Genomic DNA, 72,089 nt, shown 5'->3' on the forward strand with positions numbered 1-72,089 from the left:
AAATCCCTCAGATTAGTGAAAGATCCCATTGATCCTAAAGATATGAAGGGTGTCTACTTGATCCCCTATTCTTGTGGGACCCCCTATATTGGGGAAACAGGGCGCTCCATCCATCAAAGGATTATCGAACATGCAGCGGACCTAAGACATGGAAGAACCAAGTCTTCAGCGTTGGCAGAGCATGCGTAAAAGACCAAACATCAAGTGTGTATTGAGGAGGCCAAGGTTATTGCCAAGGTTGCTCAGTTCCATCACCGTAAATTCAGAGAAGCTATTGAAATTGAAAGAAGGCCGAGCAACCTCAATAGAGATGACGGCTGGAAGATCAGTAGCTGCTGGATCCCGGCCCTTTCTTCCTAGTCTTGCCCTTTCTTGCTTTCATTGGTTCCCCTTTATTTCGCCATTTTTCCTGGGCGCCTTGTTTTTTCCTTCCTCTCGCTCGCTTATTTTATTCAATTATTATTATTATTATTATTTATTTATTTATTTTATTTATTTATTATAATTTTATTTCATTTTATTTTATTTTTCGCTCGCTTGTTTTATTTATTTTAATTAATTTATTCATTTATTTTATTTTATTTTATTTTTCGCTCGCTTGATTTATTTAATTTCCATTATTATTATTATTATTATTTATTGATTTATTATTTTATTTATTTATTTATTTATTATTATTTTATTTATTATTATTATTATTATTATTTTAATTTTTTTATTTTTTTTTATTTTTAATTTTTAATTTTTTTTATATTTTTTTATTTTATTTATTTAATTAAATTAATTAATTATTTATTTGTTTATTTTTTTTGAATTTATTTATTTATTTAAAATGAAATAAAATCTTTTTACCTTTTATTACTTTCGTAATGAAAAAATTTATTCATTATTATTTTTATGTATATTTCAATTTTTTTCTAACTAACCTTTGTAGATATTTCTTTTATACTTATTATTTAAGTCCCATTAAAAAACAAATTATAATTTTTTAATAACCTTCTGACTAACCTTTAACAATTTTAAATTATTTTATATTTTATTTATTCACTTAATTTAACTAACTTCAATTAAATCTTGACTCTGGTCCTAAAGTCAAAATTAGCCGTTAGTCAAGATAGCCGTTGGAGTCTCTACTTAGACTATTTAACATGCTAAGCTGGATCTGTTTCTTCAACTTGCCCTGACGATGAACCACACTTGTTGTTTCGAAACGCGTTGACAAATGATTAATCTTGTGATTTGCGCCGAAGAATTTCTCAATTTATCATTATCAATTTTTATATATAGATTGCTATCTGTTGATCCTTTTGAAAAACCTTGTTGATGGAGGTATTTGTCCAACCGAAAATACCAAGCCCTTGGAGCCTGTTTAAGGCCATAGAGAGCCTTTTTGAGTCTCCATACAAGTTTTGGATCATTTCCAAGGATGAATCCATCTGTTTGCTCAATGTACACTTCTTCTTCTAAGTCTCCATTTAGAAAAGCAGATTTCACATCCACTTGATATACTTTGAACTCCTGAAAGCTAGAAAGAGCAAGGAACATTCTTATGGCATCAAGTCTAGCAATTGGTGAAAATGTTTCTTCAAAGTCTATGCCTTCTTGTTGAGCATACCCTTTACAAACAAGTCTGGCCTTGTTTTTAATAACATCTCCATTCTCATTCAGCGTGTTTTTGAATATCCATTTTGTCCCTATGACATTCTTATCATTTGGTCTAGGAACCAACTCCCAAGTGTTATTCTTTTCAATTTGCTCAAGTTCTTCATTCATGGCCTTGACCCAGCATTCATCTTTGCATGCTTCACTTACATTTTGTGGTTCAATGGAGAAGAGCAATGCTAGATAGCTTGAAGCTTCTGAAATTGTTCTTCTTGTTTGTACACTTGCCTCTTTCTACCCCAAAATTTGAGACTCTGGATGATTCTTCTGGACATACCTGGATGGAGTCTTTTTTTCTACCCTTATCTGTTCTTTTGGTGCCTCATAGGTTTCTTCTTCATCATAAGTCTGATTTGATGTTGAAGGATAGTCCTCATCATCTTCGAAATCTTCGGATTTTACCTGCCTTGGATTGTTTCCTTCTTCAACAACCACTACATCAATACTTTCAACAATTTTTCCAAGTCTTTTATTATAACACTTATATCCTTTGCTTTGGGGAGAGTAACCAAGGAGAATGCCTTCATTTGCTCTAGGTTCAAACTTGCCAATGTTTTCATCAATCCTTTTGATGTAACATTTGCTTCCAAAAATTTTGAAATATTTTACCGTAGGAGTCTTAACATACCAAAGTTCATGAGGAGTTTGAGTGTTTTTCACTCGAACATTTGTCTTGTTGAGAATAGTAACGAAAGCAAATGCAGCTTCACCCCAGAAGGTTGCAGGAGTTCCAAACTCATCAAGCATAGCATGAGCCATTTGTTGAACCGTTCTGTTCATCCTTTCTACTACTCCATTTTGCTGAGGAGTCCTTGCAGTAGAGAATTCCCTTCTTATTCCATGTTCTTTACAAAAATCGAAAAATTCATTTGAGGTAAATTCCCCTCCTCGATCAGACCTGAGGCATTTGATTCTACGATCTGATTCGTTCTCAACCAAGGCTTTGAATGCCTTGAACTTTTCAAAAGCTTCGTCTTTATTCCTCAAAAGTCCTATCCAACACATCCTAGAAAAGTCGTCAATGAACAATATGAAGTATTCTTCTCCTCAAGGTGACCTTTTCCTGGATGGACCACATACATTAGTATGGACAAGTTCAAGTGGCTTACTAGTTGATCCTTCCTTCTCAGGGAAATTAGTTCTGGTTTGCTTATCAAATTGACATGATTTGCATATTGTATTGTTTGGAATTTTGATGTCAGGGAGATCACGAACCGCCTGATATTTGCATGCTTTCCTTATCTAAGAGAAGCTTAGATGCCCCAATCTTCTATGCCATAGCCAGTGTTCATCATTCTTGCTTAGATAGCATTGTTGTTGTCCTCCCTTGAGTATGTATAAATTATTTGGAGTTCTTATGCCTTTGATCACTGTTTCTCTTGTATCAAGCTCACGAAAAATACATCCATTTGATCAAAATAGTACCTCATTTCCTTGATCACACATTTGACTGACACTCAATTGATTATGCTTTAAGCCATCAACATACATAACATTTCCATCTTTGACCTTTTCTTTCAAAAAAACATAACCTTTACCTTTTATGAGTGCAGGGGTGTCATTTCCAAATGAGACCTTCCTTTCCTTTTCTAAGGTACTATATGACTGAAGTTTTTCTTTATCACCTGTCATATGTTTCGAGCATCCACTGTCGATGTACCAGTGATTTTCCTTTCCTTCCGCATATAAGGCTATACCACATCTTCCTGGTTGTGGTTCTTTCTTTCTCCATGTTTTGGGACTCAATGAAGCTTGCTCCTTCTAAGTTGTTTGCCGAAACCTTCTCCTGCATTCAGAATCTTCATGACCGAAGTTGTTACAAATAGAACATTCTATTTCATTTTCAAGAGCAGAAAAGTTATTGTAGGTTCTTTTCATGATTCCAATCACACTGCTTTGATTTCATGCTTCTCTGGTCATGATGGTCTTGTAGCCAACACATTGAGCTACTTTGTGTCCAAAGTTATGACAAGTCCAAAGTTATGACAAGAGAAACATTGGCCATTGAAGAAATTCCTGTAGTTATCAAACCTATTGTCTAGGTGATTGTAGTTTCCATAGACATTCATTCCTGAGGCAAATTGAGAATGATTTACCTACGGTTGGTTGTAGCTTATGTTCATCTTTGATGTAGATTGCCCCCAATTTACTTGGTGGTCTCTGTTCATCCTTGAAGTAGATTGACCCCGATTTACCTGGTGATCTGCTTTATGCCTTTCCTGTCGATTGTCAACCTGTTCACTTCTCCTTGTTGCATCAAGATAACTTTTGGAGGTCGGTGGCTTCTGTGCTTGAGATGCTTCTTCAGAATATCCAAGACATGTCTTTATTAGAGGAGAATGATGCACTTTGATAATCTCGTCTAAAGTTTCAGATCCTTTAGCAAATCTAAGATTTAGAGCTTTTGTTTTCTCAATATATTATCTAAGTCCCACGATTTCACATTCTAACTTTTCATTGTGTTTTTCCCTTTTAGCAAGTTGGAATGTCAGAGTATCTATGATCATACTCTTTTCTTCTTAACATATTTTAAGTTTAGAAATTTCTTCATAGAGATCATCTCCATCTATAGCATCCAAGAAATCATCATCTTCAAAAGCCATCAATAGTCTATAATCATTACATTGCTCATCTTCATCACTAATTGAAAATCCATCACTGTCTTCATGTGTATAATAGCTCTTCTTACTTACATTATGTTTTCTGTTCCATCTAACTGGATCCTTACCTTTGTCAAGCTTATCTTTATGAGGACACTTGGCTGCATAGTGACCGACTCTTCCACAAGCAAAGCATTTGAAAGGTAACTTACCTCTGAATCTTCCAGAACCCTGTTGAAGGTTCTTGACAAAGTTTGATTCTTCCTCTCTTTGACATATGTCCTGACTCAATGTAATCTCCTTTTCCTGAAGCTTTGAATGTGGCTTCTCTCCTGTCTGATGGTCCCCCTTTTCTCCTTTTGAAAGCAGTTAGGATTCCGTGCAGCTGTGACATGGTAATGCTCTGTAGATCCTGCTTTTCTTCTATGGCAGAAACTTTTGATTCAAACTTAGAAGACAAATATCTTAACACCTTTTCAGCCAAAGTAACTTTTTTTATTTCTTCACCCAAGTTTTTCATACGATTAACAATCTCATCTATACGTAAGAAATAATTAGCCACACTTTCATCATTGTGCATTCTGAGATTTTCATATTGAATTCTGAGAGTTTGTAGTTTTTCACATTTTACCTGATCATCTCCTTCATAGCTCAGAACGATCTTGTCCCATATTTCTTTTGTAGTTTTGAGCTGCATAACCTTGACGAATTTTGATTGAGATAAACTCCCTAACAGAGTATTGACAGCCTTTGCATTTGTTTCATACTACTTCTTACCAGCCATATCTATAGGAGTTGTTGATCGAAATGTGTATCCTGCTTCCATGATATCCCAAACTTCTGTACCAAGAGATTGAAGATAAGTTGTGATTCTTACCTTCCAATAGATGAAGCTGCTCCCATCAAAGATTGGTGGCCTGATAGATGCCTCTTTTTCGTAGTTGCTCATGATGATAGATCTTCCTTCAAGCGATCAAGCTTCTTCTGAAGGACCTGCTCTAATTCCAATTGTTGGAAATAATATTGAGAGGGGGGGTGAATAAGTATTATCAAGTCAATTATTTTTCATTTCATAATCAGATTTGCATACGCTACTTCAGTTAGTGAAAACGGCGTATATACGCAACTGCAAGTAATGAAACTCGTCTATAACTTGCAGAATTATAATTTAATTTATTCTTCAGATGTTGATCATTAATCTATGTGTCAGAACCATATAAACAATAACCAGGAACAGTAAAACAGAACAGACAGTCACACACAAGAACACAAGATATAAGGTGGAAACCCAATGTGGGTGAAAACCACTTGTTGCAATTCGTCTCTATCTTCTTTCAATTAGAAACTTCTTTTTACAATGTTTTTGTATTGGTGCAGTCCTATACCAGTACGCAAGCTTCTACCTATAGAAGGCTACAACCTTCTCTCATTTTCCAGCTTCTCCTGGAAAGGAGCTACAACCCCCTTAGCTCTTGTACTAGCTGATGTACTAGTACATAGGTGCTAACCTACAGAAGGCTACAACCTTCTCTTTTCTTCCAAGGACCACGTTTCATAAATTTTCAGACTGGATCCATCAATAACATCAATCAAACATCAAATATATCTGCATCAACCAATCTCCTTTGCTTCAATCAAAATTGAATCAAACAATTAATTCTTTGAATGTTGTAACCAGAATATATTGACAGTAACCAGAAACCAATCCTGAACCCAGAATACTGCAGTAATAAACAAAAGTAGCTAAAACATATTTCATGAGACGTACGCTACTTCACTATGTAGAACCTGTGTGCATACGCTTTTGTATTAAGGCCAACCAGCGTATACGCTGTTTTGACTTACTGAACCAGCGTGTATACGCGCCTCTGCTGCTTTGAACCTGCGTACAAATCTATAAAAGATAATCTTACCCTTTTCAGTTATTCAGACATTAGTAATACCCAGATCATCAAATTTATAGATCAAGTCATGCGCCAAATATAACAGTTCAAATCACACAAAGATACTTCTCTTCAAGCCTTAAGATCTTGACCCATCAATAGAACTTTTCCTTCTTCTTGTGCTCAAGTTCCTCCTTGATTCAGATCCAGCTATGCACCATAACCCAATGACCAGTATTCCAGATCTTGCTCTTCATAAGATATTCAATGCTTAAGTGAATGCCCTTGCCTAATGATCTCCTTCCCCTTTTATAGTGTTAGGCCTTACTCAATACCATGGTCCAAAACCATAGAGAATCAATACCATGGACCCAATACCTAGGTTCAACACATCAGACGAGATACCATGGTCCAAAACCATAGGTCCAACTACCAAGGACTAAATACCATAGACCAAAAAATAAGTTTTCCCACATGTACGCGCTTTTCCTTGCATGAAAGTGCATGCATATGTATACGTGCCTTTTGATCGTCGATCTTGCATGTATACGCGACTTGGTTAAGAGGAACCTGTGTATATCTCTTTTTCCTTCATTCTGAGAGCCTGAACTGTGATCTTTCATTTGAGTGAGTTGCCATCAAGGACAACACCTATGTCATAGCGCCAAACCTGTGTCATAATGCCAACAATAAGTGTTTGCAAGTAGATATGTAATTGTCCATGAGTATAGAGAAGAAGGCAACAAGGACAATAATTATGAAAAGTGGCACATCCTTCCTGAAGTTGAAGAAAATATAGCAAAAGCAAAAGCAGAAGACAGTGAGAAACAAAAGCTTGGGGAAGAATCCAATGATATGGACATCACGAGTAGTCAGAGCTCACCCAAAGGTGGATAAATTCCTTCAGAGAACAGGGGTGAAGACAGTGAAGTACGAAGGAGATCTACTCAGCAGATTCACCTAGCTGAAAAATATAAGGACTATGCCTTTATGACTAGTGTATTGGATGTCGTAGAACCCATGAGTTTTATTGAAGCTAATGAACATGAAGAGTGGATAAAAGAAATGGAAGAAGAATATGAATCTATAATCAAAAATAAAACCAGGGAATTGACTCAATTGCCTCAAGGAAAAGAGTGCATAGGATGCCAATGCTTATACAAACCCAAGTTTAAAGCATATGAGAGTATAGATAAATATAAAGCTAGATTGATGAAAAAAGAGTACTCACAAAAAGAGGGCATTGATTATGCAGAAACATTTGCATCTATAGCAAAACTTAATGCTATTAGATTGTTAATTCCATTAGCTACAAAGTGCCATTGGAATTTGCACCAATTAGATGTAAAATTTTCCTTTTTGAATGGCGATTTAAAGGAGGAGGTGCATTTGACACAACCTAAAGGGTTTGTGAAAAAAGGGCAAGAACATTTAGTTTTCATATTAAAGAAAAAATTATATGGGCTGAAGCAGACACCTAGGTCATGGTATGAAAAGATAGATTCCTTCTTTCTTCAACTTGGTTTTATGAGGAATCAAAGCGATCGAAATATGTATATCAAGTTTGATGCTAAGCGACATGTAATACTGATTTATTTGTATGTTGGTGACCTAATTATTACAGGAAATTAAGTAAAACTAATTGATGGAATTAAGGAGAAGATGCCACAAGTATTTGAGATGAAAGATCTTGGTGAGTTACATTACTGTCTAGGTATTGAAGTGTTGAGAGATGCTGGCCAGACTTTTGTTTCTCAGGGTAAGTATGTCAGAGAAGTTCTTAAAAGGTTTTAAATGGATTAGTGCAAAGTTTCTTTTGTTCCAATGCAACATAATGTGAAACTTCATTTTGATGATGGCTCAAAGGAGGTATATGGTACGTTGTATAGACAATTGATGGGAAGCTTGCATTATCTTACTACAACCAAAATTGAATTAGCATACTCTGTTAGTGTGTTAAGTCAATTTATGGTGAGAGCTCTAGAAAGCCATTGGAAAGCAGCAAAAGGAGTACATAGGTATCTTAAAGGAACAATTGATTTTGGCCTTAATTATATTGATTCATTTTATGTTCAGCTAACAAGTTAGATTCATATTGGGTTGGTAATCCGGATGATAGGATATTTACTACAAGTTATGCATTCAGTTTTGGATCCAGGATTGTTTCATGGAGCAGCAAGAAGCAACCTATTGTATCTTTGTCATCCACAGAGGCAAAGATTAAAGCTTTTTGTCCAACAACTTATGAAGTTGTTTGGTTGAGGCGAGTTCTTCAATATGTTGGAGAAGAACAAAAAAACACTACAATGATCAAATGTGACAACCAAAGTTCGATCAAGTTGGAAAATAATCCAATTTTTCATGCAAGGACAAAACATGTTGATGCTCAATTTCATTTCATTAAAGAGAAGATACAGTGTAAAGAATTTTTTCTTGAATATTGTAATACTTGTGAAAATGTTGTTGATATTTTCACAAAGCCCCTTGGGAAGATAAAATTTGAATTGTTTAGGGAGATGTTAGGTGTGGAAATCAATCCTTTCTCCATTAAGGGGGGAAATTGAAAATAATGGAGAAACAAATAGTTAGGTTGTTTGGATTTTGGTTGTAATTAGGAATTAGACCCTATTTCTGAGGAGGTTGTTTCATCTCCCTAACTAAATGCATTTGTATGAGACATGTATTTTTCTTCTTCATTCAATGAGAAGGCATCGTTGTGGCAGCCTCAGGGGATCCCCACCTAAGTGTTGTTGGTTTCATTCATTAGTTTGTCTTCCTATTTTTTTTTTCCATTAACATGTGCCTCTCTTTTGTAGAGGGGGAAAATGCTTTACCTAGCAAAGGAATAGTATGCACATATTAGACTGAGAGCAGAAACATATATTTGTTACTCAATTCTCGTATCACCAGTAATTTGCACAAGAATATAATCCATTCTTAAGTGTCGGAAAAAGGTTTGAATCTCTTAGAATAATTTCTTTCCCAATAATCTTAGACATGAAATTAGTGGCATTGTGGCAGTCACTACACACACAAAGGTTTTTCATGATATGGATGGATTTCCTAGGCTTGTATCAATGATCCCCAAAGCAATGGCCAAATTCTTATTGTGACTATATCTATATATCTATATATATAGATATAATATTTGGTTTAGGTACATATCCTGCTTCCTTGATTTGCCCACACAAGGTTTCCAACGTCACATAAATGTGAAATGCATGAGTCTCTCCATTTACCTCAATAAAACTACATGATCTTGGTTGCTTCTTCACTTCTCTCTCTCTCATAATTTTCTTTAGCTTTGCTACACCGTCCTACCTCAACATAGATGTTTGACAACAATATATAATATCCATAATTGTTTGCTTCTAATTCAAAAATGTGTTTTCTTCTTGTTCAAACAATTTGTGGGCAGTGTCAACACTCCTGCATTTAGCATACATGTCTACGAAAGCATTAGCCACCATAACATTGTACATATCACCACTTGTTATGCATAGTTCTAGATTCCCATAACATAGATGCATCCACTGACAAAAAAAAAAAAATCATTGATCCACAACCTACAGAACCAAAAAGAAACATGGTACTTAACAGTCGCCAAAACTAACATAATTCACTGATTGATATGGAACTCATCTCATTTTAACCTCCCACATTCCTAATCTGTCCCTTGCTATCCAGGAGGACAAGAATGTAGGGAAAACAACATCCCAGAATCAATATGAAAAGAACAAAGCATCATTGGTCCACCGACAAAAATCTTCAAATTGACAGAAAGATACAAGAAACAAAATGCAGGACGTCATGCAAAACCAAAGGCATCTGAGTTGATGACTGATCCCATGACCAAGCACTCGTACTGAATCTGTCTGGGAAAAAATGAAATCCTACACTTGGAGAGCTGATTTGCGAGAGAATTCTGCTCCCAAAATATGTGGCAAAAAGATATAGATTGGAAACTTGCCTTCAAGGTAGAGATTTTCTCTAGCCAGTGGGATAGATATGGAACCTCAAGAGAGTATAGTCTCTTGGACCAATCAATGACCACTTTCAAATCCCCTGTGATAACAATCCCCTCCACAACGAGCCACGAGGTACATCTAAGGACCCCCTAAAAGCCAACACCTCCGCTCTATGCCCATACCACAAAACCAGAAAAAGTGGTAAGTCTAAGAAGGGAAAAAGGAGGTTATGGCACCACAACCGCAAACTCCACCAATAGAGGCGTTGTCAAAGTACCCTATAGGATAAATATTGTCAAGGGATTTATGGAACCAACAACGCTCGGTGCTACTAGCTTTTCGAGGGCCAATCTCCATGAAATAATACATAATGCTAAGGGTATTACTTCTCAAATATGCATGCATTTCAACAACCCCATATACCCTAGAAGATATAAAGAGGGATTTTTTTGTACTCCAGATGTCGAGAGGACCAACAACTTAGGAAAGATAAAGCAAAGGTTTTGTCCAAAAATAAATTAATCTTGAGGAATGATGTTAGCTTAATCTTGAGGAATGGTTAGAATTCTACTTATGTGTACCCAATTATTGGCTGGAACAAGGTAAGTAGATCCATGGTTATAACCATGAATCTGCTTACCTTATTCCAGAGCCAATAATTGGGTACACATAGGTAGAATGCTAACCAAGGTGATTGAGTTAGGTTTCATTCCATGGATTAGCATCTCATGGAAGAATGAAAATGATTCTTGATAGTTCCCATTCTTTATAGTTAACTGCTGTTGCAACAACAATGGAGGTGGAAGTTGGTGGCGGGTCGTAAAAATAGGAAGGATAAGAATTATAATGCAAATAAGGACAATTGTTGAAGCATGTGATTTTTGCATTTGTTGAAAGGAATTTCTTTCCAAAATGGAGATGAATGGAAAAGCAATGAATGATCCATTTACATAAATCAAGGTAGGAGGAGGAAGTGAACTACCATAAGACCGCCATTCTTCACACTAGTTTTTCTGCACCAGCATCAACTTCACTAGAAAATTTAATTTCCGTGTTCCCTGTGGTTATGAGGTATAACTTCCAAGTGTTTCTCCATGGGATATGCATGTGGAAAGGTTTTGGTGAACTGAATTCTTAATTTTCTCTTTGTGGTTCAAGTTTCACTTGCCAAAAATAGAGTGTTATTAAATAGTATGAAGAATCAGGGCGACATGGGTGGGGCTGAAATTTTGACCTTGATGGAAACCAAGAAACATTCTTTGCTCAGAGAGTTGGACTCTCATGTGATGATTGGTCTCATTTAGTTTATGGAATTTTGATTAGAATTGTTGGGTTTAATATTGGTTTGTGGTATGTAAAATTTATAATTTATTTTGAGTTTTGTTCTTTATATGTGAGGTGAGTTATCAACAAAGATGGTTTGAATGGATTTGTGAAATATGAGTCTTACTTCCTATGAGTTATCAACAAAGATGGTTCGAATGGATTTGTGAAATATGAGCATTACTTCCTATGCATGTTATTAGATTTTTTGTTTGATTTGGTTTCCTTGGGTTGCTTGTCGTGGTGGAGGTACTTGAGGTTTTTTCTTCGACTCTCTTTCTTCCTATTTTCATGATTCTTTGGAATCTAAATAGCCTTCTTGTGGAGGTAAAAATCTCTTTTCCACCTTGTCATTTCTCTAGACTAGCTATTGGGAGACATCTTCTATATTTTTATAGTCTGTATGCACTCAAATTTTGGTTTTGGGCTTTGTCCTTCAATGATTGATTCTAAGGGACAGGGATTGGGAAGGTAATTCCAAATACCTGGGCTTAGTGTTCTTGCTCATCATTCTTAGGACATTTTAGTTTCACTCTCATAATATTTTGGTATTGGTTATTTAGAGGGAAAATTTCAAAAACGTTTTCTAAGTTCTAGATGATCTATGCACTTGGCTTTGGTATTAGGATTTGTTCTTTAGTAATAAGATATGAAGGTTGGGGTTAGAGAAGATAATTCCCATCCCCTAGGTTAAGTCTCCTTGTTTAGCATTATCAATATTCTTTTGTTATTTCCATAGTATCTCTTGGTTTAGGGTATTTATTAGTTGGTTTACAGATACAAGTTATTTCTATGTTCTTCATTTGGTTTTGTTATCGATGGACATGCTAAAAATTTGAAGGATTTTATGAAAACATGAGGAGACACTAGAGGAATCTAGTTGATCTCTATTAGTGTCCATGAAATTGATAAGCATTGTGCATCATAGGATGAAAATTTAATGAATCTTCTAGTTCAACAAAGGTAAAGAATAGATGAGCCTAAATCAATGTGTGGTATGATGAGGAATTCAATCCTTACTTTGTGTAAGCCTACTCTTTCTCTATGGCCTTAAATCATTGTGTCTCAAACTCAATTTAGGGTGACTCAAATGAGGAATAGACTATATACTAGCCTAAATAAGCTATGGAAATGGACTAATGGACCTATCAACACTCTGTGAGAGGAAAAAAGGAAGTAGCTAGCTAACATGTTTTATTTAGTTATTATGTTATTTTAAGTGCAGGTATTTTCGGCATGTTTTATAAGCATTATATTCTGTTAATAGTTGGATTTCAGTAGTTTTAAACTTCATCAAAATTTAGTATAATAGAAGTAACAAATTTTCTTTAAATCAACAAAACAAACTTTATTGTAAATATTTCCTGTAGCCATGCTATGGCCCTTTTAAAAATAATATCTTCCACTTCTTGTTCAAAATAAAAATAAATAGTATGAATAAATGTATAAATATTGCTCAAATTGTAATTAAATGTAATATATGGTTTTATATATAGGATTAGAGATAAATGTTACTTGAAATCATGTGACCCAATTGTTAGTAGCATTGAGGATGATCAAAATGGACATTGGTTTTCTTGTGAATACCATTTAGGGTAAAAGTGCCTTTTGATCTTAGAGTAAGACTTACCACTGGGCGTAACGAATAAGACCACTGAGCACATTGGAGAGGAGGAACAAGTACGTTAGTTTTTGTAGCAGCCCCAACTTAATTGAAATAGGACCACTAAGCACATTAGAGAGGAGGAACAAGTACTTTATTATCTGTAGCAGTCCCAACTCAACTGGAATAGGATTGTTGAGCACATTGGGGAGGAGGAACAGGTACTTTCGTTTCTATAGCAGTACCAACTTGATTGAAATAGGATCGTTGAGCACATTGGATAGGAGGAACATGCACTTTAGTTTCTGTAGAAATCTCAACTCGACTGGAATAGGACCACTGAACACGTTGGATAGGAGGAACAAGTATTTTAGTTTCTATAACAAACCAAAATCAACTAGAATAGGACCACAAAGCTTATTGAAGTTGAGATTCGATTTTTCTAGGCTTTAAGCTAGCTAAACTCAAAAATATAATTTCTCTTGGCTAGGCTAGCTGAAGCTTATAAATACATTTGAGTAACAAAGTTAAGAAGGCATCCACTCACATTGTTAAATATCACCTTGCTTGAATGCATGAAGATTACCATATTGGACTGGACATTCCACCGATTGCAATGGTGGCACCCACTACAATGGTCTCATAGAGAGAGAGAGAGAGAGAGTGATGAACTATACAATGTAAATCACCATGGGACTCACTCCTCAAAAGATTCGGCATGGAATGCAACACCAACATCAAATGCATCATTGAGGCTCAATCAGAGAGTTTAAGGGTAGGTAGAGGAACCTTGATTGCAACTCCCCCGAGAAATGTACTAGAACCATGGACATTTGCAAGTAAAACTTCTGTCATTAGATTGAGGTGGAAAAATTCCATTGAACCCAGAGTGCAACTCCCGCCCCTCTCTCCTTGCTGACAGGGGGGAATTTTTGAGTTGTGGATTTTGACAGGCAATCACAACTATTAAATCAACGAGGATCTACATCAAGGTGGGGTATAGCCACCAAATTAAAAAGATATATATATATATATATATATATATATATATATATATATATATATATATATATATATATATATATATATATATATATATATATATATATATATATCTATATATATATATATATATCTATATATATGTATATGTATATGTATATGTATATGTATATAACTTGTGCTAGTGGGAGCCCGATGAGCATGTGGGCTTTCAGATCAAATAAGTTTGGGTCGTTGGATTTGGAAGGAACATAGACGTAGTAAAAGATGGAAAGTGGCACAGTTAATAACATGATGACATTAATTTAATACCAAAATGCATAGCATGGTGTAAATGTGGTGTGTTGTGAAAATTAACCGATAATTATTCACCATAACTAAGGTTATTAGGTTATCAATTCTCATTTTCTTGCATTTTGCACTCCTTATTGGATTGGTACAACCAAAGGAATTAGTTTTCAATCCCTAGTTTGAGCGAAACATGTAATCTTTCCAAAGCCTTATTGTAGTACATTAATAGTAGCCCACAAATTTTACATATTTAGAATGGTTATTGAACACCAAAATGAGGTTTTCATTAATATGCTAGCACAAATCTGCGACACCAATGTACAAAACATTGACATGCATGTCCTTAGAGCTCAATTAGAGATGAATGGCCAATTAGATAGCTCCAAAAGTTATTTGTTAAAAATTAGTTTACTCAGAGTTGCATTTCCAAGTGTTCATTTTGACCTTGATATAATTTTTCTTTTAGCTAGTCATTATGATTTGTCAACTTGATATATTGTTCATCCTATATATGGACATAGTTTCTTAGAAGTGTGCCGGGGAATTATGGAAAAAATGGTGAGGTTACCTGTGAAAGGAAATAATATTAGTGATAAATAATTGAACGAGGAATTTATAACTTGGGCTGAAGATGAAAATTGATATTTTTACAAAGTCTAGTTGAAAACCCTAGTCAAGTAGTGAAAATTGAATTACCAGTGGCTAGTAAGGTACTGAAGCCACAATTTAAGGTGATGGTCTCTTTGTTGAGTGTTATTTTAGGATATCACAATGACTTGGTTATGGATGAAGTTATCCTTATGTGCTTAAGGGAAATAATGACAAATCCCAATGAAATTAGGATTAATTTTCTAGGTTATCTAGCTCAAAGTATACATTTTCACCTCAGCACTATGCCATTTTTTTAATTTTTTAGATAGGTTACATATCTCATGCATCTAGTCATGTTTTTTTATTTGGAATATTTCATCAATAAAGGACTATTCTCAAGAATTAAATATGTGTAGGAAAGAGTGAAGGAAGTTGACAAGTGGACTGGAGTATTATACCTAGAGAGGATACAAGGAGGTTATCTCAAATTTGTAGATTGTTTCTTGTTTCACATTCAAGCAAAATTGCTTGATAAAGCCCCTAAAAGAATGCCAAAGGATTTCAGGAAGATTTTATAGTTAACAAAGGAAACCAGTATAGGGGACTGATATCTTTTTGAGAAGTACACTATCATAAGAATCTATGGTTTTGAAGGTCAACCCTACTGTCTGCCAAAATTTGTTACCCCACAACTTTTTGCTTTAGAATTAATAAAACAAAGGTTATATGTTGATGATATTCATTGTGTCTAAAAGTAAAAAGTCAATGATTGCAATGTTGTCTGAAATTTCATCTTCCATTATAGAAATCTTCTGCCTACTTTGCTCATATTCAGGGTTGAGGAAATCATGCTAAGGTGCCTTGTCTCCTAACGTTGACCAAAAAAGTGAGGTGTCATGAGGAATTTGGAGAGAAATTACTAACTAATCATGTATATTGATCACAATTATACTTTCGTGTTGGTATTAAAAGGCTCACACCTTCTAGGTGTCGCCGAGTCGAAAGTAAATTTCCATTACAGGGCATAGTTTCGCGGAGGGAGAAAAACTGTGATTGTGGACCCTGTTATCACTCCAGGAAACTCTCCGAGGTTGTAAATCAGAGATGCCTAGTAACATATAATTTTTAATATTGTTCTCTGAAATATTGGAATGAAAGATGGTGTGGATCAAGTCGGATAACCATTTCAGCTCTATTCACACTCAAGGCATGCATGAACACCCCTAATAACACAAGGCTTTAGACTGCTAATGCTTAATAGTTTGTAGATTTAATGGATAGATGGAGAACACTGACTATGCCAGCAGATTGCATACATGGACCTATACGAATGGCTAGCTATAGGCAGCAAATGAACTTACTGACTATACCGGCAGATGCATATATAATCACACATATAAATGGCTAGTCATAGGCAATAAAGAAGCTTGCAAATCTAATATATCAAAGCAGAGATAAGATGACAGTTATCTGGCCTCAAACACACAGAAAACCTGAACAAACTGTTCAAGTGCAAGCATAGAACAGAAGAGAAATGGACATTAAACATGTAGCAGCAAAAGAAGCTTGTGTTACTAAAGACTACAGATGAGAAGCTTGAGAAAACAGGGAAGGAATAATCTCCAAAATTTGAACCCCTGTTACATCTTGTTTTCAACTATTTATAGCTTGTTTACAATGGTCCTCAGCCTTTTGAGGCTTCAGGTGTCTTAATCTATCCTTCTGTCTTGTTTAATTGATTGATTCCCTTAATAGGTAGGCATAGCTCGGCAGTTTTCCTCTTCTGACAGAGAAATAACCATACTCAGATATTTTTGGCGGCCTGTTGTGATGCATAGGAGCTCCCTCGTGCCAAAGATGCCCCATTATGTTAGTTAGGATGATTGCTGCACTGGCAGGGCCGTTAATGCTCCATGATTTCATTTGATTTGGGTTGAGGCGTGTAGTGGCCCTTCCCCTTCCCTTTCTGGGTTCTGTTTGCCGGCCGTTGTCCCTCCGCCGAATCCTTCTTCTGGTATATAACATAACTGCACGGTTCCTTCAAGGATGGCTTGCCGCCTGAACCTGCAACGGAGTGGCTGCCGTTCTTATGAAATCCCTGCACCGGTCCCTTTTAGGCAATAGCTGTGAATGTTTCTTTTCTATTATTGTGTCTGTCTGGGTCATAAACAGCGAAAACGCTGCGACACTGCTAAATCCCGCCCATTTCTGTTTCACTTGGACTTCAAACATCCTCAAACATGGCATAACTTTCTATCGGGTCCGCCTTTCGGGTCACAGTCACATATCGTAGCCGGTCGATCCCTTGCTTTTCTTTATATTTGGAAATTCATGAACAATGCTGCAAAACATGAGGAAATCGACTTTGACGGACCTGAAAATATATGTATTTCACTTCCCGGACCCTTTCGGGTCCGGGCTTCATCGTTATCGGCATTCGCTAAGGCTTCCTGTGTATTTCCTTATACATTGACAATACACAAAATACAATGAAAATGGCCCCCGCGCGGACTTGAAATATTATTAAAAATCCTTTATAGTGTCATCGGGTCCATCCCATCGGATTGGAGGCATGCTATATGTAAAGGCCCCGCCCCTCAGAAGACGCCGATAGCGATATTCACCGCGGACCCGATAAGTTATCAAAAATAACTCATAACGCCATCGGGTCCGGCCCATAGGCGATTGCTGATATATGTTAAAGGCCCATCCCTTTGTTATCACCGATAGCGATACGCCGAAGTGATATCGGCGATCGCTCATCGGTAATGTATCATGTCGCTGCCTCTGCCTACTCCGACTTGCGATATGCCGACGCGACCTGGACCATTGATCGGTCAGATCCGACGGCTGAGGTTGATGCGGATTCATATGCCTGCAATCTTGGTTTTTATGTGATTTTTTGGGTATTTTCACCTTCCGATAGTGTAATTCTGCCCTCCAAAGGGCTTCCCTCTTGCAACCTCTTTGATCAGTGGGTAGCTTTTGTCATGTCTTGATGATTTGAACAGCAAACATGGATTTTGGGCATGACTATAAGCATATTTGCAGCCTTTGAGAGCTTTTTGAATCTATTTTTAATCCATTTGCATAGCAAAGCTAACACTGGCTCCTTCTGGGGATGAGATCCTCCCTGTGAGGTCTCAAGAACTGCAGATCAATGCCTTTCCTGTAGAAAACAAATTAGCCAAAATTTCCTAGTGTTCCATTGGGCATGGAGTCTACTTTGCTTATACTAAAACTGACAAAATAAAATATTTACAGTTTTAAGGCCTAAAGACCTTAAATCAAATAGCTTTTCAAAAACCGCCCATTTATTGGGCCATCAAAAACTGGTTCTCCCTCCATACTTTTCAGTATAAAGGTATTGTTCCCTTGAATCTGTGAAATGATGAAAGGGCCCGTCCAGAGAGCATCAAATTTCCCATGATTGCCTTTCTTTTCTTTAAATGCATCCCATTTCATAACCAAATCCCCAACCTGCAAGTTGTCTTTCTTTGCCTTCTTGTCAAAGACTTCCTTGATCCTCTGTTGATGTGCTGTAGCTTTTTCAATCAGCTGCTCTATGATCTGATATAATTCTGTTAAATCAGTGATTCTATTGGCCATAACGTCTTCTTCATTCTGCGCTATTTGGAGAAATTTTGCCACAGGAAGAGTAAGCTGAATTGGAAAAATAGCATCAGTACCGTATACCAGCTTAAAAGGAGAGCAACCTGTAGATCTTTTGATGGTCACTCTGTCTGCCCATAGTGCATATTTGAGCTTTTCATCCCAATTCTTCTTATTATCTTCTAACAGCTTCTTAATAATCCTGATCAGACTTTTGTTAGAGGATTCTGCTAGACCATTCCCTTGGGGGTAATAGGAGGTGGAATGAACAAGCTTAATGCCCATTGAATCACACATTTCCACCAACTCTTTTGCCTTGAAGGCTGTTGCATTATCTGTTATAAGCTTATGTGGGCAATAAAATCTGCTGAAAATGTTTTCTGATAAAAATTTGATTACCACATTATGATCAGCCTTCCTTGTTGGGATTGCTTCAATCCATTTTGTAAAATAATCAGTGGCAACTAATATCCACCTGTGCTGGCCACTGGAGTGCGGGTTGATTTCACCAATGAAATCCAAGCCCCACTGCTGAAAAGGTCCTTTTGCAATTATTGGCTTTAGGGGCAGGGATTTTAACTGCTGCTTTCCTTCAAATCTCTGGCACCTGTCACAAGTTTTAACAAAAGCAAATGCATCAGAAAATAAAGATGGCCAATAGTACCCAGCTCTGAGAATCTTTTGGGCTGTAGTTCTCCAATAATGATGTCCTCCACACATGCTGTTATGGAACTGCTGCATAACTTCTATTGACTGTTCTTTGTCCAGACATCTTAAAAGCACTCCAGATGGATCCTTCCAATAAAGCGAGCTATCATTGATGCAATATTTCATTTCCTTGAGCTTTAACGTTCTTGCTTGACTTTGAGAAAATTCTGAAGGCACTTCTAGCTTTAAAAGGAAATGAATTATTGCAGCATACCAACTACATGAAGCTAGGTTCTCGGCCACTGACTATCCTCTCTGCGATTCAGCTGTTTCGTGCTCTTCCATTAGACCATTTCCTTCTACATTGAACAAGAAATCGACGTCCAAAGATTTGCAATTTTCTTCAACCAACAGTTTGGCAAGCCCCTGACCTCTTACCAGCTTGGTAGGCTTCAGCTCTATTTTGAATTCTATCATTTTTGCAATCCATTTCGCTCTTTTTCCATCAGCATCAGGCTGCGTTAAGACATCCTTTATTGCAGCAGAAGGCACATATGCAACTATTTTGGAATGCAAGATGTATACTCTGAAAGCTTTCAAAGATTTGATAAGAGCGTATGCTTGTTTCTCAATAATATCATACCTTAGCTCAGCATCCCTTAAGGTTTTACTGAAAAATGCCCCCGGATGCTCTGAGCCTTCTTCATCTGCTTGCAATAAGACTATTGCAAGGGTGTCGTCAGAGGCAAAAGAAAATATGCGGAACTCCTTGCTATAATCTAGACTGATTAAAGTGGGGGCCTCCATAATTGCCCTTTTAATGGACTCAAATGACTTTCTCGCTACACCATTCCACTTGATCTCTGACCCCTTCTTCAACATAGAGGTAATATGCTTCACAAGTTCTGCAAAATTTGGGATAAATCTCCTTACAAAATTAATCTTGCCTAGAAAAGACTGGATGTCCTTCTTCGATCTCGGGACAGACAAGGTCTGTATTGCTTTTACTCTTTCTGGGTCAACTTGGACACCTGCAGCAGAAACAATATGTCCCAACAACTTGCCTTCTTCTAACGCAAACTGTGACTTCTTGGGATTTATTGAAATCCCAAACCTTCTGCACTTCAAAAACACTTTCTTCAAATGTTGCACATGGTCTTTATGGCTACTGGAGTATACTGTTATATCATCCAGGTAGATAAGGACAAATTTATCCTTTTCTCCCACAAATGCTATATCCATAGCTCTCTGAAAGGTGGCTCCAGCATTCATCAACCCAAAAGGCATCTTTGAATACATAAAGGTACCCCAAGGAGTGGTGAATGCAGTCTTCTCCTGATCATCCGGATGCACAACGACCTGCTTATAACCTGAAAAACCATCTATAAAAGACATTACTTTGGCACCTGAGACTTGCTGCAACAAATGCTCCATTTTTGGTAGAGGATAATTATCCTTTTTGGAACATTTATTTAGATTCCTGAAATCAACACATAGTCTGATTTCTCCACTCTTCTTCCTCACAACAACTAGATTGGCCACCCATTTAGAATATCTGAGAGGCACTATGATCTTAGCAGCCAACAACTTTTTAATTTCTTTCTCAACCAGAGGAAGGAGCATAGGATTCATTGGTCTCAGCTTCTGTTTGAAAGGAATAGTGTCTTTCTCAAGCAGAATTTTATGTTGAATTATATTTTCGTCATATGTCTTCAGATCGCTGTACTCCCAAGTGAACACATCAGCAAATTGCCTCATTAATTTGCAGTATTCAGCACTCTGGTCAGCAGATAGAATGGTGGATAGATTTATGAATTTGGGGTGACCTGAACCTCCTATATCATGTTTGCAAACTACAGTTTGATCTTCTTTTTGGGCAGCTTTGTAAGGCACATCATTGTGATCAAACAATCTCTCAAGAGGAATTAGACCCTTAGTAATATGGTTGCTAGGGAGTTGGACTATGCTATTCTTCCCAATCTTATTTCTAAGCTTGGACTTGGGATCTTCTAACAAAGCATCATTATTTTGGTCAATTTGCATTTCAGAAAACTCATCAATGACTTGAAGAAACCTATTTAGCTCATCATCATCATCAAAAACCCTCCAATGGTGGACATTATCAGGCACGGAGGGTCTATACTTCATTTGTATCTCATAAACTAGTTTGGGAGGCGATGGAGGTATAAACAAACTAGCTGAGACAGCAAGGGAGTCGGCAAGCTGATTTTGGGCTATAGGAATATATGAAATGCAGAAAAATTCAAAGAACTCTTTGGTTCTCCATACCTCATCTCTGTACGCTTTTAGCCTTGGGTGTTTTTCTTGGAATGTTTCAATCACTTGCTTATTTATCAGATCAGCATCTCCGAATACCTTCAGCTTCTTTATTCCTCTGTCTTTGGCGGGCATGAAGGCCCAACAACAGTGCTTCATATTCTGCTATGTTGTTTGTCACCTAAAAAACCAGCTTTAGAGACAATTGAACTGTTTCTTGTTGTGGAGACACTAGCACCACCCCTGCTCCTGCAGTCTCCTTGGTACATGCTCCATCAAAGAACATCTCCCAAATCTAACCTCCTATATTATGCTCAGCTTGAGTTGTTGGTTTCCTGATCTGCAATGCAACCTTCTGAGATTCTTCTATTTGGAGAATGCAAGCTCCAAAATCAGTGTCCACTGCATATATGGGATGGTTTGTAGGATTCTTCTCATCGCTAATGATATATGCCAGTTGTGCTTCTCTATATAACCTCCTGCTCTCTCCTCCGAACACTGGGACAGTTGCATAAGATAAATCGTTCTGCAATGTTCCACCTAGTCTCTTAATCCACCCTCTGGACAACAGCATGCCAAACTTAGGAGGGACATCTGCCACCACAATATCCATTATCATGCTCTTCATGGGCAGCTGGGTTAGGGAAATGGCTAAATCTTTAATCAATCCCAGGCATTTCATCTTCCTTGAATCAAACGAGAATAGGTCATGATATGGTATGGTAATGTCAAGGCCTAACTCTTCCATGACGGTTTTAGGCATCAGATTGTGACTAGCACCTGTATCTAGGAGGCAGTTGTGGAGAATTTTGTCATGAATGGTCAAGGAGACATAAAAATATGGGGAATTATCCTTAGCAGGTTCAGTCATTGGGCTTAGCACAACTGCAGACCTATCGTCTTGCAAATTGACAGAGTTAGTGGAGGTTCGTGTGATCTTTAGCTCGAGAGCCTCATGGATAGGCTTTCTAAACATCTCACTCTTCACCAATTCTGTCAGAGGCACAGTTATTTTTAACTTCTGAACTTCTGATTCGAAGCTAAAAGAGAGAGGTAGCTTGTCAGGAATTTTTACCTCTTGAACTGGTGCTTTGAGGGTGACTGGATCAACTGCTGGTCTTTTTTCTCTGCTATCCTGGGTCTCTGTTTGGACGGCAGCTTTTCGGGCAGGATTCTCCTTGATATTATTTGCATTTGACCTTAGATTATATCTTTTCTGCTCCCCAGTTTTCAGAACAGCCTCTCTGTCCCACCTTTGACTGTCTTGCTCCTGCAGCAAAGACTCTTTGTATGCAGCCAATGTCAAAAAGGAATCATTGCCTTTATCTTCCATACAGAGAATTTCATCCTCATCTTCAATCTGTTCCTCCTCCATGACCACATTCTGGAAAGGAGCCTTAACTTTTTGATCTTTGTTAGTTTCTTTACCCCTCTGAATGATTTGTGATTGTTCGTTGGCTCTTCTAAATGGATTCGGATTTCTTGGTGCAAATGTGCCTGGGAGCCTTGTCTTCCCAGGGTTCTGCTCAATCTCCAGCTTAGAAATTTTAGCAGACAGTGACTCGATCATTCTAGTCATTTTATCAAGTTTGGTATCTGAGGATGAAGCAGAAGAAGCCTCGCCTCTCTGCCTCCTTCTATCAGCGTGAATTTTGAGCTTTTCTGCAGCCATAATGTTAGATTCGACTTCTAGTGCCGCGTCCTGCATTTCAGCTAGGGTGGCACATCTTCTTTCTCTCAACAGCAAACAGAACTCAGAGTCAAAGGCACTGGTGTAGGCAAGTTTGGCAGAGGTGGGGGTAGGCTTTACCTCAGCTGGTATCTTACTATACATACGGTTGAATCTTTTATTAAAATCAAACAAGGATTCCCCATTTTCCCTCTTCAGGTTTCCAAACTCCGTATGATAGTATAGCAAGTCCTTTTTATCTCCCCAGTGTTTTAGGAACGTATCATCTAAAGCTTCGATATCTGCTATAGATCTTGGGGCTTGTTCTCTAAACCATTTCCTAGCCTCCCCATCTAGACTTTGGACAAAGACTCTCATCCACACATCATCTTCACTAATATCCAGATTATCAGCATAGCTATAAAATGACTCAAGGTGTTCTTCAGCAGTGACACCTTCAGCCCCAGTGAACTTGGGCATATACTTCTGATATTCTCCAGTGGGCATAGCATTCAAGGGAGTGGGCAGTATTAAAGGTCCATACCTGGCGGCTATGGTTCTTTCCATTTTGGTGGGTGCTTGTGGTCCTGCCATGTTTGGAATTTGTGGAAGGACACTAGCAGATGGGGCAGTAGGAAATAATGTAATGGATGGCAGAGATATTGGGATGTTTTGGACAGTATGGGCAACTTTCTTTGGACTGAGATTCAAAGGGGAACTAAATGGACAAGGAGCTTTATGAATCTCTGCAGGTACTTCTTCATTAGCAATACTAGGCTTTAAATCTTCAAACTGCATATCCTCAACTAAAAACTTCTCATGCAGAGACAAATAAGATTTCTGAGGCTTACCTGATTTTGATGCTTCCTTCTATGATGTTTTCTTTGGGTTAACAATCTCCTTAGGGTCAGGCACTGGGACAGCTGGAGACTTCTGCAGACTTCTTCTAGTATGCCTCACAAACTGAGCCAGAACTTCAAAGTGGAGTCGCCAAAGGATGGCCTTCCTCCAGTGGAGTCACCAGACAGATGATTACAACCAATGTCTATGTTCAAACCTTGTCTGTCATCAAAGCTTGAAGCTGTGTCGTCTCCCAGGGAAGCTGAGCTTCGATTCTCTTCTCCCCGGCAACGGCGCCAATTATGTTATCAATCTAGGAAACTCTCCGAGGTTGTAAATCAGAGATGCCTGGTAACATATAATTTTTAATATTGTTCTCTGAAATATTGGAATGAAAGATGGTGTGGATCAAGTCGGATAACCATTTCAGCTCTATTCACACTCAAGGCATGCATGAACACTCCTAATAACACAAGGCTTTAGACTGCTAATGCTTAATAGTTTGTAGATTTAATGGATAGATGGAGAACACTGACTATGCCAGCAGGTTGCATACATGGACCTATACGAATGGCTAGCTACAGGCAGCAAATGAACTTACTGACTATACCAGCAGACGCATATATAATCACATATATAAATGGCTAGCCATAGGCAATAAAGAAGCTTGCAAATCTAATATATCAAAGCAGAGATAAGATGACAGTTATCTGGCCTCAAACACACAGAAAACCTGAACAAACTGTTCAAGTGCAAGCATAGAACAGAAGAGAAATGGACATTAAACATGTAGCAGCAAAATAAGCTTGTGTTACTAAAGACTACAGATGAGAAGCTTGAGAAAATAGGGAAGGAATAATCTCCAAAAGTTCAACCCCTGTTACATCTTGTTTTCAGCTATTTATAGCTTGTTTACAATGGTCCTCAGCCTTTTGAGGCTTCAAGTGTCTTAATCTATCCTTCTGTCTTGTTTAACTGATTGATTCCCTTAATAGGTAGGCATAGCTCGGCAGTTTTCCTCTTCTAACAGAGAAATAACCATACTCAGATATTTTGGGTGGCCTGCTGTGATGCAAAGGAGCTCCCTTATGCCAAAGATGCCCCATTATGTTCGTTAGGATGACTGCTGCACTGGCAGGGCCATTAATGCTCCATGATTTCATTTGATTTGGGTTGAGGCGTGTAGTGGCCCTTCCTCTTCCCTTTCTGGGTTCTGTTTGCCGGCCACTGTCCCTCCGCCGAATCCTTCTTCTGGTATATAACATAACTGCACGGTTCCTTCAAGGATGGCTTGCCACCTGAACCTGCAACGGAGTGGCGGCCGTTCTTATGAAATCCCTGCACCGCTCCCTTTCAGGCAATAGCTGTGAATGTTTCTTTTCTGTTATTGTGTCTGTCTGGGTCATAAACAACGAAAACACTGCGACACTGCTAAATCCCGCCCATTTCTGTTTCACTTGGACTTCAAACATCCTCAAACATGGCATAACTTTCTATCGGGTCCGCCTTTCGGGTCACAGTCGCATATCGCAGCCGGTCGATCCCTTGCTTTTCTTTATATTTGGAAATTCATGAACAATGCTGCAAAACATGAGGAAATCGACTTTGACGGACCTAAAAATATATGTATTTCACTTCCCGGACCCTTTCGGGTCCGGGCTTCATCGTTATTGGCATTTGCTAAGGCTTCCTGTGTATTTCCTTATACATTGACAATACACAAAATACAATGAAAATGGCCCCCGCGCGGACTTGAAATATTATTAAAAATCCTTTATAGTGTCATCGGGTCCATCCCATCGGATCGGAGGCATGCTATATGTAAAGGCCCCGCCCCTCAGAAGACACCGATAGCGATATTCACCGCGGACTTGATAAGTTATCAAAAATAACTCATAACGCCGTCGGGTCCGGCCCATAGGCGATTGCTGATATATGTTAAAGGCCCATCCCTTTGTTATCGTCGATAGTGATACGCCGAAGTGATATCGGCGATCGCTCATCGGTAATGTATCATGTCGTTGCCTCTGCCTACTCCGACTTGCGATATGCCGACGCGACCTGGACCGTTGATCGGCTAGATCCGACGGCTGAGGTTGATGCGGATTCATATGCCTGCAATCTTGGTTTTTATGTGATTTTTTGGGTATTTTCACCTTCTGATAGTGTAATTCTGCCCTCCAAAGGGCTTCCCTCTTGCAACCTCTTTGATCAGTGGGCAACTTTTGTCATGTCTTGATGATTTGAATAGCAAACATGGATTTTGGGCATGACTATAAGCATATTTGCAGCCTTTGAGAGCTTTTTGAATCTATTTTTAATCCATTTGCATAGCAAAGCTAACAGACCCCCCCATCTCAGTGACATCACAGGCGTACCCCTTGCCCCTGTAATTCATGAGAAGAATGGAACCAAGCAAATGTCGATACTTCAAGAAACTTCTCCAAATCTACAACTTTGGACAAAGCCTCACACACACACACACACACACATATATATATATAGATATGAGTCCCTACTCATCAATGACTATGATTGACTCGCGAAGATCTATAGCCCAAAACAAGTGCCCCTCCCTGTTACATTAGCAGGGGGGTCGCACTTCAGGTTCCTACTTCGGGTTTCGCCTACCTCCACCAATAGCCCAGATCGATGCTACTGAAATCCATGGTTTGTGTGGCACACCCATATATATATATATATATATATATATATATATATATATATATATATATATACACATATATATATATATATATATATATATATATATATATATATATATATATATATATATATATATATATATATATATATATATATATATATATATATATATATATATATATATATATATATATATATATACATATAGATATATATATATATATATATATATATATATATATACATATATATATATATATATATACATATATATACATATACATATATATATATATATCTATATATATATATATAACTTTTAAAACTGGTGCCTCTGTTGTGAGTCCCTACTAGCCAATGCTGTGATCAACCAACCAAGATCTATAGCCCAAAATGAGTGCCCACCCTCGTGACATTAGTAGGGGGGGTCAAACATCGGGCTCCTACTTCGGTTTTCACTTACCTCCATCGATAGCCCAAATTGATGCTACTAAAATCCATGGATTGAGTAGGGGTACCCTGTGATGCCATATAGGAGGGGGAGGGGTTTCAATCGTGGTTCCCACTCCACTGGAACCTTGCACTGCAAACAATACTTGTTGGACTTGGCACATGGCACAGTCATGAGCACCTTACAAATATAAATGAATAAGATGATGTATCAACCTCTCAAAAGGAATGGATTTAACTGCATCCAAGGACCTAATAAATTGTAGGACTACCACCATTTCAATGATGTGGTGCCTCCTAATTGGGTATCAGGCCCTTTATGACTTGGGTATGTGAGAAAATATTTACATGATGCCTTTGAATACACTCAATGATCACGGTCTCACCTTTAATAAGAATATTCTATCTTTTTTTTCCCTAGATATGTTAGTCATTATCAAAATTAGATTGCAAACTTATTAGTATTGAACATTACTTTCTTTCTAAATACACTTTGCGAGCCTTTCAATTCAAACATGATCTTATTGTTTTATGAAATTCTCTATATGCTTGTAGTTTTTTTAAGCTAAATTAGAATTCAACTACTCTAGTAGTTTTTTATGATGATTTACCACACTTTATAACTTTTTTATTATTATAGAAATACTCTTAAAATTAAAAAATTTAATATATATGAAGTAGTTGTGCGGAAGTAGTTATGCAGTTGGGGATGTGTGTGGGATAAAGGTTATCCTGCACATGCCCCTCTTTTGGAAAACACCCTTTATTCAGCACACATCCCTGACTCCAATGTTAACCACTTCCTCCCTCTTGCTAGATCGATTGTTGAATCTCTCTATTTCCTTCCATAGGAAGGCAATGGATTGTGATGATTGCATAAAAGCATCAATCTGAATTTTCGCTCGTAAATATGTGTGGTTTGTGAGTGCATGTGAGGTTTAGATGTGAGTACCCATTATGACTATGAGAGGACTTGAATTTATTTTGACAAATTGGATGCATTGAACCTGTGAAGTCTGATAATGTAGGGGTGTTATAGACAATTTTGTGCCTTGCAGCATCAGGCATGAATTGTCAATAATCCAAGGGATCCAAAGTCCCTAAACATGATGTTCCTACCCCTAGAGGAACAAGGTCAGCAAACCAACAGCTCTCAGATCAATTCTCCACCTGAAAACACTCAAAAACAAGCAATCCTGAAATCAAAGCAGGTGCTCCACTAGGCTTCTGCGCTGAAACTCAACTCCTCCATGGTGTACCTGCGTTGCAAAGCAAGTGGAACAAAGGCCACCTGCGCTAAGCGAGATGGGACAAGTGGCACACTGAGTCATTGCTCTGGAATCTTCCAAAAATGACACTTGGATCAGGGATTTCGCCTTGTGATGAGTCAGAGGCTCTGTTTCTCCAAGTGGAAGCAAGGTTCTCCAAGTGGACTCAAGAACTGAAGATCAACTGAAGAGAGAGAGGACACAAGGCAGCTACACATCAGTTGCAAGCTGACTCATCCTTTCTCAATTCATCTATATATTGAGCTCTCTCCTATGAGCTCAGGGGGCTGGAATTTTGTGCAAAGTAATGATATGCTGTTGGTTTCACTATAGAGCTATTGGGTGATTGCTTGAAGGAGGTGAAGAGGAAAAATTCTTTCTGCTGGGAGGTGTTGCTGGATTGGGGCCTTCAATGGTTGTAACTCTCTCAGAACTTTACTTCTTCATTAATAAAAGCTATTGAGGTTCTTCTATATGCACTTGTTTCAATGATGTGTTGTGATAATTGTATATTTGATTTATGCTAATCCTTGAATCAGTTATGATTGCATGCTTCTTGTAGTTTCCTTCTTTGTTATTTTGCAGGATCTCATTGTAGCTGGGCCAGCAAAAGAGCAAGGAGCTGGGAGCAAGCAAGCAAAGAGAAGAGTTTGGATTCGACATTAAGCGCAAGGCAACGGTTAGTGCATTTCTTCATTCTCTCTTGCTTTCATAAAGAAGTAAACCTTAAGTAGTTTTCTTTACAGTTGTTGCTGAGGTACTATCACCCTTAGAGTGGGATAGGGTCATCCGAGTCGGATACTTTTCCCTACAACAAACTGGCGACTCCGCTGGGGATCGTATCTGTTTGATTGTTTGTAGTATTTTGCCATTCATTTCCTGAACAAAAGAGTACCAAATCGAAAAGCTTTTGACTATATCAAAAGCGAAGTAGAGGGCAGCTACTCTAGTTCATTTCTGAGCATGTTCATGATTTGAAGAGCTGATCTACAAGGATCCTTGTAAACTCTTAGTGATAGATTTTCACCTTCTTTGTCATCCCTTAGTGTGTGCTTGACTGATAGCTTCTGATTTGAGCAAAAACCGTGAATTTTTGAGAAAATTGTGACCCGGAAACTGAGAAAACACAACTTTCGTTTTCCAAAGCAGGTAGTACACAGGCTACCTGCTTTGCAACGCAGGTCCCGAAGGGGCTACCTGCGCTGAGAGCCAGACTGGCTGAGCAACACCTGCGTTGGCCCAATTTTGCCTTGTGCAGTTGGGGTTTCCTCCCTTTTTCTTCCCTGTTTTCACTATAGTTTTTGCAGCAAGTTGTCTTTCTTGTACCTATTCTGAAACCAACCTTACTTGCCATCATTCCGCCTCTGTTATATAACGAAATTGTACTTGTTCTTTTGTATTTCTTACATCATTTACAATTTCCCATAACGAAAGTGAACTAGTCTTGCTTTGGCCTCTTAGATCTGAACCTGTGTTAGGCATTTTGCTGGTCTAAAGAGTTAGCTTGTTTGCTGTCCATAGCTGAGTAGTCTTTTTTACTTTCGTCATTATGGTTTGATTTCATGTATTTCCTGTGATTAAACAAGTAAATCTTAAGGTGTCTTTTGATTTTGGACAAACTTGTTTGTTTTCGCTTGAAATCGAAATCAAAGTTATATAACAACTTTCTTTTTGTAATACATCAACATTAAGAAAGGGAAAAGAAAATACATGCATTGTGCATTTTGCATTTGACTGTTTGCATGACGATTTAGGAAATTTGCATTAGTGTGTGCTCTATGATCTGTGTGAAAAGATTTTCCTTTCTTCTCCTCAGTAGTTAAGATTTTCAAAGTTGAAAGATTGAAAAGTTTGCTTCTCATCTTAGACTGCATTCAGCAATTTGTTACATACATCTCGTGGTGATCCTTAAAGGCAAACTACTAAGCAAGATCAACATTAAAATAAATTCAATTTACATAACAACGCTTTGAAACATAACATAAACACATAGAGGTCTAGGTAGAGACGTGTTCCGGCGTCGTTAAACATAGTGACTGTCGATCTCTATGAAGGTGCGTGATTCCTCCTGAGAGTCGGTGGCACTAATACGGACTTGTGCTCCCACGTACCGTCGCGTATATATTGGGAGACCCCTATAGGAACAAAGCCTTTATCCATAGGAAGCCGTGTCGGCCGCCCTACTGATCGCGATGCAGTGAACACAGCATTCACGAAGATCGACCACCCGTACTGTAAAACGTATTTTGTGGTTTCGCGAAAAGTTTGGCACACCCTCTGCCTAGAACTCCAGAGAAGTTTCTTTTGGCCTTTTTCAAACTCTATAACTAAAAAGGTCCATCCGAGCATTTGTCACTTCGGGCTCGTTAAAACATCGAAGGAGACTAGAGTCATCTTTAGCTTTTTCTCGACTCTTAAAACATGAAAAAGCAAAGTTGTGTCTAAAGCGTCGTTAATAAAATTTATTTTAATCGGAACATAATCACCTGTTATTCCCACGTTGATCTTTCAGTTGAAAAGTATGGAGCCCACCAACCAAGGAAGTCACCTTGGCGGAAGTCCCAATCCCTTCTCCTCTTGGGGAGATGTTGGTGCGCCTCATATGGCCACATTGTCACTTCCAGGATTGACAATTGGCCTACCTGTATGGCTCTTTTCAACTAATGTAGTTCAAATCACCACTAATCCTGAGCGGTCGAATCAACAGTCAGACCAGTCTAGAGCTACCCACCAGCCTTCCACTTCTTACAATTCTTCCTCTGATCCTTCATCTTTGCGAGGTAGAGCCGGCAAAAGTCAGCCTCCCATGGAGAAGAAGGAAAAGAAGAAGAGAGAAAAGAAGCAGAAGGGGCCTATGGCGAAGGCGACTGGGGGAAAGCAAAAGACATCTGACAAAAATCCACACACTGCACCGACCGGGCCTAAATCGCCATGTGTCATTTGCAAAGGGACCCACTTCCACCATGACTGTCCTTGTATTCCCCGGATACTAAGGGACTGGTCCCCCAGGTTGCACAATCCGGTAGCATCAACCTCTGGTAGTCATGTTGATTGCAGTCCGTCAACTAGCGAGAGTGAAGGACGAAAAGGGAGACCAAGATCACCGTGTATGTTGTGTGAAGGCGATCACGCCATCCACCGATGTCCATTCTTAGATGAGGCGAAGAGAGTTTTGGAAGATCGTCCGGTATCACCGTTACGACTTCCTCCTGGATACCAAAAACTCGTGCCTAATCCCTCGATAGTTGAAAATCCAGCTGGCCCGCTCAAGTGGTCAGCTGAAGTGTCAGTCATTGAGAATGAACCTGCTGAATCCAGACCAGACGAAAGTCTAAAGGTCGAAACGGCAGTTGACCCGGTTCTCCCTTCAGAGGTTTCATCCTCAAATGACTCCGTCATTGAAGACCCATCTTCAAATGACACCCTCACTGAAGAGGATAAGGATGACACCGTCCATATTCTTTTCATCAACACAGACTCTGATGAGCATCAGGGCAATGCACCCATTCCTTTATCGCAGGAAGGAACATCGTCAGGGTCGTATCCGGCCGTGTATTCGGTTCCACCACCAAGCAACCTAGTTGTATCCTTTGATTGGAATCAACTAGGCAGACCCCGGTTACCAGCCAGTATCCCATTCAGAATCATCGTCCAAATCTACAGAATGGTGATGGCTGGAACTATCATTGATGAAGGGGCATCTGTGAGTATCCTTTCCTCTATTGCTTGGAAAGCACTGGGTTCCCCGACGCTTTTACCTGAGATGAGAAATCTATCGGGTTTTGATAAAGGAACCAGTCGCCCGTTAGGGATTCTCCCCAATGTTCCAGTTACATTGAAGGGGAAGACAGTTCATATGAACGTCATGGTCGTCCAGGGACCCTTGGTTTATAACTTACTCCTTGGACGAGACTATATATATTGCATGGAGGCGATAGTGTCCTCACTCTTTAGAGTTATGTGTTTTCCGCACGAAGGAAGAATGGTCAAGCTCGTAGACCAACTTTCATTTCCAGGATCGCGCATCGCAAATAGTCAAATACCATCCCTTAACGGTTTATTCACTCAAGGAATGCCTCCACCCCCAGTTCTACTTCCCGATGAATGCGAGTGATTCGGAAAGATGTAACTGGGACCCAGGGGGCATGCACCCTGGCCTGCCTTGGGCAGAGAAAACCTTGGGTATAAAGTTAATTTCCGCAGAAGAATGGGACTAGTCCGTACCCCGTCCGAAGGAAGGAAGAGAGGGTTGTTCTAGGATAAAGTTCTTTTGTCAAAGTTATGTGAGCGAAATAATCGGCTCCCTTTGTCTAAAAAATAGGCTCTCCTGAGGAAGGAGATCCATTTGTGGCGGCAAGTAGCCACCATCTTTGAAGGCAAGCCTCACCCATTAAAACATATGTTTTAAAGGATAAGTAGGGGCAGCCTCCAAAGAAAGAGATGAAATTGCTGCAACAAGTAGTCACCATCCTTATCAACCTAATAATAGACATCACCGGGAAAAAGAGTTTAGTTTGCGGCAGCGAACAAAACCATTTTTCGGATAATAAGTAAGAGGCAAACCTCCCTCCGTAACGCCGATGTTTTATCTGTTGCGATCTTGCAAAAATCAAAAAGTGAACTGATGGGAAGACAAGTACCGTCGGCACCGAAAAATAACGAGAAGACAAGTATCGTTAAAAATATAGCAAGACGACAAGTAGAAAAACAGAGGTGGGACAGAGGAGGGGTAGCCTTGAAATTATACTTTATACCTGGGGGCATGCGAACCTTTTGGAGTGCAAGCATGGGACGACTTTTTATTTTTTAAATTTTTAGGTCCTCCCTTTAAACCTGTAGGTCTAACCCGTTAAACTCGTAGGATTAGCCGTTTCCAGCTTGCATAAAGAAAGGATGTGGGGCAAAAGTTAAAACTTGCCAAATAGGAGCATAGCTTCGTGAGATAAAGCTCCTTAAAAAATAGCTATCTCACCTGAGGCGTTTCTTGTATTAAGACTGGTATATACGAGCAATTTTGGCAAAGTTCATGCTCGTTAAAAAATAAACGCAAGATCCGAGCAGTTTTAGCACATAGTTCATGCTCGTTAAAAAATAAACATAAGTTGTGAGCAATCTTCCCCTAGAGTTCAAGCTCACCCAGAAAAAATGAACCGGTAAATAACCTTGGTAAATGTAACCTTTGACAGCCATATTAAAGCCCTTGGTCGTGTTCTTGCAGTCTCACCTCCATCCGTTCATTTGGCCAATCGTTCATCTCCATATGTTTGTTTACCCATTTTGAGGAACAGCTGCGAAGAGTGATTTCACTTAGCCATCCTTGTGACACTGCCGTGATTGGAAAATTCCAACATGTACCTGGAATCTGCTGCTATCCCCGTTCATCACTCGTTCCTCAAAAGACGAGTCTTCTTTGAGCTCTTTTCACTGACTCGTAAAAATATGAAAAGTTTGCCGAGTTTTGGCCTTCCAGCTCGTTAAACGACGGGAAGAGCTATCCCTCCTCTAGATTTTAATCTTTTTGGACCTGAGGGATTATTGCACAAAAAGATCGAGCGCTTGTTTTGTTCGGCTCGTTAAAGCAATCGAAAATTCATCCCTTCTGTATTGTTTTATACTTTTTCGGACTTAAGGGATTAGATGACGAAAAAGGAATTTTGGAGTTGACTTTATGTACCTTTTCAGACTCTCTAAAAATGAAAAGGACCGAGTTATCCTTGTCGTTAGACTCGTTAAATTCATTAAATAGCGACAAACTTGTCTTTAGACGAGAACGAGTTTCCCTATCGCTAGGCTCGTTAAAACATAGCGATGGGCTTGCCCGAAGGGCAGGTTATAGAACAAGCATATGTTATCCTCCTCAAGCTTGATAAAAATAAAGAGGTACTGGTCAGCAATGACTGGGGAAAAATTGGGAGAACCTCACAGCTTTAATGGTAGCAAGTCGCTCTTGAACATGACACTTTGTCCTCCGTATCACATCGGGTTGGGTTGTTTCATTCACCGGTCTCATCACCATGGTCCTCGCCACACCATCCACATTTGGGGTAATGCTACCAATCCATCACATCAGTGTCGTTATATGTTCAAGAGATGTTGTTCTGCAAAGAGTCAACCGTGTCCCATCCACTGCCATACATTGTCCTTCATCCATTTCATGACCGCCACCCTGAATCATACATCACAGTTTGTTTTCACCTCATCACAATCACTAGCTCCGTTCCGTGTCACTGATGTGGGATTCATTAAGGCCCTCCTTTGACGGATCGCTCCTTGTCGACATCAGCTCATTATCCAAGGAGTTGATCTAGGAACAACCCCTTCAGTACTTTGAAGCTTGCATGCCTCAATGGCAAGTTTCTCACTTCCGGCGACGGGTATACATCAATGACCTTCGACCAGAAGATTTTGCATGGTGGTCGACGCCAAGTCCTTTATTCCCACCATGTGAATTGTAATGTCGTACCTTGAGGGTCATCATCCTTATCGGTGATTCCTCTCGCGCTTGTTAAAGGTTTACATCATTGACCGGTAATCAAGCGATGTCTTTCCATGTTCGACTTCAAGAAATTCTCACATGGATCGACTTGTGCATCGAGTGAAGATCGGAAGAGATTGAAGACCCCGGATCTAGTTTCATCCATCCGGGCTGCGATATATATTCAGGATATAAAGACATTTAATATGTACATCATTACAGCAGATGATCATCCTTCTCAAAGGATGATAATTTCAGCAGAGAATTATCAGTCTATCATCAGACGATCGTCTGTGCTATGTACCAAAATGAATTTATAAAGCTGAGCATGGGAATTCCTCCTAGATCATGAAAAAGTATGAAAAATAATGTATTGTATTGTATCTTATTACAGGACACTTCTCAGCAGATTGAATGAACTTCGGATCCTCCTAATAAAGCATTTCACCCGATAAACGACCTCATACTTTAGGGGGCATCTGTTATAGACAATTTTGTGCCTTGCAGCATCAGGCATGAATTGTCAATAATCCAAGGGATCCAAAGTCCCTAAACATGATGTTCCTACCCCTAGAGGAACAAGGTCAGCAAACCAACAGCTCTCAGATCAGTTCTCCACCTGAAAACACTCAAAAACAAGCAATCCTGAAATCAAAGCAGGTGCTCCACTAGGCTTCTGCGCTGAAACTCAACTCCTCCATGGTGTACCTGCGTTGCAAAGCAAGTGGAACAAAGGCCACCTGCGCTGAGCGAGATGGGACAAGTGGCACACTGAGTCATTGCTCTGGAATCTTCCAAAAATGACACTTGGATCAGGGATTTCGCCTTGTGATGAGTCAGAGGCTCTGTTTCTCCAAGTGGAAGAAAGGTTCTCCAAGTGGACTCAAGAACTGAAGATCAACTGAAGAGAGAGAGGACACAAGGCAGCTACACATCAGTTGCAAGCTGACTCATCCTTTCTCAATTCATCTATATATTGAGCTCTCTCCTATGAGCTCAAGGGGCTGGAATTTTGTGCAAAGTAATGGATATGCTGTTGGTTTCACTATAGAGCTATTGGGTGATTGCTTGAAGGAGGTGAAGAGGAGAAATTCTTTCTGCTGGGAGGTGTTGCTGGATTGGGGCCTTCAATGGTTGTAACTCTCTCAGAACTTTACTTCTTCATTAATAAAAGCTATTGAGGTTCTTCTATATGCACTTGTTTCAATGATGTGTTGTGATAATTGTATATTTGATTTATGCTAATCCTTGAATCAGTTATGATTGCATGCTTCTTGTAGTTTCCTTCTTTGTTATTTTGCAGGATCTCATTGTAGCTGGGCCAGCAAAAGAGCAAGGAGCTGGGAGCAAGCAAGCAAAGAGAAGAGTTTGGATTCGACATTAAGCGCAAGGCAACGGTTAGTGCATTTCTTCATTCTCTCTTGCTTTCATAAAGAAGTAAACCTTAAGTAGTTTTCTTTACAGTTGTTGCTGAGGTACTATCACCCTTAGAGTGGGATAGGGTCATCCGAGTCGGATACTTTTCCCTACAACAAGGGGTTCCTTCGTTACACAAGTTTTACATTTGCATATGGCCACAATAAGTGGCTACTCCCCACAACTACATAGAACCTACCTCGATGTTGTTTGTAGAGAAATTTACATACTGATCACAATGAGTATTAAGAACATGTGATTTAGTTCCATCAATGGGTAATGGCATATTACACACAAAGAATGTTTCATCCAACATTGGTGCAACAAAATATCGAGAGTATTTCTCCCATGGATTGAACCACTAAGTTGATTGCAACTTGGCTAGATCACCTTCACATGACCTCTATGTTATTCATTCCTTATTTGAAATGATTATCTATTACAACTCAGGAAACATCTATTTGGCCTTAGTCTACTAGTAAATTAATTTGGCATTGATTTCTTGATGAGGGAAACATATTTACTTTACCATTTTGTTTTGGCTATGTCTTAATCTTTGTAGTGTTCTTCTTAGGGCCTTCTTCTCCCCCTGCATGTTTAATAACCTAACTCATAGATGTTTTTTTCATTTTCATTCGTGTTTTTTTTTTGTTAAGCTTGGCAGGTCCATTCCATTTTCTATTATATAGTAAACAAGTTTACACCACATAGATTAACCGAGTGACCTCAACTTGCCCCGAGGGCAAACCAAGTATTTTGGCCACCGGTCTGCATTATAAGCCAACCAAAAACATAATTGTTTCAGTCTTTCTAGCCAAGCTAGATATGTCTCTATCTCATGTCCAAATACTACATAAGGGTAAAAACTAACATATGCAACATGAAAATTAAAAGCTAACCGCATTACCCAAAATTATGCATGGGGGAGTCTATTCCTTCTGTTCCTCAGAGGCAGATGCGACGGGAGCAGGGTCTTCAGCAATAGCCCTTGGCATGCCATACAATCCTAGAATCTAGGGGATGTGGCAGCCAATCCTATCCATCCTGACATCCTGTTTGTGCAGCTGGAAATGAATTTTCTCCATGTCTTTCTTGTAATTCGACAGTCCCTGGACTGTCACTGCCATCCCCACAAAAATTTTCTCCATCGCCTTTCCAAGTAGACTCTTCATTAGGTAGTACAGGTAGAGTGTTTGTTTAAACTATGTGATTCTCCCTCTAGTATTCCTTGGATATGGAATAAGCGTTCTCCAATTGTCCAGCTCTTCCTCAGTCTCACTTTCTTTCTTTACCTCCTCTTCCCAATCTTCCAATAATTTTCGAATTCCCACATCTGTCCCATCACGGTATGTCGTTGTTGCCTCAACGATGAGGTGCTCTATAGATTTACAACCCTTGTGATCTTTCGATGTGCTCGGCCCCTTGTCTATCCGGGCAGTCAGGTCTGCCGCATCCGTGTCCTCTCGCTTCTCGAGCCATGACCTGTTTAGTAGAGCTTTAATGACACCCAGAAGAAGTTCGATTCTTCAAACTTTTCTTAACACACCGCCTTAGCCAAACATGAATTTCCTCTACTCTATACTTGTCTACATGTGTGCAGGGGAATCCCAAAGCCCACAAAGACTAGAGGGAGTGGGTCTCAGACTCTTACCCTAGGGCCCATCATTATACCCATCCCCCTTACTATGGATTATATATTGGTCATCCTGCTGCATCTCAGTTCGAGCCCACATGCCCTTCCTGAATCTGGCAGGACACTTGCATTGATTCTGTCTTCTTGCACGCTCAGCCTGTAGAGAGATGTCATGGCCTTGCTTGTCCCTTCGGTAAGTTTTCCACATAGGGTTCCTGACTTTGCCTACAGTGCCATATGGGTTCCATCTCTCCCAGTGGGTTCTTTGCGAACCACTACCATGGTTGAAGCCCCATCCCCCTTCCCTCAGTTCTTCCCTGCCTCTCTCTACAACTCCCAGCCCCCATGGAATTACAGTGCCTCTATCTCATGTCCCATTTGCCTTAAAAACTAAGCTTTGAATTGCATAGCCCCGCAACCCGCTTCCCCTCACTCGCAGCCATGGTTCTTGTCCAATTGGGAGAAAATATATATGCAAAATTAGGTCATGGCCTACAATTTCTGCCCCCATTACCGCCCAAAACATTGTATTCCCCATTGCGTTGGATGCTTTCCCCTCCCTTCCCCCCAGCAGAACCCCAACCAGAACATAGATTCAATACTAAGGCAGGGCCAAATTACATACCCAGATTCATGCATTTGTCTGCGACCAAGGTTCTGCTCTTGCTGCCGACCTTCCTCGTCTCTATATCGCCACGCTTCACCATAGCCTTTCTCACCTGCCCTACATGTCGAATAACCTTGCTTACTCCACCATCCTACCTTCATCCTTTCCTCACCACCTTTCCCACTTACCAAACATGCATTCATTCCAAAGGATACCGCACCCCCTGCCTTGAGCATGTGGGGGGCGGCGGTGATTATGGCCCGAGTACTACACATCTACACCTAGCTTGGCCTGAATGAAATGACCCACATCCCGATCAGTGGTCATTTTCATTCATGTTATCTATTTATAGAGATTATGGATTTCGTGATAATGTTTGAGGTTTGATAAGCCTCACTGATGTTGATTTTTAGCCATTAGCTCAACAATGTTCGTAAGTATCTCATCTTGCATTACAAAAAGCTTTCATGTACTTTGCTCATGTTCAGGGTTGAAGAAATTGTGTTGATGTACCTTGTCTATTGATACTGACTAAAAAAGTGGCATGTCTTGAGGCATTTGAAGAGAATTTGTGACAACTTTAGATAAACTTGAGGAATTCTAAACCAGAAAATAAGTAAAAACTTATTGCAAATTGGTTTATGGATCCATCGCATTCATAAATGTTTATAATCAACGTTTTGAACCAACCATTGTGGTACATCATCAAGATGAAACAAATTTACTCATCAAACGAGAACTATTACCTAAAAACGAGAACTTTAGCCCAAAAACCCCAACAAAACATGAAAAAGAAAAACCCAAAACCGAAAATTGTGTATGCGAGAACAATGTTTTTTTTAGGGTAAAATTTCAACTTTTTTTTTTTAAATGGAAGTAAAAACCGATTTTTCGTTTTTGAAAAAATGATGAAAAAACACCCTCAAAACAATAAGTGTTGAGGTTGGAACAACAAAAATAAATCGGGTTACAATTTTGACACTTTTAGCAATGGAATTAAAGATAAAATATCATGACTTTGAAAAACTGTAAAATTCCAACAATTTTCAAACATTGATGTTAAAGATAAAATATCATGTCTCAAAGCCTTATAATTCAAATAATTTCCATCCATGTTGTTAAATATATAATATCTTTACTCTAAAAGACCTTAAAATTGTAATTGTTTTCAACCATAGCTTTAAAAATAGAATATCATAACTCAGGAAAACCTTAAGATTTTGACAAATTTTCAACCGTGGAATTAAAAACCCTAAGTTTTTAACATATTTCAACCATGAAATTATGAACAAATTATATGACTAAAACAATTTTTTAAAATGAAAAAGTAAATGAAATATTCATTATTCCAATAATAATTTTTATTTTAAAGGCTAAAAGTATAGCTCTTTTCAAATCTTAGCCTAAGACAACTTATCCCATTGCAACAAAAACCTAAAAATCACCCATCAAAACGAAGTGTTCCCTTTTAATGAGGCATTAAAATTTCAGCATTTTTAAAAATATCTTATACCAACTGATAACAATAAATAATATCATGGCAATATCACTATATAATTTAAAAAAGCAACATTAATTTCTAATATTTCTTTACTTTTAATCAAAATATCAACTTTGTTAGATTGAATATAACATAAATTATTTTTGTAATTTGTTACTGTATTCACATTACATTGTAGATATTCTAAAGATATTAATTCTTCATAATTAAACCATATAATCCAACAAACATAGAAATGACTCATAACTTCGTGTAAGATCATATGTAAGTCAAAATATTTATTTCAAGTTACCATGCAAACAACATTTTCATAAAATGTCTTAGACATTTATTCAAAATCACTCATAGGTTTTGGCACACCATCAAAATCTACATCGTCAGATGAATGACTGGATGTAGATGAAGGTGACCCATATTCTTCTCTTTCATCAACTAGTGCCCCATGTGAGTCTACATGCATACCCACTATTTCAGGTTTCAAAAGTATTCTAGATCTACAACTAGGTTTAACAGACTCCCATCTCAACATTGTTTCTTCTTGTAGCAACTTATTCAAAATCTCTATGCTCCTAAAGCGAAGAGTTCATCTCATTAAATTGAAGTCATAAACAAGTATGTCAACATCCGACAATTTTAAGAGGTTTGTGCGGCGATGATTTATATTTGTACCCTTTTTTTCTCTTTTTGCCAATTTGTTTATCAACTACCATATTTGGCTTGTACACACCATTTAATGGGTGGGTATTTATGGCATACCAACGTACTTCAACAACTATAATATCTTCGTTTTCTTTAACAACCTTTATAACCTTGGCAACCCATAATGGATAGCTAAGTGGATCTCCATTTGCTAACACTACTATCATGCAACCCTCCTTAGCATAATGCACAGAACCCCTGTAAAGGCCTTCCATGGCTTCACATTGTGCACATGATATTCTAGAACCAATATAGATTTCTCTTTCCTCTACCTGTGGAGAATTAATAATACCTTGAGATTGTTGTTGTTCAACAATGTGTCTTTCCTCATGTTCATTTGGCATATTTTGTGGCCAAATAAATGGAATCTTCAAAAGTGTATCTTCATTTCTTGATGTTGAAATGATATCACTTTGATTATTGAAAAAAGACTCCCACCAAACTAAATCACCAACATTAAAGCACTCATATGTATCTCTAATACATCTTTTAATTTCTTCCAAGCATTCAAAATAATTTATATCTCTCTTATGCCTTCGTGCATTATGAAGTTCAACAATTGATTATAATAAAAATATATTTGATGCAAATATTGGATGATCTGGAATGAACTTCAAAAATTTTAAACTTGATGATGACCCCCATTCTGCAATAGTTGAATACTTCTTGCCCCGTAAAAGTGTTTTCCCATCAAATTTTTTGATACAAAATTCATTTTGGAAGCTAATGTCATTAAGTTGTTCAATGCATTTCTCCTCACCATGCGATCCAAAAATAAGCCTTCGCATGTCAATAGTTTCTTCCAACGCATGAAAACATATTCTGGAATGTATGATTTCTTAATACATTCAATTAATAATGGCAGACTCCCAACATCCTTCCTCCTTAATGTTACTGAAAAACGACTAAACATCTTATCAATATGGTCATGATTGTGCCCAAAAAGAAGGAAACCAACTTGTACCTTTTTAAAAATTCCCAATTTAACAAGCATGTTTAGATATCCAAAAACAACTTGATTTTTGTTTTCACGACTTGTGTTGTCTAATTGCGTATACAAAACTTTAATAAGAATACAAAATCAATGAGAAACCACATCATGGATTATAGTTATGGTCAGATTTGCATCATTATGAATATTTGGAGCTCTGAAGTAAACCCTTGGCAACATCTTCCTATTAAAGACCATACAATAAACCAAATGAAACTGAATAAAATTTTCCTCCTATAAATTTTTTGGTGTGCAGACAAAATGTGGCAGAAGTGTTTTCTTTTGGTCCATATTATCAATTATCAAACCCAAATATTTATTTGGATTATCATAGCACTTATTTCGATGCTTAAAATTTTTTGTCTTTCACTTATTTGCTGTTTGTGATGCTCTTGAAGTGCTTTGACAATGGAATCTACACATAAAATAAAAGAAGCCTATTAATAAATATATTTTCATAGTTGATAACTATCCAATTTTAATAAATAATGTTATGAATGCATAGCTCTTTCTACCCCTTGACATTTACATAGCGCATGTACTGCAAACCCCCATCCTTGTCTTCCTAGGAATACGAACATTGTTGAATTCATTCTTCCATATCCTTGTAAAATATGAATATGTAATAAAATTTCCATCTCCTTCAACACCTTCTTCATATTCTCTATATAAGTTGTAGATTTCTCGTCTTGAGAAATTATCTGGAATATGTATTGTGTCTTTATTTGGCATACACTCTCCATGCTTTAAAAAGAAGTATTTCATCCATGACATTGCAGTATTTGCTATTGGCACAACCTCTCGTCTATAACGCACTTCTGAATAAAATGTGGAAACTTTTTCCATTCTTTCTTGGATTCTTGACAAATGAAAATTACCAATTGAATGCAACATTTTGAAAGTCTTTCTACATAGCAATACATTCCCAATATGATAATCATAACCTGCTAGTGTAGATTGCATGCAACCCACTAAATTTGAATTTTGCATGCTTTTATTCATTGACAAATATCTATTCCTTTGCTTCAAAGAAAACTTGAAATCCATATGTTTCAAGCAATCCTTTCGAAAACATTTACTTGAAATCATAGCACTGATAGAACTTCTACTTGTGGGGTATTCTCTCCTAAGCCTTATATAACTGGAATATTTTGGATTGATATGAAAATTCTTACTCTTACTCCTAGAGAAAATATTTTCTTGCAACGTCTCCATAATTTCATTATCCTCTGTAGAAGGATTTCCGTCATCATTAAGAGGAATAGTATCCTCATTATGATCATCCTGAACATCGTTAGGAAATCCATCACCATCATTGCTTGGAAACTGGTGGGATAGTTGCAGGTGTTAAGGATAGTCGTTCAAAATTAGCAACGATTCCTTCAAGTTCGGGTGGAACTTTTTCTTGGGTTTCCTTTGGAGTATCAGTCATCAACCTCCAAATTTAGTTATTTTCCTAAAATAGCAGAACTGTTTTATTTATCTGATATATGGAAAAACTTCAATTACCATGGAACCAAAAAGGAAATAAAACCATAATTCATAACCTTATTATGTCTACCATTACACAAACCTTTAGCGCATTAAATACCCGCCATCGATCTCATTCCTCAATCCAACGGTTATCACGTCACCTGCTCATCAACTAGCTTGGACGATCCTCACCGTCGATCAATCTCGCTTGATCCAACGGCTATCACATAATATCGTGTGGATTCTTGCACAAACGATATCAGGTTGAGGGCAGGCGGGAAAAGTAGTTTTCTCGTGCTACGTGTCAACCCTTCAGGCTAATTGCGTGAATTCATAAAATACCACTTAACACCTTTTAACCATGTGAGATATTGCTTACACCTACGAAGAACGCTCTACTATTCTGATTAACATATGTGCTTGTTGGCACACGATGACCATTAGATCTTTTGGATCTGTCCGATCAAATGATTTAGATGATCTCCTGGGTTTCTCGCGAATTTATCAGGTTTCCTTATGAGAATTAGTGCTTCTGCCAAGTTTAGTCTGTCTCTAAATTATTTAAATACATAGTGAGTGAAGATTTAGATGCGACAACACAAGATTATACAAACTCAACAAACTTAGAAATATTTCGAAGGAAATTAAAACCTCCAGGATTTGACCATTCATTCACAGAGATACAGAGAAATTCCAAATTTTACATTCTAATCTTCTTCAGCCAAAATCTGTCAAAATCCTATTCTACTAATTCAAAACTTACATAAGTACCTGTACATACAACAATCAGATCCTCAATCAATGGATCAAATCTGTCTAATCCTAGATAATATTTAATCTGCATGATATTCTCCTCAAGGATGTCAACTAAGCCTAAATACTTGAATTAATTACAAGATAATTCAAATCCTTGAATTCTAGCTCAAATCCTATCTAGAAAGCTTTGTCAAGTGACAGCTAAAGGATCCCACTCCTTTGCTTGTAAACTTTTTTTTTGTATTTTTGGAATAATATTTGAAGTCTTTTGTCTTCAAGCCTCATGCTCTTGCATCAGACTCATGAGCATAAAATTCTTCATGGGCTCCTATCCATGAGCTCTTCTACAGAATTTCCCAATTTCTCTTAGCATGGAATCTGTCATCCAGGTAGCATCAACAATTGGTTGATCCTTCCACTTGATCAAATATTGAAAATACTCCTGTCCTCTTGTCTTTTTAAACAATCTCTTGTCTAAAGTCTTTTCTGGCTACAATCCCTTTGCTGTAGGTAATTTTTTTACCCAATCAACCTCTTGTTCTTCTTTATCCTCTATTGTATCATCTGAATTTCTGTTTTCATACCTGTACAAATCAGCAACATTGAAAATTGGAGATATTCCAATGTCAAGGGGTAAATCAATTTCATAAGGATTTGCAGAAAATTTCCTCAAGACTCTACATGGTCCAATTTTCTTAAATTTTAACTTGTTATACTCCCTTTTTGGAAATCTTTCCTTCCTCAGGTGTGCTAAAACCAAATATCCAACCTTAAAATTAACTTCTCTCTTCTTCAAATCGGTTATGCTCTTGTACTTTATGTTAATATCCTGCAACTTTTGTTTTACTTGTTCATGTATTGCTTGAATCTCTGAAGAATAATCTTCTCCTTTAGCACTTCTCATTTTAGCTTTTCCCAAGTCTTTCAATTCAGACACCCCTCTTTGGTGCATACCATAAACTATATGGAATGGACTCTGCCCTGTACTCCTGTTAGGAGAATCATTTTAAGCATATTTAGCCTGTGCCAAAATTTGATCCCACGGTTTTGGATGTTCACCTGCAATACTTCTCAGAAGATTACTTAAGCTTTTTTTACAACTTTAGTCTGTCCATCAGTCTGAGGATGATAAGCTGAACTGAAACTCAGTTTAGTACCAATTTTCTTCCTTAAGGTCCTCCAGAAATGACCAACAAATCTGTTGTCTTTCTCTAAAACAACACTCTTAGGTAACCCATGCAACCTTACAATCTCCTTAAAAACAGATTAGCAATGTGAGTAGCATCATTGGTTTTATAACATGGAATAAAATGTGCCATTTTAGAAAATTTGTCAACCACAACATAAATTGAATCATTTCCTCTTTGAGTTTTCGGTAAACCCAAAACAAAATCCATACTTACCATATCCCAAGGTCTATCTAGAATAGGTAATGGAACATACAAACCTGTGTTTTGGCTCCTTCCCTTTGCATACTGATAGACTTTCCAATTTTTTACATACTTCTCCACTTCAGATCTCATCTTCGGCCAGAAATAAAACCGATTCAACTGCTTATAAGTATTTCTTGCACCAAAATGTCCTCCAAGTCCACCACTATGTTTCTCCTTGATTAAATTTTCCCTCATAGAGAAATTTGGTATGCACATCTGATTTATTTTAAACAACAGTGCTTCTTGCAAGAAAAAATCCAGCCACTTACTTCTGTCTAACAAAACAAGATTTTTACAAGCCTCAAATGCCTCTTTAAAATCTAAATCTTTCTCATATAACTCTTTAAGAAAATCAAAACCCAACACTTGAATTTGACTTTCCTGAACTAGAATACTTTTTTTGCTTAAGGCATCTGCTACTTTGTTTGATTGGCTAGTTATATGTTTTAATAAAAAATTAAAACCTTGAAGATATTCTACCCATTTTGCATGTTTCTGATTAAGCTTTGGCTATTGCATAATGTACTATAATGCATGATTGTCTGAATAAAGTATAAACTCCTTAAACATCAAGTATCTCCACTTCTTCAATGACTGTACAACTGCATAAAATTCCTTATCATAAGAAGAATATTTCTTCTTTGATTCATTCAGTTTTTCACTGAAATAAGCTAGAGGTCTGTCCTCCTGACTTAAAACTGCGCTAATAGCTTCTCCACTAGCATCACATTTCAATTGGCAAGGTTTATTAAAATCAGGCAAAATTAAAATAGGTTTTTCAGTGATTTTTCTTTTTAGCAGCTGGAAGTTATTTTCTGCTTCAATGATCCATTTAAATGGTTGTTTATCCTTCTTTATACTGTCAATAATAGAAGCATTGGTCTTGCTAAAACTCCTTATGAATTTTCTATAAAAACTAGCAAGACCATGGAAACTTCTTACCTCAAAAACACTTTTCGGTGAAGGCCACTCTATGATTACCTTTATCTTCTCTGGATCCATCTTTAATCCTTCAGCAGAAACAACAAAACCCAAATACACCAACTCTTCCTTCATGAATGAACATTTCTTTAAATTTAGTAGTAACTTTTCTTGTTGTAGCTTCTGTAAGACATAATTCAAATGTCTCATATGTTCCTCTCTAGATCTGTTGTAAACTAATACATCATCTAGATATACTATTACAATTTACCAATAAATTCTTTTAGCACTTCATTCATAAGCCTCATAAATGTAATAGGAGAATTTGATAACCCAAAAGGCATCACCATCCATTCATATAGTCCTTTGTTTGTTTTAAAAGCAGTTTTCCATTCATCTCCTTTTCTAATCCTTATTTGATGATAACCACTTTTTAAAAAATATCTTGCTCCACTTAAACAATCCATCAAATCTTCAATTCTAGGTAAAGAAAATCTGTACCTGATTGTTATTTTGTTGATTTATCTTGAATCAGTGCAGATTCTCCAACCTCCATCTTTCTTTGGCCTCAACGCTGTTGGCACTGCACAAGGAATCAAACTCTATTTAATCAGTCCTTTATCTAACAATTCCTGAACCTCTTTTCTGATTTCTTCATTTATGTGGGAGTCATCCTGTAAGCTACTTTATTTGGGAGATTTTCCCTTGGAATCAAATCTATATGATGACTAGTTTTTCTAATGGGTGGTGACTCATTAGGCAAATCATCTACAATAATATCACAATAATTTTCCATCATCTCTTGAATTTCAATTGGCAAATCAGAAATCTTAGTGGAAGTAATTATTACCTTGCGTTTGCAAATCAATGCAATTTTTACCCCGCTCTCTTCAATCTGCTGCAAATATTCTTTTCCACTGATTAATAGAGTCTTTGGATAAGATTTTCTTGATGCATCCTCTTCTTCCATAGGCAACAATGTATGATTGACACCATCTTTACCAAATTTGTACGTGTTCTTTTTCCCATCATGCATAGCTCCTCTGTCATATTGTCAAGGTCTACCCTGCAATATGTGACACACATCCATAGGCATCACATCACACAGAATTTTGTCTTTGTATCTGCCCAACTGCAACTCCACTTCACACTGTTCCTTCACTAACAGCTGATGTCCCTTTTGAAGCCATGACACCTTGTAAGGTGTTGGATGCTTCTTTGTCTTTATTTTCAACTTTTCCACCACTTCTGTAGAGACCAAAATTTCGGTGCTGCCACTATCAATTACCATTGACAACATTTTCCTTGAACCTTATGCATAGTCCTGAACAAGGTCTTTCTCTGTGCTGGTTCAACAACTTCCTTTGTTGGCTTTAACAAAACTTTTTAACTACCAAAGATTCCCCTTTCTCTGGTACGTTTTCTTCTTCTTGCACCTTTGCTGCTTCCACTTCAGTCTGAGCAACAATTACATTTCTCTTATTTGTCCCTACATTTTCTAGGCACTCATAGGCTCTGTGTCCCAACTTGTTACATCTCTAACATCTGATTTCTCTTCCTCTGCCTCTACCTCCTCTTCCTCTGAAAAAAATCCTTCTGCCACTTGCATCACCTTTTGTGGGTGTATGTTGATTCGAGCTATTGCTAGCTCCATCTCTAGGTGTTGTAGATCTTCCTCTACCACCTTGACTTCCTCTTCCTCGAAAAGTACCTATACTTCTAGTAGATTGCTTCCTCATGAGTTTTTCTTCAGCCTTCAATACCATTTGATACGCCTCTTCTACTATTTTAGGAGACAACACACTTATCTCATCTTGGATCTCAATTATGAGACCATTTATATATCTTGCAACCTTCTCTTCTATATCTTGAATTTGTTCAGCTCTTATGCTCACTTTGTAAAATTTCTCTGTGTATTATTTCACTGTCAAAGACCTCTGTCTAAGATTCTACATCTGTCTAAATAATGACTGTTGATAATCACCTGGAAAAAACTTACCTCTCAACTTCGCCACCATCCTGTTCCAAATTTTAATTAGTTGCTTACCAAGTCTCCTTCTTTCTGCCTGCACTCCATCCCACCAATGTGCTGCATGTCCTTTCAATTTTGTGACAACAAATGTCACATTCTTTCCTTCTTCCATTTCTTCATAATCAAAGAATTTATCCATGTCATTAATCCAGTCTATCAACTCCTCAAGGTTTAATTCTCTTGTATAAACTGAAACCTCAAGTCTGGGTTTACATGTGGATCCCAACACTGATTTAAAGAATCTCATTTCAGGAGTAACTTCTGCAGGCTTCTCTTCTTCTACAGCTTCAACTTTAGGCTCACTGGCATCTCCAGCATCTACATCTCTTTGATTTCCCATTTCCACAGCTTCTAATCTAGCTTGCATTTGTTGCATAGCTTCCAACACTTCAACATTTGCAATTGGTATTCCTCTTCTTTGACCAGCACCACGTCTTCCTCCTGTTATCACTCAGGTTTTTCCCCAAAGTTGTAAGAAAGGGAATACTACCGAGGTAACCATAGACCAATCTTTTAGATACAGAATCTAGCCAATCTGTATCCAGAGAGGGCTCTCTCTTTATGATTTAGCTTTGTTTTTTGAAAGGTATTAGGCTAGTTACTAAGTTCAAGGGTTTTTTTTTGGGTTTGGGTGGTGAGATTCAATAGAGCAGTGAGGTAAAACAGAACAGTTCAGTCCATTGGGCATGATGGAGTCAAAGAAACAGGCTTTCTGGATTTGGTTTCTTAACAGAGGATGGCTTCACAGAGCAAGGTAGTCAAACAGGGAACAAATGAAGGATTGAAAGTAGATGGAATGGGATCAAATGGGTGAAGGGTAGTTAAGAATCCTTCAACATATTGAAAGAGGGAAAATGGATGATTACTGATAAGGAGCAGTTAAGAATTCCTTAGCAAATAAACAACATGAAAGAATCAGGAAACAGGAGCAATTAAGAATTCACTGTTTATTCTAATTCGGAAGAAAACACAGAGAATAATAAAGACTGAATACAAAGTGCAGTTAAGCAAATTCTGAAATTAACCTTTTTCTTTATCATTCAGATTATGAAACACAGATGATATAATAAACTAGAAAACTTGTAAAACACGAGATATACGGGACTTATTAATCTGGAGGTTGATTCAAGAATTCTGTGATAAGTTTTCTGCTTCAATTCTTCATCCAGTAGGGTCAGTCAACAGTTGGTTCCAACAACTTTGTATTTCAAAATATTCAGTATTACAACACAATATAAGAAATTCACACACCATAGACCTCCTCATTTCTCTAATCTAGGGGGTATTTATACAACAAAATATGTACAACCTATATCTCATCACAATTGTGAGATAATATCTAGTTTAACCTAAAATAATTTACAAGTGGAATATAAACAACTAACTGATGTTGTGCTGGAGGCAGGCCTTTAGGGTTCGGCTTGTAGCTGTCTTCTGTAGTAGATGTGCACCGACTGCTTGTCTTAACTGTGTATTACTTCTGATGTGATTTTCTTCAACGCCGCCCTGATACTCTTTAACTCTGCACTTACAATCTTTATTGCTGATCTGCTTTGCCTTTAACTATGCTCTGATACTCTTTGACTTATTTTGTGATTTGCCTTTAATGTTGATCTGATAAAACTGCTAACGTGTCCTCGGATCATCTTTCCTTTGGCAATTTGTGTCTTCTGAAGGTCTACTGTTTTAAGGTAGCAAATATCCCTGTTCATTCCTTTATTTCTTTTTCCGCGAGTTTGGAAGTCCCTCAGTGTTGTTTTGAACTGAATTAAAGAGGAAGAAAACTGTAATTGGCAGCTCGGTTGAGGCCGTGAGCTCGATGATGGAGCCTTTCTGGTCTGGTGATAATTAAAAACTGGAACTCTGAACCCCGAAGTTTCAAATACCTGGAGCTCTGTATGCCGAAAAACATAACAAAAAATGACTTTTTTACCCTTTATTCGACAAAATGAAGCTTGTCGAGATTTTTTGGTTTTAATGGGCGAGTGACATAAGCAGTACGGATGACATCAGCGGGGGGTACGGGACAGGTGACGTGGCGTTGACGTCAGCGGATGACGTCAGCAAGGGGATGGTGGATGGTGGTAAGCAGTTTTGCCCGCACCACTTTTGGGGCTGGGCGGTATTGATCGGAGGGCGAGCGAACAAACGGGATGACTGATGCGTGAAGGGTGTACGGTGGCAAAACCACTGGTTCCCCGCGGGTTAAACATCAACCGAAAGGTGGGTTGCGAAATGATCGTCGACTGTTGGATGTGGCGATGGAGATCTGATGGTGGATGGGCAGGGAAAAATGGCGGGACGTTAATGCGTGGGCCCGACATAAATAAAAAATGTTTTTTAATGGTATCGAGGTGGTTTTCATTGGTCTGCGGGGTTAGGTTATTAATTAACCCAGGCGGTTAATTAATTCCTTATGAGAGCGGTGGAAGGTTATTAACGAGTTCCAAAGAAACCTGTTAATCCCTTTTAAATGATGTTTATATGGTTATAATTAACCGGGGGTGGGAATATTAAAATATCGGGGTTTTTGTTATATATACATAATACGGGATAGGGTAATAATGACTTTACATGGGATTTATATATAATAATAAAAGTTAAAAATTAATATGATTTATGAAATGGGAAGCGCTAAGTGATAAACTTAGGCTTAGGGTGAAAAGGGGTTTTTACAAGGAGTTTTTTCCAATTTCCTAAGTAAAAAGGGTTTTACTTAGGCGATGTTTATGAAATGAGATGAGATGGAGTGGCTTTTTAGGGATATTAAGAACAGATCCTTAATATTGGAGGGGGGAAATTAGTAAGTGATTGGGGAAAAAGATGAAGGGAAATTAGTTATGAAATCTGCCTCGCTTGAGCTGCTCCAAGAGTAATGTCTTCCATAGCATTTTGTGATAGAAGTGTTAGTTAACACATTTTTTAGAGACAAAACCTATCACAAGTCTCATTCTGCAACACCAATCTACCTACCCTGCCTACTTTGCCTAGCATTTTTTCTTCTCTTTACTTGGGTGCACTTGGACTAGCAAACCCTCATCAGCTTTTCTTTTCTTTTCTTTTCCATGGTAAGCCTACCTAAGTCTGCACTTATTACATCCAAGGGCTTAGATTAAACAGTTGAGCTCCTTTGCTTCTCTACCTATCTACTTATCTGCCAAGATTAAACAGTTTGGTCAGATTTTATTCTCTATCTCTAAAACAAGAAATTCAAACATGAACTGGCCAAGATTAAGCTGTTTGGCCATTCAACAATTATGGCATGAATTTGACAAGTTGCACACAATGCTCTATTTACAGAAAATAAAAAATTAGTGGCATTTGGACTTGCACACTTTCCTGGTCTTTCTTTATTTGGGGTTCATTTCTTCTCATTTTTTCTTTTGACCATTTTATTCTTTTTGCCCTTTGATTTTTATTTTAGGGCATACCCTCTTTACATTTTTTAATTTTTTGATTTTTTGATAATATGGAAACCTTTACAACAAGGAAATGATGAGCATATTATAGAGCTCATCAAGTCAATCATGAAATACGACACCTATTGGTATAGGAGTATAACAGTGGCTCCACTTGGGGATAGCTTTCCTTGGTGGAAAGTCAAGAACAGCAGGTCAGATAGCCTTCTGCATAACTTGGACCGTGTTCTAAAATCTTCCTTTGATGGTTGCTTTATTTTATATATGACAACACAATTGTGAAGCTTAGGGCCTTCTCTTCGGGCTTCAAGTGTAGCAAGTTACTATCTAGTCCAAACTATGACATTATTAAGGATGTAGTATGTACATGTTAAAGTCAAAATTCATCAAAAAATTGAATCAAAGTAATGTTTCAGCATTCGACCATTCACTGGTCCTTCTTGTGTTACTGTACCGTCCAGGCTCTTCAGAAAGTAAGTATTGCTACCTTGCAATGCCTAGATGATAAATGGCCCTTTCCACAGGAAGTCAAACTTCCCATGTTTTCATTTGTCTTCTCTCCTAGAATCCCACCTTAGAAATTTGTCTCCAATGTAGAAGTCTTTTTCTTTGGTCCTTTTATCAAATATTTTCTTGAGTTTTTCTTGTAACACTTGGGATCTTTGGTGCACTTCTTCTCTAGTCTGCTGCAAATGGATGGTCTGATTTATTCTCCTTTGAATGCCATTGGGTTCCACTTGAGCTTCTTGTAGCAATTTTATCACAGGAAGTCCTAAATATGAAGGGAACACAGCCTCCATGCCATAAACCAACTCATAAGGGCTAGTTCCAATAGATCTCTTTGTAGTATGTTTGTCTTCCCATAGTGCATTTGTAAGCTTTTTGTGCCAGTTTTTCTTGTTCTATTCCAATAGTTTCTTAATAATATTGATCAGGCTTTTATTGGAAGACTCAGCTAGACCATTACCTTGAGGGTAATAAGCTATGGAATGGCCTAAAGTGATATGGTATTTGCTACAGAAATTTATCAGTTTCTTAGACTTGAAGGCAGCAGCATTGTCGGTTATGATCTTTTTAGGATAACCAAACCTAGACAAGATATTGGTCTCTAAGAATCCTATAATCAGTGTATCATTGGCTTGTCTAGCAGGAATGGCTTCTATCCATTTGGTGAAATAGTCAGTGGCAGTAAGAATCCATTTATGTTGGCCAGAAGAGGGAGGATGGATTTCTCCAATGAAGTCCAAACCCCATTGTTGACAAGGTTTTTCAGTGGAAATTGGTCTCAAGGGCAAGGGAAACAGTTTCCTTTTGCCTTCAAAAATTTGGCATTTGTGGCAAGCAGTGACAAACTTCTTTACATCAGTGAACAAGGTTGGCCAGTAAAATCCAGCTCTTAGGATTTTGTCTGCAGTTGATTTCCAGTACAAGTCTCCACCGCAGTCCTCTGCATGAAATTCGTTGAGAACTTTGTCAGCTTCTTCTTTTATTAAATAATTCAATAGAATACATTCATGATTTTTCCAAAAAAGAGCATTATCTAAAATACAGAATTTTGAAGCTTTCATCTTTAAAAACCTTTTCTTTGTTCTAGATAACCCTGGAGGACACTGCAGGTTTAATAATACATGAATTATATCAGCATACCAAGGTGATTCTAAGAAGGCCTGGCTGATTTGTGGAGTCGCCATCTCCTGTTTGTTATCCAGTTCGCTAATATCCAGGGCTTGAAAGTTTGTTTCAGTCATGAATTTAGCCAATCCCTGTCTTTTTATCAGTTTTGTAGGTTTTATTTCAATGTCATACTCCAATATTTTATCTATCCATTTACCTCGTTTGCCTTCAATTCCATCCTGAGTCAGGATGTCTTTGACAACAACATTTGGCACATAAGCTATTACATGGGAATACAGTATGTAGACTCTGAAGTCTTGAATGGCTTTCACAAGTGCATAAGCCTGTTTTTCCATGATTTTGTATTTCATAGGTGCATCTCTAAGTGCTTTACTAAAAAAGGCTATGGGTTTTTCACATCCTTGATCATCTTTTTGCAGTAAAACAACTGCTATAGTGTGTTCTGATGCAAATGAGAAAATTATGAAGTCTCTGTCAAACTTTGGACTTGTGAGGACTGGTGTTTTGGTCAAAGCCATTTTAATTTCTTCAAATGCTTGCTTGGCTTCTTCTATCCATTTAACCTTTGAATCCCTTTTTAACATATTATTCAGCAATCTAATTAATTCCACCAGATTAGATATGAATCTTCTCAAAAATTTAATCTTTGAAGTTCTTTGACATTTCTGGGGTGGGGTATTTGCAGAATAGCTTCTATTCTGGCTGGATCAATTCTGATGCCATATTTGGAGATGATATGGCCTAAGAGTTCGCCTTCTTCTAGACCAAACAAAGATTTTTTAGGATTTAATGAAATACCATACTCTCTGCATTTTAAAAACACTTGTCTCAAATGATCTAAATGTTGCTGATTTGATCTAGAAAACACAGTGAGGTCATCTAGATATACAACCAGAAAATTGTGAATCTCTTTTGCAAAATTTATGTGCATTGCTCGTTGAAAGGTTGCCCCTACATTCTTAAGTCTGAAAGACATTTTAAAATATTTGAATGTACCCCATGGTTTTGTAAATGTAGTTTTTTCTTGGTCATTAGGAAGAGCCAGAATCTGATTAAAACCTGAAAACCCATCCAAAAGTGAAATCCTGGAAGCGCCTACTACCCTTTGTAAAATATGATCCATCTTAGGTAAAGGGTAATTTTCCTTTAAAGAAACTTTGTTTACATTCCTTAAGTAAACACATAATTTGATTCTCATGTTTTCTTCCTGGTAGGCACTAAATTAGATACCCACTCTGAAAATCAAATTGGAGCGATTATCCCTGCATCATGCATTCGTTTGATTTCTTTTTCAATTAAAGGAAGTAGTACAAAGTTGATTCTTCTAAGCTTTTGTTTGAATAATTTTTTATTTTCCTTGAGGGATATTGTATGTTGAATTACAGAGGTGTCATAATATTTCAGGTCTTCATAGCTGCAGACAAAAACATGCTGGAATTCTTTGATCAATTCAACATACTTAAGTTTTTGATCAGGGGGCAAAGATTTGGACAATTTTACCATGTTTGGATTATGTTCAGTTCCAATGCTATAGTCTTCAATGTCTGCTTTTGGAGGTTCCATTTGAGGTTTCTTTGGAATATCGTTGAAATCAAAGAGATCTTCCAAAGGAGTTAATCCTTTGGGCAAATGATTGTCTTTCAAATTGATAATTTCAGATTCTTCTTCAATAATCTCATCAACATCTGTTTCTTTAAGATCTTGTATTTCCTCTTTGGTAAATTTTGTTGGATGAAGCATTTGAGTTGCATTTTCTGCTGAAATGTCTGTTTCTATCTGATTTGTATCAAACTCGCTAACCATATCTCCATCTACGTTAGTGCTGGAAAATTCCTCTTCTAGGGTCAAAAAATTGTTGATCTGATTATCATTGTCAAACACTTGCTAGTTCTTAACATTATCAAGTATGGCTGGCCTGTGTCTAATTTCTGCTGTGAATTGATGATTTGGTTCACATGGCAATTTACAGTTGCTGGCAAACATTGCTAAGCTATGAGCTTGCAAGTTATGTTTTCTCGGGATTGTGGCAAGCTGAGTTTCCAGAAATGTATTAAGGATCTCTATAATTGTTCCTCTGTATTCTCTCAATCTGGGATCATTTGTCAAGAAGTTCCCTTTTATCTGTTGAATGATTAAATCAGAATCTCCTAGGACTGACACTCTAGTTGCTCCCAATTTCTTGACCAGTTTAAGACCTAGTAGCAGAGCTTCATATTCAGCCATATTATTAGTGCATCTAAAGATTAACCTGTAGGCATGGCCTTCAGCATGATTGTTTTCAAGATTGTGCATCTAGACTCCTGCTCCAGCTCCTAATTTGTTCACAGAACCATCAAATTCTAAGTACCACATGATTTCATGTTTATGATTTGTATATGGAGTTTTAGGGATTTGTTTGATAGGGAGATCTGGTTTTTTAGTTCCTTCTGGTTTATCTGATGTTTCATGATTTTCATAAATTTCTTGGATTCAGACACTAGACCTTTGATCTGCAATTTTTTCTGTTTTATCTGTTAAACCTTTCATTTCATGTGAGGGATCAATTTCAGCATTGTAAAGGATAAAAGAATCCATATTAGAATGTATTGAGTAGATAGGGAAATTTTGAGGTTTCTCTTGACTAGTTACTACATACTTCATTAAGGTTTCTCTGTACAGCCTCTTAGGTTGACCAAACACTGAAATAGTGGTGTAAGACATGTCTAATTGTAGAGATCCTTGAAGCTTTGCACCCCAAGATCTAGACAATAACATACCATACTTTGGTGGAATATCAGCTACTACTATGTCCATTAAGATGGTTTTGGCAGGATATTGGACAAGTGACACACATAAGTCTTTGATTAAACCCAAACATTTGAACTGACTTGAATCAAAAGAGAAAAGGTCTTTATATGGTCTGGTGATATCAAGATCAAGTTTCTCCATTACAGATTTAGGCATTAAGTTATGAGAGGCACTAGAATCAAACATGGCATTATGAAGTATTTTATCATGTATGTTTAAACCCACATAGAAAGGCAAAATTTCTCCCTCTGCTATTTTTCCATTTACTTCAGGGCCAAATATCGATTCAGGCTGGTCATCAAAAACGTTTACTGAATCTTCCTTGACAAAAATTTTGAACGATCTGCTGATTTGACTTCTGTAGACATCATGTTTAGCTAATTCTGATAATGGAACAACTATCTTTAATTTGCCTAATTCTGTCTCAAAATTGAAAGGTTTTTCGATCTGAGTTTTTGTATTTCGGAAAACTGAATTTTCTGCGTTTTTCTCTTCTTCAAGACTGGGATTATGGGCTGAAATTTTTTCCAAATCAAGTTTTGGAGGTTCTCCTTCTTTTTCTTTAACATGAATAGCAGTGGAAGGTTATCTGTTGGGTGACTGATTGTCTGATACATCTTCCACAATTGGATTAGCAGGGTTAGGATCTGTTTTAGAAAAAATATGTACAGGGGGGTTACTGACCTTACCTTTGTTAGGCTACTTGGTATCTTTTTGTTTACTAATTTCAGGGATATCTATTCTTCTGCTCCTCAGATTATATTGTTTGTGGACTTCATAAATGGCTGTGTCATATCCCTCCCTAAAGTCAAATGATTCACTTGACTGAGTTTAGAATTGTTTTAGGCTGTGAGCTTCTTGATCCTCTTGGGTCAAGAAAACTTGTTGTTCATTGTTGAGTCCCATCAGATTAATTTGAGTGTCTTCTGTTGGTTCATCAGAAGTTGAGGCTTCAACATAATTTTCTTGAAATGGGGGCGTAATGTTTTGGTCAGGCCCTGTCTTTCTAGTGTTAGGATTTTGGTTTTTCCTGAAATTTGGATTTCTTCCAGTATTGCTTGGTTGACCATCCCAAGGGGATTTTCTCTCGATTGTTTCAACTCTACTCCAAGTTTGTCCATTCCTTTAATAATGGCATCTAATTTCTGTTCAAAGGCAAAAGGTTTTCTTTGAAAGGTGTTCTCCTTTCAGCTCTAGCTCTAGACCGTTTAGATATTAGGTTGGCCTCAACATTGACAACTATGATCTGCATCTCTTCTAAGTTTCAAAGAGCTCTTTCCCTAAGTTGGTATGCCATATCGGAATCAAATGCATCAGGGAATTTAATCAAGGCCAAATCTGGAGGAGGTCTAAGATTCTGAGGAATATCATTGTAGACATTATTAAATCTGGTACAGTAGTCTTGGATAGTTTCTTGTGTACCTCTTCTTAGGTTTTCATATTCTGATAAAATGTGGAGAGGATATTTCTTCTTTTCCCATTTGTTCAAGAAGGTCTGATAAAGAGCTTGTGGGTCATTGATACTGTTTGCAGGGAGGGCTCTAAACCAGGTTCTAACATCTCCAGTTAAACTTTGAACAAATACTTTCATTCTAACATCATCATCATCAATCTCATAACTTTCAAAATAGTTGGTCATTTTCTTGGTATGTTGTTGAGTTGTGTAAGTGCCAGTACCTTCAAAAGAGGGGATTTTACTTTGATAGGCTTGGGGCATATCCCCTGTATTTGCAGGTAAGTTTAGGGGAGTATATCGGTTTTCCATGGTTGCAGAAACAGATGTGACAACTGGAGGAGTAGGGATAACAATGGAAATGAGTGTTGTAGGTGGAGGAGTGGAAAGGGTAGTTGGAGGTGCTGATGGTGAACTTGGAGAAGCTGCAGTAATCACAGAAAGGTTTGGTGTTCTTCCAGAGGTAAGCTCAGATTGAATGGAGTTCTGCAAATGTTTGTCAAGGTGTGAACTAGCAGAATTTTCTTGGCTCTCTTGTCTTCTAACAATCCTAGAAATCAGATTAGGATTTTCAAACACAAGTGGAGGATTAGGATCAGGATTTGATCTGGTGTAATGAATCTTTTCTGAAGCTAGTTTCTAGGGTTTTTTTATTTTATTTTATTTTATTTTCTTGAAATATTTTTGACAATACAACTTTTACAGTCTCTTCTAGGAGGTTTTAGATGTGGGAGTTTTGAACATTCCTAAAGATTTTTTTGAAAAAAGGAACTAATCAAGTATTTGGAACTAGGTGTTCACTACATAAACTAGACCGGAGATAGACTGAAGCATCATTCATTTACTTCTACAATTGCAAAGCAAAAGCATTTCAAAGGCTACCTGGATAACTTCAGGCTCCATCTGTAGTTTATGCAGAAAACAGTAGTAACAAACAATTATTCAGATCCCCAGTCGAGTCACCAATGATGTTATCACTCAGGTTTTTCCCCAAAGTTGTAAGAAAGGGAATACTGCCGAGGTATCCACAACCAATCTTTTAGATACAGAATCTAGCCAATCTATATCCAGAGAGGGCTCTCTCTTTATGATTTAGCTTTGTTTTTTGAAAGGTATTAGGCTAGTTACTAAGTTCAAGGGTTTTGTTTTGGGTTTGGGTGGTGAGATTCAATAGTGCAGTGAGGTAAAACAGAACAGTTCAGTCCATTGGGCATGATGGAGTCAAAGAAACAGGTTTTCTGGATTTGGTTTCTTAACAGAGGATGGCTTCCCAAAGCAAGGTAGTCAAACAGAGAACAAATGAAGGATTGAAAGCAGGTGGAATGGGATCAAATCGGTGAAGGGCAGTTAAGAATCCTTCAACATATTGAAAGAGGGAAAATGGATGATTACTGATAAGGAGCAGTTGAGAATTCCTTAACAAATAAACAACATGAAAGAATTAGGAAACATGAGCAATTAAGAATTCATTGTTTATTCTAATTCGGAAGAAAACACAAGAATAATAAACACTGAATACAAAGTGAAGTTAAGCAAAATCTGAAATTAACCTTTTTCTTTATCATTCAGATTATGAAACACAGATGATATAATAAATCAGAAAACTTGTAAAACACGAGATATAGGGGACTAATTGATCCGGAGGTTGATTCAAGAATTTTGTGACAAGTCCTTTGCTTCAATTCTTCATCGAGTAGGGTCAGAGAATAGTTGGTTCCAACAACTTTGTATTTCAAAATATTCAGTATTACAGCACAGTCTAAGAAATTCACACACCATAGACCTCCTCATTTCTCTAATTGAGGGGGTATTTATACAACAAAATATGTACAACCTATATTTCATCACAGCTTTGAGATAATATCTTGTTTAACCTAAAATAATTTACAAGTGGAATAGAAACAACTAACTGATGTTCTGCTGGAGGTAGGCCTTTAGGGTTCGGCTTGCAGCTGTCTTCTGTAGTAGCTGTGCGCTGACTGCTTGTCTTAACTGTTTATTACTTCTGATGTGATTTTCTTCAACGCCTCCCTGATACTCTTTAACTCTGCACTGACAGTCTTTATTGCTGATCTGCTTTGTCTTTAATTCTGCTCTGATACTCTTTGACTTATTTTGTGATTTGCCTTTAATGCCGATCTAATAACACTGCTAACGTGTCCTCGGATCATCTTTCCTCTGGCAATTTGTGTCTTCTAAAGGTCTACTATTTTAAGGTAGTAAATATCCCTGTTCATTCCTTTATTTCTTTTTCCGCGAGTTTGGAAGTCCCTCGGTGTTGTTTCGAACTAAATTAAAGAGGAAGAAAACTGTAATTGGTAGCTCGGTTGAGGCCGCGAGCTCGATGATGGAGCCTTTCTGGTTTGGTGATAGTTAAAAATTGGAACTCTAAACCCCGAAGTTTCAAATACCTAGAGCTCTGTATGCCGAAAAACATAACAAAAAATGACTTTTTTACCCTTTATTCAACAAAATGAAGCTTGGCGAGATTTTTTGGTTTTAATGGGCGAGTGACGTAAGCAGTACGGATGATGTCAGCAGGGGGTACGGGATAGGTGACATGGCGGTGACGTCAGCGGATGATGTCAGCAAGGGGACGGTGGATGGTGGTAAGAAGTTTTGCCTGCACCGCTTTTGGGGCTGGGCAGTATTGATCGGAGGGCGAGCGAACAAACGGGATGAGCGACGCGTGGCGGGTGTACGACAGCAAAACCGCCAGTTCCCCACAGGTTAAACATCAGCCGAAAGGTGGGTTGCGAAATGACCGTCAACCGTCGGATGTGGCGATGGATATCTGATGCTGGACGGGCAGGGAAAAATGGCGGGAAGTTAATGCGCGGGCTCAAGATAAATAAACAATGTTTTTTAATGGTATCGAGGTGGTTTTCATTGGTTTGCAGGGTTAGGTTATTAATTAACCCAGGCGGTTAATTAACTCCTTCTGAGCGCGACAAAAGGTTATTAACGGGTTCCAAAGAAACCTGTTAATCCCTTTTAAATGATGTTTATATGGTTATAATTAACAGGGGGCAGGAATATTAAAATATTGGGGTTTTTGTTATATATACATAATACGGGATAGGGTATTAATGACTTTACATGGGATTTATATATAATAATAAAATTTAAAAATTAATATGATTTATGAAATGGGAAGCACTAAGTGATAAACTTAGGCTTAGGGTGAAAAAGGGTTTTTACAAGGAGTTTTTTGCCAATTTCCTAAGTAAAAAGGGTTTTACTTAGGTGATGTTTATGAAATGAGATGAGATGGAGTGGCTTTTTAGGGATATTAGGAACAAATTCTTAATATTGGAGGGGAGAAATTAGTAAGTGATTGGGGATATTAGTAATTAGGAACAAATTAGTAATGGATATTAGTAAGTGATTAGGAACAAATTAGCTGCTCCAAGAGTAATGCCTGCCATAGCATTTTGTGATAGAAGTGTCAGTTAACACATTTTTTAGAGACAAAACCTATCACAAGTCTCATTCTGCAACACCAGTCTACCTACTCTGCCTACTTTTTCTAGCATTTTTTCTTCTCTTTACTTGGGTGCACTTGGACTAGCAAACCCTCATTAGCTTTTCTTTTCTTTTCTTTTCCATGGTAAGCCTACCTAAGTCTGCACTTATTACATCCAAGGGCTCAGTTTAAACAGTTGAGCTCCTTTGCTTCTCTACCTATCTACTTATTTGCCAAGATTAAACAGTTTGGTCAGATTTTATTCTCTATCTCTAAAACAGGAAATTCAAACATGAAATGGCCAAGATTAAGTTGTTTGGCCATTCAACAATTGTGGCATGAATTTGACAAGTTGCACACAATGCTTTATTTATAGAAAATAAAAAAGTAGTGGCATTTGGACTTGCACACTTTCCTGGTCTTTCTTTATTTGGGGTTCATTTCTTCTCATCTTTTCTTTTGACCATTTTATTCTTTTTTCCCTTTGATTTTTCTTTTAGGGCATACCCTCTTTACATTTTTTAATTTTTTGATTTTTTGATAATATGGAAACCTTTACAGCAACGAAAGGATGAACATATCACAGAGCTCATCAAGTCAATCATGAAATATGACACCTATTGGTATAGGAGTATAACACCTCCAACTCTGAAAGCCATGTTGGATTTCTTTTTATGATCTTTGAGATCCTGATCAGTGTCAGTAGGCTTCTCTGATACCACTAATGGTGGGCTGGTTGCAGGTTTTAAGGATAGTCATTCAAAACTAGCAACGATTCCTTCAAGTTCAGGTGAACTTCTTCTCGGGTTTCCTTTGGAGTATCAGTCCTCAACCTCCAAATTTAGTTATTCTGCTAAAATAGCAGATCTGTTTTATTTACCCGATATATGGCAAAACTTCAATTACCACAGAACTAAAAAATAAATAAAACCCCAATTCATAACCTTATCGCATCTGCCATTCCACAAACCTTTAGCGCATTAAATCCCCACCATCGATCTCATTCCTCAATCCAACGGTTATCACGTCACCACTTGCCAACTAGCTTGGCCGATCCCCACCATCGATTAATCCTGCTTGATCCAACGGCTATCACGTAATCTCACGTGGATTCTTGCATGACCGATATCAGGTCGAGGGCATGTGAGAAAAGTACTTTTCTCGTGCTACGTGTCAACCCTTCAGGTTAATCGCGCGAATTCACAAAATACCACTTACCACCTTTTAACCACGCGAGATACTGCTTACACCTACGAAGACTGCTCTACTATTCTGATTAATGTCTACGCTTGTTGGCACGTGATGACCATTAGATCTCTTGGATCTGTCCGATCAGATGATTTAGATCTTCTCCTGGGTTTCTCGCAAATTTATCAGGTTTCCTTACGAGACTTAGCACTTCCGCCAAGTTTAGTCTGTCTCTAAATTATTTAAATACACAGTGAGTGAAGATTTAGATGCGACAACACAAGATTATACAAACTCAAAAAACTCAAAAATATTCCGAAGGAAATTAAAGCCTTCATGATTTGACCATTCATGCACAGTATTCACAGAGATACAGAGCAATTCCAAATTTTACATTTCAATCTTCTTCAGTCAAAATCTAGCCAAAATGTGTCAAAATCATATTCTACTAATTCAAAACTTACATAAGTATCTGTACATACAACAATCAGATACTCAATTAATGGATCGAATCTATCTAATCCTTGATAATATCTAATCTACATGATATTCTCCTCAAGAATCTCAACTAAGCCTAAATACTTGAATTAATTACAAGATAAGTCAAATCCTTGAATTCTAGCTCAAATCCTATCTAGAAATCTTTGTAAAGTGATAGCTAAAGAATCCCACTCCTTTGCTTGTAAACATTTTTTGTATTTTTGGAATAAGATTTGAAATCTTTTGTCTTCAAGCCTCATGCTCCTGCATCGAAGGATATTCATTACCATCCTCACTCGAAGGAAATTCTTCACTACTAACATTTGCACTTTTGAAATCCTAACTTGGATGAAATTCTTCACCATCTTCATCTGTGCCTTTGAAATCCTCCCATGGAGGATTCAATTCATCGTCACCATGAGTTCCTTTGAAAAATTCACTTAGAGAAAATGCATTATTTACATCTATGCCTCTAAAATTATCATTTGCAAGAAACTCTTCATCCTCCCCTTCATAATTGGTGCTCTGTTCATCCTTAGGAATAGGACTAAGTGGAAAATATGATTCTCTATTCATAGTTAAATTATCATTTGCAGGAAATTCTTCATCCTCCCCTTCATTAGTGGTGGTCTCATAATCCTTAGGATTAGGACTACGTGGAAACTTTGAATTTCTATTTAATGAAAATTCTTCATCCCCCCTTCGTCAGTGGTGCTCTCATAATCCTTAGGATTAGGACTAAGTGAAAACTTTGAATCTCTATTTACTGGAAATTCTTCATCCTCCCCCTCCCCTTCCTCAATGGGGCTCTCATAATCCTTAGGATTAGAACTGTGTGGAAAATTTATATTGTTTTTAAATAAAATTTATATTGTTAATTTTTTTTAATTGTTTAATTAATATATGTGTTATTTTAATATATATATATATATATATATATATATATATATATAATGAGGAAGATGACATCAAATAAGGTCTCTGTGATTGTTTCTGGAACAATGACGCAATTACATCATCTAAAGTTACAGTTAGATGCTCTATGAATACTGTTGAACATAATGGAAATGAGAAACATCGTAAAAGTCAAGCAACTGACCTGTCAAGTATATTCAAGATGATTTATGAATGGAGGAATTCACAAGAAATAAATAAAACAAAATTTGCATGGCATGTTAAAGATATTGAAAGCGATGATAGTACACATATCTATCTATATTGTGGTATGATTAAATTTGGTGAAGCATATGAGGTGATGGGCAGAGTACGAAACATATGTTTGGTGCCGAATGCCGATACTGTTCATGTTCTTGCAAAATTGCCCAAGATACATGAAAATGTTATATATCGTCTCTCAAAGGTCAAGTATGACATATATGAAGAATCTACACAGTTGTGTGAAGAAATCATAGCCAACATTTCAAATAACATTGTAAGTATGCTTATTTATATTTATGTGTTATGCATTATTGTAAAGATCATTAAATTTTTTATAAATTATTGATCATTGACATATTGTATTTTGTTTGATAGGATTTTGTTGAGAGTATTTCAATCATGTTGGAGGGTATTTATTATCTAGAGCCAAATATTATGAATGTGATCAACAATTTCCACACAGAGACAAAAGAAGAAAGGAGAAGGAAGCAAAGAGAAATAACTCATGACATTGCAATAGTACATACAGGGGATCAACAAAGAATCCCTAAGGTGGGTCAATCTAGTAAAGCTAAACATGTTGCTTTTGAAGATGTGGAAACTGAAGCTGAAGCTAAAAAATATGTTACCATTAGTGAGGAGGAGATTAGAACTGTTGTTCAAAAGGAGAAAAGAAATAAAACACCAAAAAGAAAAATGGCCACGAATGTCTCTCTTCCAGTTGATGATGAGGAGATTGTTTATCTAGAAGAAGATATGTTAACCAGTAAGAAGAAGAAATCAAAATTTGGTCAATCTGTAAAAATCATGGGCAACAATGAAGATCAAAGTGAAAGCTCTAAAGGTAGCAGAGAAATCATAACACCAGGTGCTGATTTAGAGGATGGCATTATTAAAACAAAACAAAATGTCATTTGAGATCACTTGATGAAGAATAAATTAATTAATGGTGGAAAAACATTTCAACTTAATGTCAGCCAATTCTATAAGCCAAATGAAGGATAATCTCAATATCAAATTAGAAAGGCACATCATCTACATGTCCATAATTTGAAAACATTGTTAATGTACAATCCATATGCACATGTGTTGGATTATGTGGGTCTTGTTGATCCAAATCAAGTTCCCAACAAAGAGGCATTTGAGAGGACATGATGTTTTGAAAAAAATATTATGTAATTGGAAGGAACCATTCAGCAGAGGCCAAAAGACAATTGATCGAGGAATATCCCAATAACTCTATTTTTGAAACAGTGAAATACATCATTTACACTGGTTTAACAGAAGCAAAGTTATTAGCATGGGATCATAATTCAGATAATGATTATAAAATGTCTATGACTTTCATCAAAATGGTCATATTTATTCATAATGAATTTGATGAAAAATGTGGCAGGGATAGGAAAAAAGTAAGTCTAAGCTTTTAGAAGGAATGTTGTATGGAAACAGGTTATCAAATTGAGGAAAAAACCAATTCAAAAGGTGGAAAAGTAACTTTTAAATTTATTTAGAGGCATGGATAACATTTTCAAGTTGGCATTAAGAACTAGGGAGATATGGGAATTGATTGATGAAATTTTCAACATGTGGGAGAATATTTCGATAAAAAATCAGAAGGCTAAAAAGTCTAAACCCATAATATGTACCAACAGTAAGACAAGTCTTAAAATGAAACAACTTCCAGATGATATGAATATCACACCTTAGATAACATTGCAAGAGTGAATGATGACAAACAAGTCAAATCAATACTATGTCATGTGAAGTCAGGTGAATTCTCATTGGATGAAATGTGCTCGGAATTTCAAAAGTAAGTTTGTTGAATTAATTTTATTTTTTCTTGGATTATAATTTTCTTTTAAATATAACATATTATTGTTGGTAGTTTGTTATACATATCACTATATTAAAATTTTTACTTTATTTATTCAGTCATAAGATTTATATGAAAATACAAGAACATATGGTTAAAATGTTGAATGAAGAGAGTTGAGATAATGTTGTACACAACTATCCAGAATCAAGTTCTACAACAACACTTAAAGATTTTTATCTTGATTTGTATCTTGCATTCATATGTAAACTATTTTTATTTTATTACTTATACATATGTTTGTTTATTTCATTAAATATGTCAAAGAAGGATGTTGATGGAGTACCAAATACTTTCAAAAGATTTATTGAAAAAAATGTTGGAAAGGTCAAGAAAGCAGCGTCTTAGGAATGTTGAACTTGATCATACTCTTACTCATTTCATTTAGAATGGGATCAACACTATCCAATATCAAATAATACAAGGTGATTGTGAAAACATTGCAAAACTCATACCTAACAGGGAATATGCCCTCGTTATTGCAAACATTCCTCATGGTTTCAATTTCTTAGACATTGGATATGATAGTGAGCCTTATACTTATTAAGTTGATGGGCATGGACTCCCCCCAAGGCATGTTTTGGGGCTCAAAGCCTAAGTTTTGATCGAATTTTGTTGTAAATCTCCACGAATTACGGGCGCGAGGCATGAAAGTATGATAGAGTCACAAGGTTGTCTGCCCTAGTTTTGTAATGTAATGTCGGCTAGATAGACTAAACCATGGGATTGTATAAATAGAGCGAGGCTCTAAGTGTAAAAGAGAATAAGGGAATAAAAGATGAGCATGAGAAGTCTAAGGGATTGAGTCACAGTGTGAAGTGTGTCTTTGGGTCATAGAGTAGGAGAAGGCTCTGTAGCTGAGGGCGCAGAGTCCTAGTAGTCCGCAGCTGAGTGTGCGGACCCCTGCAGCTGAGTGCGCAGGGTGAGTTGAGTCTGTAACCATGGAAAGAATCAATAAAGAGAAGTTTGGTTATAATTTTGTGTATCTGTTCTTGGGTTAATGCATGATTGATATAACTTGCAATTATACTGTTTATTTACTGCGCACACTTGTATGAATGTTTTATGTTTTTAAGTATAACCTAAAGCACTCAAGTAGGCAAAGATAATTAACTAACATTGGAATATAATGAAGGTCTTGGGCAATAGTGCAAAATGCAGCACATCCCCTAGATAGGGCTGCACGAGAGTAGTGTATCAGGTCACGAGGAATGGGAAGGCACGTGAAAGCAACCTGCGTGTAAGGAGAAACCGCGGACCATTCGAACCCATCAGACATCTCCAAGGTGCAGAAACCTGGTTCTAGCACCCTCCCATACTACTTCGGGTGAGACCTCAGCTCGCGCTCCTTGGACCATTGTCGAAAGGGCTAGTAGTGCCAGGATTTGTTTGGTTAACTAACTCTGAACCTTCATTAGGCCCCAATAAGCCAACAAATGGTTCCATTGCTGGGACTGGGATCTGCATAAAGATGTCTAATGTCGTAGCACTGGAATCTGACAATGAAAGGAATTAAGGAGTGGTTGGACAATAAGATTCACTAGTTCGTGGCGCAAGAAAACAGGAATCTGCGATTATCAAAGGAAGAGTGGTTAGATTGCTACTTATACACAGAGATCCATGAAATTTTCTTTGCATCCTTCCCCACTAAGTTGTACAAGTGAATTGCAAAGCTAGCAGATAGCCAAGGAAGGCGTAAACTAGACAAACCTATTGTGTGGACTCCAGAGTTGGTACGGAGACTGGGAGCATCGGAGGACAGTATCGCACGCGCTGTTGGTCACTGGCTGGATCGAATCATCGGAGGATTCATCACCAAATTCATGGTAGATACTTTAGTCAGCTATAGTGAGGCAGAATGATGCTTTCTCAAGGGACCGCGAGGTAAGTATGTTAAATCTTTGAACACTTGGATTAAAATGTTATTGTGTGAAAAGCGAGTTATACGAATTGATTGATGTTTAGGGCCATGTGGAGTGGGAGAATATATAGAAATGAAGGTAGCACAATACTAGAAACTAGCCCCTTGATTTCACCTCTACGTGGAGGCAAAGAAGAACCAGCAAAGGTTTCACCAAGAAGTGCGATCAATCTGATAAAGTAGAGAATTCCACACATACCACCCCCACCCACACCACCACCAGTTTCACCATCTTCACCCCCGACTTCACCCATACCACCTCCGCCACCACTGCGAAGCAGTATGGCCAGTGCGATAAAGCTACCAGTGTTCAAGGGAGTAGGGAATGAAGATCCAGACCAATTTTGGTTCGTCGTAAAAGTGGTATGGGAAGCACAGGGTGTCACAAACGATAATAAAAAGAAGGAAATGTTGGTCAGCACTCTCCAGGATCGTGCACTGACCTGGTACATTAAGCATTCCAGTGACAATCCGAATGCGGGGATAGCGGATATCTAAGCTGCGCTAAACAAGGAATTTAGCAGAAAAAAATCAGAGGCACAGTCGATCATTGGATTCAAGGAAATCACAATGCTACCAGGAAAAACCCCGTGGGAGCTGGATCAAAGATTGAAGTGCACAATTCATGAAGTGAACATGACACTAATAGATGGGCAACATTTTGAATGGTTTGTGGCATCATTAACACCGCATTTACATAACACGTTGTCGCAACAAAGGCTAACAACTCAAGCTGAAGCTTTGGAGGTCATGATGAGATTGCACAAGACTCCGATATAAGATCCAAACCTAGGAGTCCAACAGATTCACGCGTAGCTAAAAAAATTGTGCCTTGAGATGCAGAGTTTGAAACAAGACAGGACGGTTCGTCCAGAAGTGCGCGACGAGGTATGGTGCGTAAAATGCAAGGGCTAGGGGCATGACAAGGACCACTACCCGGTGTTCGCAAATTACCTTGTGGGAGGAGGACCAACGCCAATAATACCAGAGGCACAAGTAGGACCAAGCACGACACCTGCATTGTAGTTCGCGATTTGTTAGATAGGAGGGAAGCATGCTACAAATAACTGCCATCTATTACAAAAGTATATGCAAAGTTCCCAGTAGTCGTTCTGCAATTTCTGCAGGTCAGTAGGCCATGATGAGCACACCTGTAGAAGTTATGAATTGATGATGGATTGGACTCCTACCTACAAATTTCAGGCCAAAACACGGGCACTTGATAAAAACACAGGAATGGCATGCAACGGATTTCAGGGGCATGGATGAGACCGAGGAGGGATGGGACTAGGAAGAGGTCACGGCCAACTGATATGTTACAATTGTGGAGGGCCAGGACATTATGCCCGCAACTTTACGAATCCAATGCGACCATCATGCTTGTATTGTACATTATTTGATCATGAGATAGAGGATTTTCCAACACTGACAGCGAGGCTACGCAATAAAGGAGCACTCCAACCTCCCCCTACTCAGAACCAACAAATGATGAGGTCTGATCTGCGCGAGGAAGAACATAATGTAAATATTGTGCTCTGAAGTGATATTACGACGGGGGATGACAAGGGCAAGCAGCCCGAAGAAAGTACCTGGGTTCGCAAGGCTCCAACGAAGGAACCTGAATTTGATCTGGATCACACTAAAGAGGCATTCATGGAAGCTAAGAGGAGCTTCACGGATGCCTCCACTTTAGGAAGTAAGGACAGACTGGAACCAGAAATGGACCCATTGATTCTCACTACCTTCTTAGAGACATGCATGAAGTTGTTGTGTGACAACAAAGTTGTGAAGGGGCTGCAAGAATTCATAACTAGATGTGTTGGGACTGCGCCAGGAGAATCGCGCATAGTCCGGAAGCTCGGGAAGCACATGACACGAACATGAAGGGAGATGAGATTGACCGCACAGATCGGGTAATATGAGATGGATCAAGTGATTCTGGATCTAGGATTGGATGTGAACGTCGTGCAAAAGCAGACATGGGAGCGCATGGGCAGGCTTGTGCTGGAATGGTCTCCTATCCAACTGCGAATGGCGAACCAGCAAAAGATCCTACCTATGGGAAGATTGCAGGGAATTATAGTAGACATCGAAGGAGCGAGCGTGCTAGTAGATTTCAAAGTGATAGATATTGTTGATGAAAACAATCCCTATCCCGCGTTACTGGGAATAGATTGGGCCACTGACATGAATGGAGTGATAAATCTAAAGAAGCACAAGATGATTTTTGAGAAAAAGTCACTGCGCGTAGTGGTACCTTTAGACCTTGCAAAAGGATCGCGCTACACAGAACTAGTGCATGACAATGACAGCGATGACGATCTGGACTGCATCTACAAGATAACCACACAAGAGCAAGACTGGGTAAATCCCACTGCGGATGGCCGAATCTCTTGGGAGCGCGAAATCTCCTGCACATCAGATTCTGATGAAGAGATAGAATGATGGCAGAACCGGTTACACGAGGTAACCACGCTCAACTATAACATGACGATAAGGTCATTGCGCTGCATAGCAACAGAGGCAAGAGACCTACCTAGGTATGATGGGTTAAGCGAGGTGGAGGAGTTCCTGAACAAATTTGAAAAATAAGTGCCGAAACAATAGCATTTTGACGCTCCGAAATGTGTACTGTGTGCTACGCCTGCAAGGTGGTGGGGTATGCACGAGCAGAGTTTTGAGGATTGGCGCAAATGCAGAAGGATGATGCACCTACGATTTGGGAAGCCTCAGATGAGGTTAAAAGACAAGTATGACGGATGGGATGATCCACGAGCACACCTCGCAAAGTGGACAAATGTCTATGGGAAAGAACCCCAACCTGAGTGGGTGCACATGCTCTATCATACCCTAGATATTATACCCATGAATTGGTATATAGAAATAGAGCTCCGCCATGGCAGGAACGAATGGGATATCTTGCACGAAGGATTCCTATTAACCTTCACATTTGAGGATCGCTGGTGGGATACTATTGATGATGCATTGCAAGCAGTAAAAGCAACTATCTTTACAATACCCCAGAAGCCAATGGAAGTGCTTCAGACTGAATGGGCGACCCAGCTGAATTGTGTGCTAGAGTGTTACATTATAAACATTAAGGAAGATGACGAAGATCCACACAAAGTTAACATTCCAGAAACTGAATTTTATCGCAAGGTTCAAGGGCCATTGATTGAAGACCCTAATATTACCATGCCGATAAAAACAAAGCAGGTAAACATTGGTACAGAGGTGGAACCAAAGTATGCAATGCTCGACGACTACTGGGATGATGCCATGGTGGATAAGGTTGCTGAGTTACTTCATGAGTACCAAGACTTATTCCCAACCAAGATCACAAACTTAAAGGGGATCGTTGGAGATTTAGGGATGATGAAGATCATCCTAAAACCAGACGTGAAACCGGTTAATTAGAGGCCTTACCGCTTGAATCCTAAGTACAAGGAAAAGGTTCGTGTAGAACTAGACAAAATGCTAGCAGCCAGAATCATTGAGCCAGTGCAAGAATTCGATTGGGTAAGCCCTATGGTAGTACATGAGAAGAAGCAGAAGGGCGAGATAAGACTATGTGTGGACCTTAGGAAATTGCATGACTCTTGTGTGCACGACCCATTCCCAACTTTGTTCACAGACAAAGTCTTGGAAAATGTCGGCGGGCAAGAAGCCTATTAGTTTATTGATGGGTTCTCAGGGTAACACCAAATCAAAATCGCACTGGAAGATAGGAGCAAGAACACCTTCGCGAGTGAGTGGGGATGCTTTCAATACATCATTATGTTTTCTAGGTTAAAAAATACATTGGCCATCTTTTCGCGCATAGTTGTTGCAGCATTCAAAGAGTATATCCACAAATTCTTGGAGGTTTATCTGGATGATTGGACTGTATTTGGATTGGTTAAGCACCACGTAGCGAGCTTACGCTTGATACTGGATACTTGTCAATGACACCAAATTGCGTTGAACCTTAAGAAGTGTACATTCCTCGTTCCCTTTGGGAACCTACTAGGACATGTGGTTTGCAAACAGGGACTAATGGCAGACCTTGTGAAAATTACAGTAATTCTAAATTTGGAAGCACTGCGAAGTGTTAAACAGCTGCACACTACCTTGGGACATACAGGGTACTACAGGAAGTTCATCAAGAGCTACGCCCAGATCACTGCGCCAATGGAGAAACTATTGAAAAAAGATGTCACGTTCTGCTGGAATGATGATTGCATGAAGAGCCTGGATGTACTAAAAGAGAAATTGGTCTCCGCTCCAATCCTGGTCTTCCCAAAATGGGATGTGGAGTTTCATGTCCATGTTGATACATCATGTATAGCGCTAGGAGCGGTGCTCACACAAGAGGGCGGAGAAGGCTTGGATCACCCTATCGTGTTTGCACGTCGCAAGCTGTCCAGAGTAGAAAAGAA

This window comes from Pinus tabuliformis, chromosome J (assembly GCF_031772625.1).
Source record: "Pinus tabuliformis cultivar Carrire ecotype Pingquan chromosome J, CPIR1, whole genome shotgun sequence".
In the NCBI taxonomy this organism is placed as follows: domain Eukaryota; kingdom Viridiplantae; phylum Streptophyta; class Pinopsida; order Pinales; family Pinaceae; genus Pinus; species Pinus tabuliformis.